This window comes from Melanotaenia boesemani, chromosome 9, assembly GCF_017639745.1.
Source record: "Melanotaenia boesemani isolate fMelBoe1 chromosome 9, fMelBoe1.pri, whole genome shotgun sequence".
NCBI lineage: Eukaryota > Metazoa > Chordata > Actinopteri > Atheriniformes > Melanotaeniidae > Melanotaenia > Melanotaenia boesemani.
The window spans coordinates 7546886-7618261 of NC_055690.1; the positions used below are offsets into that span (position 1 = coordinate 7546886).

The following is a 71376-nucleotide window of genomic DNA, read 5'->3' on the forward strand; positions in this document are numbered from 1 at the left end:
TCTCTCCAAATTCCAACATAAAGTTGTGCATCAGCAGTACCTTCACACATGCAAGGTAGCTGTGCTTTGGACACTCATGCAGCCACATACCATCACAGGCTCTGGCCTTGATGGCTTTTCCCATCTTGAACATGCAAGCAGACATATGTTTCTTTCCCAAAAGCTGAACTGTGGACTTAGATGACTAATGAACACATGTTCACTGTCTTTCTGTCCATTTGAGAATAACTTCACTGAGAACTTGTGGCATTTCTGAGCATATTTATTTCAGACTTCCTCTTTGTGTAATACATTTTCAGGTTGAATTTCTGAATGCAATGGCAGACCATGCTAAGTAAGAACTGTTTTCCAAGCTACTTCTGGAAATGCTGTGCCACCTGAGGGCTTAAAGGACCTGAGAGTAGTGCCCAAAATCTCAGTATGTAAAGGGTGTGTCTGGCACATTTTCTTCATATTTTGCATTAGCAATTTGAAAAAAAAAAGAGAGAGAAGGAGAGATTTGAACTCTATCACTGAAAAATGTTTTTTGTTTGTTTTGTTTTGTTTTTCTTGTTTTGTTTTTTTAGCTTATTGCCAATTCTCTTACTGAGGTTGGCACTAAGTGATGATCTATGCTTGTTTAGGGTGAGACTAAGCCTTTGAAGGATGCTCTTTTTATACCCAATTGTGACACCCTTACCTCTAATCAATTAATCAATTACTCCACTGTTTTTAGAATCCTCCAGAATGGTTTTATCTGCATATCTGAAAACTTTTCCTTTTTCTTGTTTCCTATATAGCAACGTTACTTTTAGTTTGTTGCTGCCATCTAAACTGAAATCAGTTTATATTTAGTGAATAAAATTAAATTTTTTTCAGTGAAGACATTAAACATCCTTTCTTTGAACTAGTTTCTGTTAAATTCAGGGTTTTACTAATGAACACATTTACAACATTTTCAAAAATGTCCCAACTTAACTGGAAATATCACAATACACACTGATAAGCCAGCTGATTTTAGACCATGCTGTCCCAGTTCTCCATCCAATCTGGAAGTCCAAATTCTGAAATTATTCACACATCAAATTATTCATTTGATAGTGCCTTGTAATCCTGCTGTTAGATTAGCTTTGAGTTTTTTCTTTATCTAAACAATTAAATTATTTTATGTATAAAATCCCCATTCTGGGAAAAATATGAACCCTTTTAATACATGGATGGACTGTCTTCCAGCTTTCACAGGACTTTTGAAGCTCATAAAGTATTTAAATTGTGATTCAAAGTGTTTAATTAACATGTAACATGATCAGTTTTCTCCCAGATTCCTGAATTTTTTCTTTCTAAATATGTGACAATGATCCACTAACATGTCCTGGGACATGAAATAAAATAAAATAAAATAAAATAAAATAAAATAAAATAAAATAAAATAAAATAAAATAAAATTTAACTTTTAATCAGAAGTGATACCATAGTGAAGTATAATTCCTCTTGACTTCACCCCGGTAGTGCGGTTGCTAGTCTGTGCGGGTTTCTGGGTGTAGATGCATGCTTGTAAGCTCATACCAATGTTCCTATTCAAAACAACAGGATTAAAGACTAGTGTTTGATTAGATGTTTGTTTGTCTATGTCTCTTTCATTGTAATGAGTGTTGCTGAGGCCTGAGTGTTACTGGTGCATCTGTGTAAATGTGTGCCTATTTGATTGAAATGAATATGGCCGAGGGCATGGCTTTATCCCTTTTAATCAAGGAAGTAGAAGGATGAAATGAAACACTGATAATAGGAATGATGTCAACCCAGTGAAGGATATTAATTGTAATGCTACGATCTCACGTCGTCCTGTGTGTGTTTTTTTTGTGTCTGTTAGATTTGGACATAATTTTGTATTATTTTCTAGTTATTTTAGGACAGAAGCAAGAAATATGTGTGTACAGAAGACACCTGACAATGCTTCAGGAGTTACAAGCTGAATAATTTTCTTACATATATACTGAATTCTCTGCCTAACAATGCCACACAAATGTGCAGATAATCTGGAAGAGTAAATGAAATTTTAGCTCTAACTCATGTGGTTTCTGGACCCCTATTATCTATACTACTGTTTATTCATTTAGCAAATATAAATCACAAGGTTAATTTTATTCCAAATTATTGTATTTTTCAGATATTTTCATTAAAAGGTTTATAACTTGATATGTGATGTGTTGTTTGAAGGAGTTATAAAGTGTTTAAAGTTACACTGTTTTGCTGCCATCTAGTGGTGTGATTGAGACTGGTGCAAGAGAAGCACAATAAAGCATTCCCAGTTTGGAACTTAGTGGAGCTTCTATGAGGAATTTTATACAATTTGCGCTTGCATAAAATTATTGTTTTAGAGCCCTTTAATAATTTTTTTAGACTGAACTATAGATGTAAATTTCTTTTATACATTTCTTTTTCTTTAACAGTGAAAATTACGACTTGACATTAAACCAAATTCATCTCCAAATAACCTAAGTGTGAAAATATGCACATCTAACACAGAGATTGTGTGTAACATCCATTTATTACCACCTTATATGACAAATCTGGAAATTACAAATATTGTTTAATTGAAACATCATTTTCAACATTTCATAAAAGAACAAAAACAGAAAGAAAATCAAATTGAAAAAAGAAAAAAAAACAAACAAAAAACCTAAGTTAAAAGGGAAACATGTTAACCTGAGAAATGGTGCACAGATGATCAACTGGAAAAAAAAGAATATAAGCACAGGAGGGAGGCATACAGAAAAGATTAGTATAATTAATTGTGTCTCGCTGAATTAGGATACATTTTATTTAAATTCACAATTTTGTTTTTCTTTAAAAAACATTTTTTTATACACCTGGAGAGATTTTGGTTTAGAGAACATTACAAACCTCCACAATCCTTTCCTAAAAAAGTTGTTTTTATTTAAAAAGAGCCACAGGTATAAAAAAAAACAAACATCTGACACCATTTTTAGCTCTTAAGCTTTGGCTTTAAAATTATTGGATGAAACCAATTTGAACGTCACAGAAACAGACGAGGTTAAAATGTTCAGTATTAGTAAAGGGGCGTCTACAAGAGGATCACAATTTGGAGCTAGAACAAGTCAGTAGCCTCAGATTTCAGTAGAAGAAAAATATTCCAAATCTGCTTTTTTGTTCTGTGTTTCAATCCGATTCATTCCCCATCTTTGTCATCCACAATTAGTTTGAAAGAAAAAATACAAAACAAAAAAAAACAAAAACAAAAAAAAAAAAAAACCCTTACATAATGAATTACAGCAATATGTTAAGCATAATGTTGATGGACTGTATACAATTTGCTGTGGTGATCAGAGCTAACACTCATGCAGACACATACAGGGAAGGTTTCTGCTTATCTCAGAGCAGAGACTGGCAGAGAACCAGAAGCTGGAGAAGAGGAGCAGACAAGTTCTTCTAGCACCCTGCTGCAGAGACCACAGTCCCCCCAGCAGAAAAATACCTGTCCTGTTCTCCCATTTGTCCCCTCCAAATCTGCATTGTTATAGTCCACGCTTTTTTTCTTCTTATACCCACAAATCATCCACTCCTTCAAGGCTAAAAACAGTGCAAACTAGGATATGTGTGCTTGAGAAGGTCTCATCACCAAAGAGTTGGTACATGCACAAAAAGAGAGTACCCTAGAAGTCTGCTGCCAAAAACACTAAGAAAAACACGACTATACACTTTAATTATAATATAATCAGTTTTCCGCTACACACTACAAACAAGGGAGGGGGGGTAAGGGAGGGGGTTGGTGAGGAGCAGAGGGACGGCTAGATAGATGGTGAAGAAAGGACTGGATGAGGTGAAAAGGAGAAAGAGCAAGAGGAAAGGAGCAAGTTTAAGCACGCTCCCCACGGATACGACGCGCCAGCTGGATGTCTTTGGGCATGATGGTGACACGCTTGGCGTGGATGGCGCACAGGTTGGTGTCCTCAAACAGACCCACCAGGTAGGCCTCGCTAGCCTCCTGCAGAGGGGAACAGAGGTACAGCAATGGGTGCAACAGCACAAAACATAGTCCACCTCTTATTTTCATGTATCAAAGTCATTAGTTTTGACAGATTTATTACAGAATATGATGGAAATACCCCTTACATACAGTTATACATGTTAAAGAATTGTTAACTCAAATCATTAGCACACCTGGTTGCAGTGGTTGATGCTGCATTGACTGCACTGCTACTGAAAGGCAGCATAGAAAAAGAGAGAATTCTCCACTGGAAGGTTTTTTGGACTCAGATGAAGACTGATGGCGAGCAGGTTTTCTCCTAAAATCTGTTTGTGACTTGTTTTAGTTTGTATTTTGAATCTCTTTTGTTGAATGTTTTGTTTTATGAGCCACTGGGATGTCTGTGCTGGGACCCTTGAGAGGGTTAAAGTTTTTGTTTTGAAATTTCAGATTATTTTTTGCTGTACTTTTTAAGTTACAATTCTACATAAATAACTATGTAATGGAGTGAAAAAAAAAACTTTATTAATCCCAGAGGAAAATTACAAAGTAATACTTACATGTAATTGTTAATCTAATTGGTTTTCAAATTCCATCGATAAGGCAAATATTTAGCATTTTTCTTTTATATCTACACAGAAAGGTTTTAAAAAGCATTGATTGCTATTTATTTTCCATGAATACGAGTTATTCTCTTTCACAATCACAATCAATAATATACGAAGGAAAATCTGAAAATGCTGATATCATTTGTACCCACTGGATCTCACAAAATATGACACCTCTCTAATACGGACCTGCAGGGCTCCGATGGCCGCGCTCTGGAAACGCAGATCAGTTTTGAAGTCCTGGGCGATCTCCCTCACCAGGCGCTGGAAGGGCAGCTTGCGGATCAGCAGCTCAGTGGACTTCTGATAACGACGGATCTCACGCAGAGCCACAGTACCAGGCCTGGAGTAAAAGACAGTGTGTGTGTATTTATATATGTGTATATATACACACACAAATATGGTACTTTTCCATCAGCTCTTGAAAAAGTAGTCTTTTCATACTGACATTAGGTAATTAGACACACCATAGCTGGTTTTGTAAAAGTTTTTGATGGATATAAGAATTAATTTGTGCTTTTTACAGCCTAGAAAAACTACATCATTAACTGATGACATTCACAGATAGATTTTGGTGGCTAGGGGTGTCATAATTACTTGAATTCACAATTAAATCACAGAAACACATCATTAAGAGTAAAGCTTTCTTAATATTGTCATTTTACATGACAGGTCATGTAGGAACCATAACAGCAGATCAGTGCAACTTGCGTACAGCAAAGCAAAACAAAGTTATTTGATATATAAAATGGGTCATCCTGCCACAATCTTCTAAATGCAAGCCTTGAAAAATGTTGCAATCTTTATAAATAAAGAGGATGAAGTTCAAATTCAGATTTTTAATATGACAAGAGTAATGTCTTTATTGTTTTTGTGTTAAAGTGGGAAAAAAATAAATAAAAAAAATGCATTAATTTTGTCCAACCTAATTACAACTTAAAGATCAATAAGGAGTGCTCATATGACTTTACACATTTATAGACAGGGGATATTAAATAACACATAATAACTGTGATAACTGTAAAATTGTTATTATTTCTTTGACAATGACTGTACCAAAAAAATTGTAATCTGTTGGCTTCAACAATGAGTGGATATACGAAGAGGGAAAACTCTAATCTGGGAGCTGTTTTGGCCTGTCTCACCTGTAGCGATGGGGCTTTTTGACACCTCCAGTGGAAGGAGCGCTCTTACGAGCAGCTTTTGTGGCCAGCTGCTTACGTGGAGCTTTGCCTCCAGTGGACTTACGGGCAGTCTGCTTGGTACGGGCCATTGTTTCAGATCACCTGACGAAGATGAAGAGAAAAGGCGCAAATGATTTACAGTCTCTGGTTTCGTGTTTATTTAACAGGACATGAATAATACATAAGTTTACCCTCCAGTGATTATGAAATGATGATAATGGAATTCAAATTATCATTAGTCTGCTTTTCCTTTCCCAATGATGCTCCCATTTTATTTAGTGGTACATATTAAACAAATCCCTCCATAAAAACAGTTCCACAAATATCAAAACATTGAAATATTTTTTTAAGTTGAATAAATGCAGTAACACGTTCCAATTACAGATCTATTCCCCAACTCTGATATTAATATTGACATTTGTTTCAAAGTATGTTTGTTTTGTATCATAATCTAACAACCACAATAACACAGTGTAGGGGCGTAACGGTATACCTATCCGTGTGTGTCCTGCCACACTTATTTCGATTTATATAATTTATTTTTAACATTTATGACAAATCCACGAGCTTCATACTTGTACGTTTTGTTTTTTTTTCTTTAATTGAATTAGTTTTAATTTCTTTCCTCTGATAGCGCTACAGCTGACGTGAAACCAGACACTCTAAATAGTGCTTACGCCAGTGCTATGAAACACATTTAAAACTCGTACTGACAACTTTATCTTTCTTAAAGTAAACATTCGGGCATTCCCGTTTACAATCAGCCCGAAAAACATCAAAGACAGATCGTGATACTATTGGCTAGTAGACAAAAACGTATAAAAAATTATAACCTCAGAACCAATCGAGATACTGAGTCTGTAAAGTGGGCGGGCTCTACAGCTGCCTGCCACTGTTGCTAGGCCCGCCCACCCCTCTCTAGTGATGGCGGCGGTTTGATGCGCAAACGGGATATAGACCCAGTGCAGAGGAGCATACGAGTAGCACATAAACAACTTCAATTTCATAAATAACGGCTGTACCAACATATCGGGAAATAATAGAAAAAAACAGAAGACATTTCAAGGTACTCATAGATACATGTAGAAGAGCCAAACAGCCCCCAATGGCTGCGTAGAACCGAGCTGAACCGGCGCATAATTTGAAACTGCATTTTCCCTCATCTGAGCGGCTGACGAGAGGACTGCATTTCACCGCCGCTCTGACAACCGTGTAATTACCCACACGACAAAAACGAAACCCTTTCAGTTAAATATGACAATTAATACATTAAAACTAAACTTTAAAATGTTAAGTTAATTTTCACACATATAACGATTTATTTTACGAGGCCTACCGATTAGGAAAGTGAGTAGAATTCGTCAGCAATGTTTCGCTTGTTTCTATTTTGTTCTTCGTATCCACAATGGGAAGCAGCGTCCAGCGGGAAAATGGCCGCCGCATCAATCATGTGTCCCACAATGCAACGGTGCTCACACATCATTTGGGTGATTGCAGTTTGACACATGCTGGCCAGACTGGGGTCATCGGTTTATTGTGATGTTAATGTATCAGATTATTAAGCGCTTTACATTTTTGACAAAGCAGAATAAATGTAAAGAATTGGGCTACTTTAGAAATAGTTTGTATTTTTTTCCCACAAAGTTTAACATGCACGACTGCAGAAAAGGTGCATTTAAATATTAGCTTTACTTTTGGTAGTTGTTGAAAGATGGAAATGTGTAATAATGCAATTTATTTTAAGACTAAATCAAGAACAAACTGGAATTTCCATTTAGATTTACACATAACAACCGAATATTTCATATTTATGAGCTGAGCTGTTCAAGCAAGACTAGTTTATCTAAAAATGCATCAGTTAACACTTTTTTAATTAAAATCCTTAAGCTTGTGTGCATTTCAACTTTGGTTTTTGTTGTGTTTGCACCTCAGGGCACCCATACGATATCAGTCTCATATCATGCACATGCACACACAAAACCCCCTGAATGGCCCCCCACATCTTGAAGTGATCACTATGTGATTAACCTCCGAGCCCAAATATCAGCAGTGGTCTCATATAGACTTTAACCACAAGAATCAGTTTATTATGTTTAAATGTGAATTCCAGAGTAAAAATATTTTGCTCGTAAAAATGACAGAAAACATAAATCAAAAACACAGTAGAAAAAAATTAGGTTATCATATCAACCTGAGAGAGGAAAAAAAAATTACCTGGACATAATAACATGGTTGAAAATCAAAACATGATCAACACAGGTTTGCTACATATATGCCGCTTGTAGTCTGTCAAACCATGCAGTTGTCATCATAGCACAATGACATTTCCAATTGACAACCAGAATCAAACTTTTGCATTTTGATACACTGAATAGTAACAGTAGAAATACACTATTTTCATGAAAAAAGAACAAAAAAAACTAAATCACTACTTTTTCAAATTTCTATTTAAAAAAAAAAGATCAAAACTCATAATAATTGTGTCCATTCTCAGATGAAAATGTCAACCTTAATGCTAATTCCTTATACCCATTTCAAATCATACTCTTCTTGCCTGCAAAAACACCTTCGAGGTAACAAGGTATTCCTGTGCACTTACTAATAGATATTCATGAGTGTATTCTGATTCAAAGTTTGAAAGTTACATTAAGATACCTCTATGGAATATCAGCTACTTGTAGCACCAAAGAAGACATGATCACACATTTACGGTTATCACAATCATATGATATATATAGAACCTCAAACCAAACTACTAAGTATAGAGGAAGGAGAGAGAGAAACAAGAGGACAGCATTTCATAACCCAAATGAAAAAAAAAAAAACACAAAAAAACATTTTAAGCACGCTCCCCACGGATGCGACGTGCCAGTTGGATGTCTTTGGGCATGATGGTGACACGCTTGGCGTGGATGGCGCACAAGTTGGTGTCCTCAAACAGACCCACCAGGTAGGCCTCGCTGGCCTCCTACAAATGACAGAACAAAAACAAAAAAAAGAAGTATTTGGTGGATTGAATAAACTTGGTATGAGAGGACAATGTGCTCAGAAAAAGTGGCATCCAGTAAACACAGACCTGCAGGGCACCGATGGCCGCACTTTGGAAACGCAGATCGGTCTTGAAGTCCTGGGCGATCTCCCTCACCAGGCGCTGGAAGGGCAGCTTGCGGATCAGCAGCTCAGTGGACTTCTGATAACGACGGATCTCACGCAGAGCCACAGTACCAGGCCTGAAGGTCAGTGCAGAAGAAAAGAAGCAAAAATCCACATGAAAAAATGAGCACAAAGAAGATGCATTACTGTTTCCTCCCTGGATTACAGCAGTTTTACCTCAATGTGCCTCTGAATTGTCTAAGATCCTTAACCACATCCAGATACACAAGGTATTTTAATGTATGATTTTTTTGTAACAATGTCTGTAACAATTAAATGCCTTTATAGACCAGAGGAATTCGTGTTTCTCTGTCAGATGAAAACAAATTAATACATCTGATCAGCTCTTCAGTGAACAAGAGTGGCCTCAGCAGGGTCTAACTAGAACAAATAGGAGAGCTTTGTAAAATCTTACCTGTAGCGATGGGGCTTTTTGACACCTCCAGTAGAAGGAGCACTCTTGCGAGCGGCCTTTGTGGCCAGCTGCTTACGTGGAGCTTTGCCTCCAGTGGACTTACGGGCAGTCTGCTTGGTACGGGCCATTGCTTCAGATCACCTAAAATTAAACAACAAAAAATTAAACTTTGCTTAAGATAAGTTAGTCTCATCTTGAGTGTAATAGTGGTAGAGACCAGAATAAGAATAAACGTATTTCCTATTGTGCTACAAAATTCACATAAGCAATAAAAATTCTGATTTTACTACTGTGTTATTAAACACCAAGACAAAAACAAACAAACAAAAAAAAACAAAAAAACATCAGTATACTTTTTTTTTTAAATACTTAAGATAGCTTATGTAATGGCTATGTAGAAACAGACAGCAAAGTTGACCAATCATAGCAAACCTCTTTATCATGACCACCAACCAAACTCCCTGAACAGTTCAGTGGGGCGGGATGTTTTGAACGTCTCGTCCACTCACAACACGCTATTTGTTTTACAAACCCCGCCCCTTGCGTATTGAACTTGGGTGTGTTCGTTTCTTTTTATTGGGTTCTCTGGTCGAGCACATGTCTTGTATATTTTACACAGAATGAGCTATTTTAGAGTAAAAACAGACGACCCCGCCCACGCTGGTTGCCCGGTGTTCGAAAACGAGCACATTCAAAGATGATGGCTGGCCGCTGGCTTGAAGAATGTAAACGGGAAGGGAAAATCGTTGTAGCAAACGAAGAGGGTGAATGGAAAAACGTCGGAAGAATATGAAAACCGCGGAATAAAAGTGGAATATATTTTTTTAGAACGATACTAGACATGTCAAGGGATCAACTGGTGAACAATATTTTGTCAGATGGCCCCTCACTTTAAGCGCATTTCCGAGTCGAATTCGACAAGATCACAAGTGCACTCGGGTCCCTGACTCCCCGAGCAGGCAGATAAAAGCTCGACAGCTCCGCGTTTTCTTTTTCAACGAAAATAAACGCAAAAATACTTCAGTCCGACACTAAGGTGACTTTAAACGGCAGAGTAGAGTTTTAGACATATAATGATACTTACCTTTGAAAACTTAGTGAAATATTTCGGCTTCAAAATACGAATTTACTCTTCAGTCACTAAAGCGTTGTTCTCGCAATAAAATGAAGGGAGGAAAAAAAAAAGAACATGAACATAGGAAAGCAAGAGGAGACACATTTCCCATGATGCATTTGGTATAAACATATTGCACATATGCTACAACATGATAAAGAACTGCACTGTCATGCTGGTGGACACAGGAGTGCAACAAGTTTTCTTTATCAATCACGATAAAATAAATTTTTGTTAGTTTGGGTAATTTTTTTGAGAATCTTTTTGTTTTTCCAATCTCATTTACTTAGGAAAAAGAGGTATTAGATTATTACATAAAAATTAAAGGATAATAAAACTTAGTATTATCTTAAAAATACATATTTACATTTACAAGGATATTAAAATATTTTTATTACTATTTATATAATAAAAAATTATTTAATCAAATTTTAAAAGACACCCAACTGACTCAAATTTCCGTCCAAATTTGTATGCTGACTGTGCTGTGAATAAAAAACAATTCTCAAATAAAATTAAAATATTTTGTAATACAAAAACAAAAATTACATAATTTTTTTTAAATGTATTTAATTATAATTTACACAACAATCCTGTAGGTGGCGCCACCATAGTCACTCAGACATATTAGGGAAGTAGAAACGTTTTTTTTTTTTTCTTCTTCTTTTACGCCCCACCTTCTTCTTTTATTCCAAAATGGCGGCTGCCAGGAGATTGAAACGCGTGGCGGCCAAACAGCCTGGTTTCTTAACTTTAAACGCTGCTATAGACCCCCCAGACTTGGTCAGCAGCCGGAGAAAACGTATCAACAAAAATAAGAAAAAGAACTGGAACAAGCACAGTGACATAAACGACGTAGAGGACTTTTTAGAGGATATTAGGCATCAGGAGAGGACCACTGGGTGAGTATAAGAAAGGTGGATTGAAAGCTAAGTTTAACGGAAATTGTGAATAAATATTGTCGACTGTTGTTTCTGATATTCTTGTTCGTTTGTGACTGTTTCCCCATAACAGTTGTCACATCCTCTCTGGGATCCTTCATTGTGGATATTCAAACATCTGTTTCTTTGGTCGTTTTTGCGATATATCTGTTGGAAAAATCCCATTTAAAATGACAATTTTTCGTTTATTTAACGATGAAGTCTCGTAAACTAAGAGCACAGTACATTAGTGAGTACAGTCGATGGGTCAACGTTTGTTGACGTTATTCTGTGGGCTCTGCGCATGCTCGTGTTCATTAATTGGCCACTTTGTATAATTCCCGTCTTAGTAGTAGAATAAAATTATCTTTCTAAAGGTCTTTTTAACGTGTCACATCAACATAAACTTGCATGCAATTAACACTTTGGTTACTTTTGTCGCTACTTATTTAACAGCATTGTAGCTGTAATGAAATCATTGTTTTGGAAGTTTATGGAACAAGTTGCCAACCTTGAACATGGATTTATGTGATCTTTATGCATTTCAGGGGTCTACTGTCTGAGAAGCCAGATGACAGTTTGTTTTTTGTGGACATTGGACAGCCAGAGAAAGCTAAACAGAAGGGTAAATGTTTTTTTTTTTTTTTTTTTTCTTCAGAGCTGATATATAGAATTAGACCTGGATAAAATATGTATGGCTGACAATGTTTTTTTTTCTTTTGTTATAAAATCGTCCTTTAAAACGTTTTATTCCCGTAATAAAACTATTAAACTTGTTGGTTGAATCATCTTTTTTCTTTCCTTTTTTTCTGTGAAGCACCAGAACCTGCTGAAGGAAAAAAGAGAAAAGGGAAAGCAACGCGTCCTTTGAGGATAGATCTGATCCTTCAGCATGACTCCCTCGTCCCGCCCCCTAAAGAGTAAGTATTCGTTGAGACACTGTGGCTTTTTCCACATATGATAATAAAGCATCATTTCAAGTGCTGGAGCCTTTTCCAGTAGCTAGGTACTTTTAGATACATCCAGATCGTTACAGCTACATTAAAATTCACTCACTTATCGCGTCTGCAGCAGGTAACGATTTCTACATGAACTCTAAGGTGTTCCACCTCGTGTGCTCCATCACCATCCTGTTCATCTAGTTGACACCTTGTAAATTCAACCATCTTCTGCACACATAAAGCCCAAACTGTCCTTTATACCCAACTCACAGTCAGCCAGAACCACATCACCTCAAAAGCTTCTGCAGAAGTCCACTGTTCTCCGAGATGTGTTGCAGGCTCCTCTTAAATGGCAAATCAGTCCTTAGTTAGGCTTTTATTTATTATGGATTGGTTTGAATTGATTTGTCCTTAAAGTGCCCTGAGATGAGGATGTTGTGAATTTGCGCTATACAAATAAAGCTGAATTGAATTGAATCCCACAGTTCTGTGCGTGGTGACGTCTGGTACAGTTTCTCCATAGCTACAGCGTGTAAGGGTGTCGTTGCATTCTCAAGCAACACTGCTGTCACTCGGCTGGTAGACTTCATGTAAACACACACTGTTGCCATGCCGAGTTTCCTCTGTTTGGTCTGTGGGAATTACCAGAAGGGGAACAGCGATGGCTTAAGAATGTGGGGATTTTTGTTGTTTTGTTTGTATTTTTTGGGCCAAAGTGGCCTGACTGCTCTACTATTACTAAAGACTCAGGTGTGACTGCAGCTGCAACTGTGGAAAATGTTATTGCCATAAGCCTGTTTCCACCAGTGGGTGTGGTTAGGGACACATTGTTTTGCGTTTCCACACGCGAAAACTGGGAAGGGTAATATCCAACCCTTCATTTAAAAAAAAAAAAAAAAATCATCAGTCGTAATTAACGTCCCACTCATATTTATTCATTTCTTTTTAAGTTATAAGAAAAAAGCTAAAATTTTTTAGAGCTGTCACATTATTAAAATTTTTGATCAGATTAATCACAGCTTTTAAAATAATCATGATTAATCACTATGTCGTTTGTTCGTGTTCATGGGGAGACATCATGTGTGTTTACATGTGTGTTCGGACTCGTGTACCTGGTTTTTAACTATTGTTGTCTTAACTGTGTTTGTTGGTGATAGAAATGGTTTTACTGAGCTGGTAGCTGAGATTCTGGACTTTCTGTGGATACCACACATGTTTATAGTTTATAGTATACCCCTTGACTCCTGGTAGCGGAGGGTGCAGGTGAAGCCAATACAGTCAAGCTAAGAATGCAGATTTAGAGAAATTATAGGCCATAAACCTGGATAATGAAGCAGTGAAGGTGCATGGATGGAAGTTATTGTGCATATTGTAAATATTTCTCTCTCCTCACCATCTAGAAGCTGTGAGATTCTAATCCTGCTTTCTGTCTGTTCACCTGATGCTGATATTCATCACATATTGTTCCTTCTGTGTTTAGAAGGAAGCAGCTTCACAGCTTTAAATCCATCCTGCTGACTTTTTACCTTTTAGTTAGTAAATCCAGAACATTTCATCCTTCTTTCTCATAAATATTTGATTTTATAAATTTATATGAAGAAATATTTTAACTGTTGCTGTTTAAAGAGAAAACTGCTGCTAAACCTGTTTATGTGTTTAATGCAGGAGTCTGCAGCCTTTCCAATCCAAAGAGCCATTTTTCCCTCAGCCAGCTAAATAAAACTCCTTTAGAGACGCAAATGTTACGAGACTTTTCAAAAAGATGTCTCCATCCTATCTTATGTCATTAACCATCTATCTTCAGGTCCTTACATAATCAACTAATCATCTGTTTTGCCCCTTCACCAGTGTGCTGGCCTACCAGCAACCAAATGCCAAGAAACTCCGTCGCATCACCCAGAAGGCTGAGCAGCTAGCAGCCAAAGGCGTGGTATCACAGAGGCAGAGACGGCTGCTGAACAGGCGGCCCATCAACAGGACGGTCAAGAAGGCCGAGACGGAGGCCAACAACAACCCAGACAGAGACTATTATGACATATGGGGACAAGAGGGTGAGTAGAGTGAATCTGTTTGTATGTATGTGTCTGCATGTCCATCCAGTGATGATCCCATCCTTGCGCTCCCAGTATTTCCTTCATGGGAATGTGAAGACCACCATGGAGCTCGGGTGCCTGTTGTGTAAACGGTCATCCGGGATCTGAGGATACACTAGTAACTATGTTTATTTATTCTTTAAAGATTTTTTTTAGGTGTAAATTTTAAAACATCAGTTTAAGTAAAAACAGCGTAGGAGAGCAAGAATTTGTCCCAATCCGCAGAAGTGAAGCTGTGAGCCGAAGCAGTCTTTGGACGTCATACTGGATGTTTTAATCAGACTTCTTGTGCTGTCAGAACCCACGACTTCTCTTTAAACCCAGACCACATCCACACAGACAAAACTATTTTGTTTTTTAAACAAAAGGCGAAGCTTTTTTCAGAAAGATGTGCGTCCACACAATTCCAGTAAAAACGCTGTAATTACGCCTGTAAATGGCGCTGCAGCACTGACAGAAATACACCATAAACTGGGAAGAAGACGTGGAGCATGCACAGATGAAAACTATGGGCAATAAAGAGGCAGGAGAAAAGGATGAAGGAGGTCTGCGTCTGTGCTCTCGCACGTCCACGGTTCTGGTTCTGGCACCAGTTCCATTCTTGAGTCTTAGACTCTCGGTACTTTCTGGCAAACTGGGCTTCATTCACACCAGTTTAACCTGGACCAAAGTGGGCAGACTTACGTCTGTGAAAGTAAACATCAGCAGCTTAGAGATTGTTCCTGAAAGTTGATGGTTATCAGGTTGTGTAATTTCCCAAAATAAACAATAGTCTGTCTTCAGATGACTGAGTGAATGCCATAAGATGTTAGGATGCCAACGCGAGCTGACGTAAATCAGAGTGGAGGCGGTGCTTGGTCGGCAACCGTGTCATTAATTCGTAAAAAAATAAGATGTGTCTATAGGCCTGTCACGATAACACATTTTGCTCTGCTATTAATTATCTCAGAAATTATTATTGTTGTTATTAAACGATAACATTGGGCAAAGCGATAATGTCATTTTGAGACAATTTTCAACTACTATAATGACAATGCTATAATAATACAAGGACACCCTTTCAAATATCAATAAACTTTCATTTGTAAAGAGCATTTTACACTGGAACTGGAAGAAATTTTAAATAAAACAAAAACAATAAATATAATGAACTCTTAGTCTCATTAACAATGAATAAAAAACAACCAAAAACAATAAGTATGAAAGATAATAAAGTCTCTGTTCTTAAACAAAACTGCCCTTCAAAAAATTTACTAAAAAAATTTTAAACATGGAGCTCAGACAGGGAAAACTGGTAAAACTGACAGTTAGTACCAAGGGAAAAAAAAAAAAAAAAATAGAAAAAAAATATACTGTGCATCGTTGCTGTTTGTGAAGCTGAAATATCTCCCGTTGTCACTGTGTGTCAGACTGATCTATGAGCAGTGAGTGAACCACGCTGCTGCAACACTGCTGCAACACTGCTGCAACACTGCTGCAACACTGCTGCAACGCTGCGCCTTTTTCACCCAAGGAATGCGACCCACTGGGAATCCTCCCGAACCCCTCGATTAGCCAGCATTGTTCTTGTTGTGTATTCCAGCAGGAGAAATCGGAGGTTTAGCGTGAGAAGCCACTCAAATGCGTGAGTCTCACGGCCAGTGCGTGAAAGTTGGCAGCCCTGTAAAACAAATGCTGCATACCGGCTCACACAGGTTAAGTGGTTCACCACGGTGGCTTTAAACCCCACACTGCAACTGTTACGCTCAGCACTGAAACTTAAGGAGCCGTCCCCACGATGCCGGATTGCAGTAAAACCGCCAAATTATTTTAGCAAACACCCTTTCAACCCCATGAAGCCAAGGATTAGCCTCCATGAAACCGACCATGTCTGAAGCCAGGTACCAAAGTGGATAGGTTAGAGTCAACTTGAGGATATGACATCAATGTAATGAACACACGCCGATACCCAATCCACCCTTCCTCAAGTTTTTTATGCTTTGTAGTCCAGCGTTTTTTGAAGAAGGTAGACTTCTTCATTGTCCAAAGAAATGTTTTTCCTTTGCTTCGCAGTGAATCCTCAGCTATCTTCTCTTCATTGCTTCTGATCTGAACTTCTTGCAACACGCAGTGAGCCTTTATCTGCGCATGCGTTGTTTTGCTCTAGCTTTGGAGTGTTACTCTTTAGCGCCCCCACAGCCTGTAGTATGTACTACAGCGGTGTCGTGGGGATGTTAAAGCCTTTCTCCTGGTTTTTTCCTAGGCTTGCTACTACTCACAGGCTGCGAATTTGTGAAACTTTGTCGGTGAAGGTACCGCTGCCTTTCATGCTGCAACATGCTGCTGTCAAGTATGACACGAAAGAGATCACTCCACAAGAAACGAGAGAATTCATTTAAGATACTCCATAGTGTCATACACAGTCCATGGTTAGAAGAACAGTAGTTTAGGACTGCAGAAACATCCAAACGATAAAGAACTGAAGCAGAGTAAGCTAAACTTGTCCCCGTGTGGTCTCAGTTGACTGTGTTTACTCAAACATGATGCTTTTTGCTCTGTGTAGTCTTCAAACAGAGGAGACACATTTCTGTACAGGTTAGTTTATTGTAGGTAAACTATGAATATGCAACATTTTTCTTAATTTTCTAAGTGAACACATTTTATGTAAATTATCTTGGAGAATAAACTCAAACTGAGATTTTATAACACAAGGCAACTGAGTACCATACCTATTAAAGAGTTTAGATCAGGTTGATAATAATACATTTATTTGAGAGCGGCTTTCTTAACACTCAGTGACACTGTACAAAGATTAAAAAAATACTAAAATGAAACGTCAATAGAAAATAAATAAATCAGTAGACGGAGCAGTATGTGTCAGATGAAATGAGCAGAAATGTGTTTTAAGCAGAAGTTGTCCTTTTATTATTATTCTTTAAGTGTGACTCCAAAACTGACGTATAAACAAAACACTGGATTTATTTTATTTGCTAATGTTGTAAAGGATTGTTACCATTAAAGTATACAGATTTTTTTAAGCCTATTTTTTTATGCAATTTAGTCAACTCATAGCTAACAACTCTGGAAGGCTGCTCTGATTTGATTCTTGTAGTTTATCTAGTTTGGGGGGAAAAGGGGACTTTTGCAGTAGATTGTATATTTTTTAAATTAGTAAGTGTAAAGCTTTTTTTATTTTTTTTAATGCAGTCAAAGACTCATCTGATCCCTGGTATCTTCAACAGACAGGCAAGAAGGTGTTTAAGGTGAGGGTAACCACAATATATATTTAATTAGAGTGATGTAGACATTTGTTTGTGGGTGTTGGAGTTGCACTGATGTGGAATTATTTCATCAGCGTCCAGAGACGATGAAACAGAAGCCGTCAGTGCTCCCAGCTGTGGAGGTGATTGCTCCTGGAGGATCCTACAATCCTGACTTCTTGTCCCACCAGGTAAGACAAACCTCTACGCCTGCAGAGGTGGTTACTGTGGTACCACGTTAAAATGTAAAGACATTGTCATCTTTGTAAATACCAGACTCTTAAGCAGTTGTAATAAAGTTGCTGTTTATGCCACAATGTCTAATAATGAAGCTAATTAAGGGAATGTTATTTCTGTGTGAACCCAGGCATTGCTTCAGGAGGCCCATGAGGTGGAAGTCAAGAGAGAGAAGCAAGAATCCAAAATAGAGAAACAGCTGGCTGTCAACAAAGAAGACACGGCTACAGAGGTGCAGACGACGAACCCAGTCTCGCATCACCTGTTGATTTTTGTCATGTTGTAACTATTATTTATGTGTTGTGTGGTTGAATTTTCAGGAGACAGTCCTCCGTGAGCAGGTAGAAGGCCTGGTAGAAGAAGAGATGGATGAAGAAGAGGAAGCTTCTAACGAGGATGATGACGAAGAGGCTGTGGCAGGCATTGCTGTGGCTGAGAAGAAGACTGAAAAACAGAGAAAAAGAGAAAAGGCAGAAAAGATTAAGGTATTTACATCACTGAAAACTCTCAAATCCCAAATTAATCGAGATCAGTGACTTTTAATCTTCCTGGCCCAAAAAGTTGCTTATTCATATTTTATATCAGGACCACTTTAAGCTTTGATTAATTTCAATTTATTTATTTAAGAACAGGGAACAGGCATAATAATTGGCATTTTCTTGTAAATATGCAAGATTAAAGCCCTTAGCTAACTTTCATCCTTGGTCCCTAGGCAGGCAGATGGACAGTAACATGCAATGACATAATACATGGATGACACATAATAACTAGAGCTGTCAAATTATTAATATTTTTAATCAGATTAATCACACATTAATCTGTTAACCAAGATCTGAGCAACTGTAGCAACCCTAGGTCTCCTGTTTAGCCTGTACAGTGGGCACATGGCACGATGGATGCTGCACTTCATTCACTTCTCTTATCCTGATGACCAGAGTTTTTGTTTTGTTGGTTTAGATTTGGCCTCACTGTTAAATGACTTTTTGAAGGCCCCACACACAGCTTCTTAGTCAAAACACTTTCAGTTTTCTTCACAATGTTTCTTTGGAAATGCTCTGACTTTCACTAATAAACTTGCATGTACATTTTCCTGTTGACTTTCCATCATTGCATTTAACAAAACATTGTAAGAGATCTCTCATCATTATTCAGGATTTTCTCTCAGCCACACTTCATTCTTGAACATGATGGTTCACATCTATCCCTCCACAAATGTGCATTACAATTACCATCTAAAGCACCGCTACCATTTCTCTTCTTTTTAAATCCCATTCCAGGAGCTGCAGCGGCTGGCCAGCAAGCAGCAGACTGTGCAGCAGCAGCAGCTCTTCCAGCTTCGCTCCATAAAAGCCTCCATCAAACAGCAGCAACAGAAGACCGGGGCCAAACAGATGGAACGCAAAGCCAAGCAGGAGGCCCAGAAAGCTCTGCCCAGACGTCTCGGCAAACTCAAGTATGCACTTAACTCTCTTTACACAAGCATGGATACTACTGTGATTTAGATATTAAATTTTGTGTTGTGAAAGTGAGCTAGGATGATATCATCAGGGCTGTTTGACAAAGGCGAAAAAGACATTGTATTACTGCTGCTTACAGGCTAATGAGGTCTCATGACAACAAACAGATTTTGATACAGTATGTTTAACAGTAGAAAAACCATTTAAGTGATGTTTAGAAAGTTTTCTGTTGGTAGGAACCAGCTCGGTAACTGAGCCCAAATGTTTTCAGTGCCCTTTAACTGTGACACCTTAACTGAGTTAAAGGAAAAAGTCTTGATCTTCATTGTAAATGTTTGCTTTTCTTCATTCCAGGTTCCTGGCTCCAGACCTGGAGGTGCAGTTGAGTGATGAGCTGCCTGGATCTCTGCGACAACTCAAGGTACTTGACTTTTGTTCACTTATATTTGTAATTTGTAGTTGCTCATCCACCTGGACCTCTTTCTGTGAGCCCACAATTCTTCTAAACCTGGCACAAAGAGTGAGGAAATTAGTGTTTGGTGGATTATTTCTTTTTTGTAGCAGTGGTTCTTGGCAATAAATCTTTTACTGTTGGGGGCTATTTATTCCCCCTTTATTTCCTGTGTAGATAGCTTCACATTTGTAAGGAAAATGTATTTGTGGGATAAACAGCAGAGGTGAGTAGAGGGTCCAGTCTTCTCAGCCAATACTAAACAGCTTTTTTCTGCTGTTGACTCTTGTTTGGTGTCTGTTAGATTGGATGATTGAAGTCTGAAGAAGCAAGACATATTGGCACTTGAACTATTTATTAACAAGCGAGGGGCTCAGTAGCATGTGGAAGAACCACACACAACCATAACAGCCCGGTACCTCCTCCTCATGTTGGACACCTGCTTGGTCACACTGCTGTGGGACGGCATCCCATTCTTCTACCAGCATTTGTCACAAGTCAGCCAGTGTTGGGCACACTGGGACCAACAGCTGTCAAAGCTGATCCCACAAGCCCTTAATGGTGTTGAGGTCAAGACTGGAGGCAGGTTATTTATCCTCCCCAGTCCCAAATTCTGGAGGTCGTCTCTGATAAACCCCGTCTTTGTGGGGGCGAATGTTGTCATCTTGGAGAATATAGTTTGTTTCTTGTTGTGGCTGTGTATGGTTTATCCACATTCTACTCATGCCCCTGTTTACTAAATTCTTATATTGCCAGTTGTCTTGTTTCTTCAGACTTCAATCATACAATCAAATAAACGACACCAAACAAGAGTTTAGAGCAATAAGTTGTCTGACATTAGCACAGAAGATTTGCTTTTTCTTGGGTGTTACCCACATATTCAACTCTGCTGCTCATCCTACAAATGCATTTTCCTCACAAATGTGACACCATTTAAAGGGGAAGCTTTCATATGGTATAAGATTTTATTGCAAAGAAGCATTGCTGCAACAAGGAAAAAAACACAGCAAACACAAGTTTGTGTCAAGTTTTTAGGAGTTTTGCTTTTTTTAAGTTGGCGTATCATCTTCAGAACAAAGTGTTCTGCTGAAGGTCATGTTTATAAATGAGAATTTTCTCAAATATTTTACATGGAAAAATTAATGGTAAAAAATGTTTTATTCTAAGCTTTATCCTGTACATTGATACAATTATGACCCACTTTCTTTATAGGAATCGTAAGTTTTTTTTGATGATTGTCGGTGGAAAATGTCCAGCTCCATTTTTAATCTAATGCTAAATAGGAATTCGATTTTTTATTTTCATGTGGATTTCTCTCTCTTTTTCTTGTAATGTCATGACTTTGCAGCCAGAGGGCAGCATCCTCAAGGACCGCTTCAAGAGCCTGCAGAAGAGGAACATCATCGAACCCAGAGAGAGAGCCAAGTAAGAGCCTCGACTTCACACTAACAGCCCAGTAACAGTAAGATATAGCTTCATAAGCTGTATGTTTATTAAAATAAATGTTTTCCCCTTGTTCTGTCTTTTAGGTTCAAGAGGAGACTCAAGTTGAAATACGTTGAGAAGAGGGCGTTTAGGGAGATCACATAATTGTAATGAAGTTAAATAAAACGTGGCAAACACCACTGTGTATGAGTGTTGTGTGTTTCCTCTTGAGGTAACCGTTTAGCAGTTTTTATACGACTTCTTTAAGTTAAATTTCTAGTTACTTTTGCACGTGTTATATAACATGAGCCCCAATGAGCATAAGGTTATCAAAGGGTTTTTAGTGTACAGCTGAGCCTGCTGAGGCCAAGTGTCACTGTGCCACTACTCTGCTCATACACGAGTGAAAAGTCACAGCTTAGGTTCATTACAGGGTCAGCAGCCACATTAAGTCCACTGCAGAGTTTGTTTGCTTTAATTCGGCTCTCAGTACATTCATCCATGAAGATTACTGCAGCCTCACAAACATGTAACACATACAGTAAATGCTAAATTTTAAAATAGGTGAAAACTTAAACCTTCAGATGTTAATATTACAGAAAAAGCCATTTCATTGAATATTTAAATCACGAGTGTGGCTTAAACTTGGTTGCTCTAGAAAAAAAAAACAGCAGCTGAGGTCTTCATTTACATTTAGATTTACTCAGTGTATGGCAGCATTAAATAAAGAGGCAACAGAAACTGCAAATATGTGTGAACTTTTTTCTTTTTTAATCTTTTAATTGTTATTTTTTAACCTGAGACAGATGGGCTTGAGGAAGTTGGCTTGTGATAACTGGTCTATCCTGCTGGCTTAAAACCATAATTGCCTTCAGTGTCCTGCTGGTCCCATGGTGCCTGGAGCTGCTCCAAAGCTTCTTATCCTTTAATCAGTATGAAAATATAATCTTTTACCTTCAGGGTCTTTAAACCCTCCCACCTATGTAGCTGTCTAAATGAGCTGATCTCTCACTTATCAGTGTTGACTATGTTCTGGATCCAATCCAGTTATGGTAGCTTAGCAACATTTTTCATCAATTACCTGCTGATAAATAAATCTGCTGACTCAGAGCTTCAGTTTGTCCCCAAGGAGCCCCATCCAGGACTTTTTACTGATTGGATTTACTGTATAATGTATTTAGGCACGTGATGGAGATGATTGCTTACAGTCGTCGGTTAGCAGTGCTTTGAGTCAAGTTTACAAATGTAGAAGCAAAGCTTTGCAGATGGATAATGCGTTCTCCATATGAGCCTATTAGTGGGCGGATTTTCTTTAAGAAGCATCTACACAGATTGAAACAATAAGGCTAATGACAAGGTTAGTTTTCAGACACACAGTCCTAAACCAGGATTACACTTTGTTGTGAGGGTGACATTAATCTCTGCACCTTTTAAGACAATTACCTACAAGTTGTCCCACTACTGAGCTCAAAGGCACAACTATTAGCCTACATAGATGAGGCTATCTGATGTTTTGCAGACAACACTCCCTTATCACAACCCTAATATTATCCTTAAATGAAACCATATCTAACATTGAAAAGTGACCAGATTTCTGAATAAAAAGGGACATTTACAGGTTGGCTTTTGATATTTATTATAATAATCTGGAAGCAATGAAACTGTTCATCATTAAGCTGCAAAACTAATGGATGCTAGGTAATAAATACCATTTATTAATGTTAGTTTTAACTAACTTTAAAGGAACCCAAATCTACAACATACAAGATTATTCCTTATAGCTGGCAGTGTGGTCTACTCAAGCTCCAGACCTCTTGGTCCACTGTTCGGCAGGTTTTGGATGTTTCCCTGCTTCAGCATACCTGACTCAAATTAATGGATCATTGTGCCGAACTTGACAAGCTGTTGGATCCATTTAATTTTAACCAGTTGTGCTGGAGCAGGGAACCATCTAAACCCTGCAAAATAGTGTTCCTTGAAGACAAAAGTTTGAGATCCCTACTTCAGAGTTGTTCAGTAACCATAAACTTCCATTTTTTCTTCCTCACTTTTTTGCTTTAAGCAAATTTTTTGTCAAAACAATTTAGTTGTGTAATACTTGCTAGCCTCCAGCTGAGTTTCACTGTCCAAAATTAACACTAGAGTGTAACCTGGGGCGGCTGTAGGTCAGGAGGCAGAGCAGTCGTCTTCCAAGGCGGTTCGATTCCAGGCATCCACTGATTACATGTCGAAGTGTTCTTGGGCAAGCCCTACGTTGCCTCCCGATGTGCCTACCCCTATTGGGGTGTGAATGTGTGTGTGAATGGATGAATGTGATATGTAGTGTAAAGCGCTTTGAGTGGTCAAACTGACCGGAAAGGTGCTATATAAGTATAAGTCTATATACAATTTAACCTCGATAATTTGAACACTGGTTTATAATTACACAAAATCTATTTAAGCGTTAAGACATATCTAAAAATCACTGTTTTTCACTTTAAGTTATAGCCCCTCCTTCCTGGTTTCTTCTTGTTGGGACTCTCTGTTGCCAGAGAATAAACAGAGACTGTTTCTCCAAGAGTTCACGCTGTATCACAGTGGTTTTATAACCATCCCAACGCAGAAATTTACTGGTTACAAGAGCATAGTCTACACCAGGAGTGTCCAGCTCTAATGGTGTCCTGCAGATTTAGATGTTTCCCTGCTCCAACACACCTGATTAAAATTAAATGGTTCTCTTCAACAGCTTGTTGTCATGTTGACCCATTACTCTGATTCAGGTGTACTCCAGCAGGAAACATCTCAAACCTGCAGGACTTCAGGGCCGACTTTGGACACCCCTATACATATGGTAGACTTCATGTAAACACACACTGTTGCCATGCCGAGTTTCCTCTGTTTGGTCTGTGGGAATTACCAGAAGGGGAACAGCGATGGCTTAAGAATGTGGGGATTTTTGTTGTTTTGTTTGTATTTTTTGGGCCAAAGTGGCCTGACTGCTCTACTATTACTAAAGACTCAGGTGTGACTGCAGCTGCAACTGTGGAAAATGTTATTGCCATAAGCCTGTTTCCACCAGTGGGTGTGGTTAGGGACACATTGTTTTGCGTTTCCACACGCGAAAACTGGGAAGGGTAATATCCAACCCTTCATTTAAAAAAAAAAAAAAAAAATCATCAGTCGTAATTAACGTCCCACTCATATTTATTCATTTCTTTTTAAGTTATAAGAAAAAAGCTAAAATTTTTTAGAGCTGTCACATTATTAAAATTTTTGATCAGATTAATCACAGCTTTTAAAATAATCATGATTAATCACTATGTCGTTTGTTCGTGTTCATGGGGAGACATCATGTGTGTTTACATGTGTGTTCGGACTCGTGTACCTGGTTTTTAACTATTGTTGTCTTAACTGTGTTTGTTGGTGATAGAAATGGTTTTACTGAGCTGGTAGCTGAGATTCTGGACTTTCTGTGGATACCACACATGTTTATAGTTTATAGTATACCCCTTGACTCCTGGTAGCGGAGGGTGCAGGTGAAGCCAATACAGTCAAGCTAAGAATGCAGATTTAGAGAAATTATAGGCCATAAACCTGGATAATGAAGCAGTGAAGGTGCATGGATGGAAGTTATTGTGCATATTGTAAATATTTCTCTCTCCTCACCATCTAGAAGCTGTGAGATTCTAATCCTGCTTTCTGTCTGTTCACCTGATGCTGATATTCATCACATATTGTTCCTTCTGTGTTTAGAAGGAAGCAGCTTCACAGCTTTAAATCCATCCTGCTGACTTTTTACCTTTTAGTTAGTAAATCCAGAACATTTCATCCTTCTTTCTCATAAATATTTGATTTTATAAATTTATATGAAGAAATATTTTAACTGTTGCTGTTTAAAGAGAAAACTGCTGCTAAACCTGTTTATGTGTTTAATGCAGGAGTCTGCAGCCTTTCCAATCCAAAGAGCCATTTTTCCCTCAGCCAGCTAAATAAAACTCCTTTAGAGACGCAAATGTTACGAGACTTTTCAAAAAGATGTCTCCATCCTATCTTATGTCATTAACCATCTATCTTCAGGTCCTTACATAATCAACTAATCATCTGTTTTGCCCCTTCACCAGTGTGCTGGCCTACCAGCAACCAAATGCCAAGAAACTCCGTCGCATCACCCAGAAGGCTGAGCAGCTAGCAGCCAAAGGCGTGGTATCACAGAGGCAGAGACGGCTGCTGAACAGGCGGCCCATCAACAGGACGGTCAAGAAGGCCGAGACGGAGGCCAACAACAACCCAGACAGAGACTATTATGACATATGGGGACAAGAGGGTGAGTAGAGTGAATCTGTTTGTATGTATGTGTCTGCATGTCCATCCAGTGATGATCCCATCCTTGCGCTCCCAGTATTTCCTTCATGGGAATGTGAAGACCACCATGGAGCTCGGGTGCCTGTTGTGTAAACGGTCATCCGGGATCTGAGGATACACTAGTAACTATGTTTATTTATTCTTTAAAGATTTTTTTTAGGTGTAAATTTTAAAACATCAGTTTAAGTAAAAACAGCGTAGGAGAGCAAGAATTTGTCCCAATCCGCAGAAGTGAAGCTGTGAGCCGAAGCAGTCTTTGGACGTCATACTGGATGTTTTAATCAGACTTCTTGTGCTGTCAGAACCCACGACTTCTCTTTAAACCCAGACCACATCCACACAGACAAAACTATTTTGTTTTTTAAACAAAAGGCGAAGCTTTTTTCAGAAAGATGTGCGTCCACACAATTCCAGTAAAAACGCTGTAATTACGCCTGTAAATGGCGCTGCAGCACTGACAGAAATACACCATAAACTGGGAAGAAGACGTGGAGCATGCACAGATGAAAACTATGGGCAATAAAGAGGCAGGAGAAAAGGATGAAGGAGGTCTGCGTCTGTGCTCTCGCACGTCCACGGTTCTGGTTCTGGCACCAGTTCCATTCTTGAGTCTTAGACTCTCGGTACTTTCTGGCAAACTGGGCTTCATTCACACCAGTTTAACCTGGACCAAAGTGGGTAGACTTACGTCTGTGAAAGTAAACATCAGCAGCTTAGAGATTGTTCCTGAAAGTTGATGGTTATCAGGTTGTGTAATTTCCCAAAATAAACAATAGTCTGTCTTCAGATGACTGAGTGAATGCCATAAGATGTTAGGATGCCAACGCGAGCTGACGTAAATCAGAGTGGAGGCGGTGCTTGGTCGGCAACCGTGTCATTAATTCGTAAAAAAATAAGATGTGTCTATAGGCCTGTCACGATAACACATTTTGCTCTGCTATTAATTATCTCAGAAATTATTATTGTTGTTATTAAACGATAACATTGGGCAAAGCGATAATGTCATTTTGAGACAATTTTCAACTACTATAATGACAATGCTATAATAATACAAGGACACCCTTTCAAATATCAATAAACTTTCATTTGTAAAGAGCATTTTACACTGGAACTGGAAGAAATTTTAAATAAAACAAAAACAATAAATATAATGAACTCTTAGTCTCATTAACAATGAATAAAAAACAACCAAAAACAATAAGTATGAAAGATAATAAAGTCTCTGTTCTTAAACAAAACTGCCCTTCAAAAAATTTACTAAAAAAATTTTAAACATGGAGCTCAGACAGGGAAAACTGGTAAAACTGACAGTTAGTACCAAGGGAAAAAAAAAAAAAAAAATAGAAAAAAAATATACTGTGCATCGTTGCTGTTTGTGAAGCTGAAATATCTCCCGTTGTCACTGTGTGTCAGACTGATCTATGAGCAGTGAGTGAACCACGCTGCTGCAACACTGCTGCAACACTGCTGCAACACTGCTGCAACACTGCTGCAACGCTGCGCCTTTTTCACCCAAGGAATGCGACCCACTGGGAATCCTCCCGAACCCCTCGATTAGCCAGCATTGTTCTTGTTGTGTATTCCAGCAGGAGAAATCGGAGGTTTAGCGTGAGAAGCCACTCAAATGCGTGAGTCTCACGGCCAGTGCGTGAAAGTTGGCAGCCCTGTAAAACAAATGCTGCATACCGGCTCACACAGGTTAAGTGGTTCACCACGGTGGCTTTAAACCCCACACTGCAACTGTTACGCTCAGCACTGAAACTTAAGGAGCCGTCCCCACGATGCCGGATTGCAGTAAAACCGCCAAATTATTTTAGCAAACACCCTTTCAACCCCATGAAGCCAAGGATTAGCCTCCATGAAACCGACCATGTCTGAAGCCAGGTACCAAAGTGGATAGGTTAGAGTCAACTTGAGGATATGACATCAATGTAATGAACACACGCCGATACCCAATCCACCCTTCCTCAAGTTTTTTATGCTTTGTAGTCCAGCGTTTTTTGAAGAAGGTAGACTTCTTCATTGTCCAAAGAAATGTTTTTCCTTTGCTTCGCAGTGAATCCTCAGCTATCTTCTCTTCATTGCTTCTGATCTGAACTTCTTGCAACACGCAGTGAGCCTTTATCTGCGCATGCGTTGTTTTGCTCTAGCTTTGGAGTGTTACTCTTTAGCGCCCCCACAGCCTGTAGTATGTACTACAGCGGTGTCGTGGGGATGTTAAAGCCTTTCTCCTGGTTTTTTCCTAGGCTTGCTACTACTCACAGGCTGCGAATTTGTGAAACTTTGTCGGTGAAGGTACCGCTGCCTTTCATGCTGCAACATGCTGCTGTCAAGTATGACACGAAAGAGATCACTCCACAAGAAACGAGAGAATTCATTTAAGATACTCCATAGTGTCATACACAGTCCATGGTTAGAAGAACAGTAGTTTAGGACTGCAGAAACATCCAAACGATAAAGAACTGAAGCAGAGTAAGCTAAACTTGTCCCCGTGTGGTCTCAGTTGACTGTGTTTACTCAAACATGATGCTTTTTGCTCTGTGTAGTCTTCAAACAGAGGAGACACATTTCTGTACAGGTTAGTTTATTGTAGGTAAACTATGAATATGCAACATTTTTCTTAATTTTCTAAGTGAACACATTTTATGTAAATTATCTTGGAGAATAAACTCAAACTGAGATTTTATAACACAAGGCAACTGAGTACCATACCTATTAAAGAGTTTAGATCAGGTTGATAATAATACATTTATTTGAGAGCGGCTTTCTTAACACTCAGTGACACTGTACAAAGATTAAAAAAATACTAAAATGAAACGTCAATAGAAAATAAATAAATCAGTAGACGGAGCAGTATGTGTCAGATGAAATGAGCAGAAATGTGTTTTAAGCAGAAGTTGTCCTTTTATTATTATTCTTTAAGTGTGACTCCAAAACTGACGTATAAACAAAACACTGGATTTATTTTATTTGCTAATGTTGTAAAGGATTGTTACCATTAAAGTATACAGATTTTTTTAAGCCTATTTTTTTATGCAATTTAGTCAACTCATAGCTAACAACTCTGGAAGGCTGCTCTGATTTGATTCTTGTAGTTTATCTAGTTTGGGGGGAAAAGGGGACTTTTGCAGTAGATTGTATATTTTTTAAATTAGTAAGTGTAAAGCTTTTTTTATTTTTTTTAATGCAGTCAAAGACTCATCTGATCCCTGGTATCTTCAACAGACAGGCAAGAAGGTGTTTAAGGTGAGGGTAACCACAATATATATTTAATTAGAGTGATGTAGACATTTGTTTGTGGGTGTTGGAGTTGCACTGATGTGGAATTATTTCATCAGCGTCCAGAGACGATGAAACAGAAGCCGTCAGTGCTCCCAGCTGTGGAGGTGATTGCTCCTGGAGGATCCTACAATCCTGACTTCTTGTCCCACCAGGTAAGACAAACCTCTACGCCTGCAGAGGTGGTTACTGTGGTACCACGTTAAAATGTAAAGACATTGTCATCTTTGTAAATACCAGACTCTTAAGCAGTTGTAATAAAGTTGCTGTTTATGCCACAATGTCTAATAATGAAGCTAATTAAGGGAATGTTATTTCTGTGTGAACCCAGGCATTGCTTCAGGAGGCCCATGAGGTGGAAGTCAAGAGAGAGAAGCAAGAATCCAAAATAGAGAAACAGCTGGCTGTCAACAAAGAAGACACGGCTACAGAGGTGCAGACGACGAACCCAGTCTCGCATCACCTGTTGATTTTTGTCATGTTGTAACTATTATTTATGTGTTGTGTGGTTGAATTTTCAGGAGACAGTCCTCCGTGAGCAGGTAGAAGGCCTGGTAGAAGAAGAGATGGATGAAGAAGAGGAAGCTTCTAACGAGGATGATGACGAAGAGGCTGTGGCAGGCATTGCTGTGGCTGAGAAGAAGACTGAAAAACAGAGAAAAAGAGAAAAGGCAGAAAAGATTAAGGTATTTACATCACTGAAAACTCTCAAATCCCAAATTAATCGAGATCAGTGACTTTTAATCTTCCTGGCCCAAAAAGTTGCTTATTCATATTTTATATCAGGACCACTTTAAGCTTTGATTAATTTCAATTTATTTATTTAAGAACAGGGAACAGGCATAATAATTGGCATTTTCTTGTAAATATGCAAGATTAAAGCCCTTAGCTAACTTTCATCCTTGGTCCCTAGGCAGGCAGATGGACAGTAACATGCAATGACATAATACATGGATGACACATAATAACTAGAGCTGTCAAATTATTAATATTTTTAATCAGATTAATCACACATTAATCTGTTAACCAAGATCTGAGCAACTGTAGCAACCCTAGGTCTCCTGTTTAGCCTGTACAGTGGGCACATGGCACGATGGATGCTGCACTTCATTCACTTCTCTTATCCTGATGACCAGAGTTTTTGTTTTGTTGGTTTAGATTTGGCCTCACTGTTAAATGACTTTTTGAAGGCCCCACACACAGCTTCTTAGTCAAAACACTTTCAGTTTTCTTCACAATGTTTCTTTGGAAATGCTCTGACTTTCACTAATAAACTTGCATGTACATTTTCCTGTTGACTTTCCATCATTGCATTTAACAAAACATTGTAAGAGATCTCTCATCATTATTCAGGATTTTCTCTCAGCCACACTTCATTCTTGAACATGATGGTTCACATCTATCCCTCCACAAATGTGCATTACAATTACCATCTAAAGCACCGCTACCATTTCTCTTCTTTTTAAATCCCATTCCAGGAGCTGCAGCGGCTGGCCAGCAAGCAGCAGACTGTGCAGCAGCAGCAGCTCTTCCAGCTTCGCTCCATAAAAGCCTCCATCAAACAGCAGCAACAGAAGACCGGGGCCAAACAGATGGAACGCAAAGCCAAGCAGGAGGCCCAGAAAGCTCTGCCCAGACGTCTCGGCAAACTCAAGTATGCACTTAACTCTCTTTACACAAGCATGGATACTACTGTGATTTAGATATTAAATTTTGTGTTGTGAAAGTGAGCTAGGATGATATCATCAGGGCTGTTTGACAAAGGCGAAAAAGACATTGTATTACTGCTGCTTACAGGCTAATGAGGTCTCATGACAACAAACAGATTTTGATACAGTATGTTTAACAGTAGAAAAACCATTTAAGTGATGTTTAGAAAGTTTTCTGTTGGTAGGAACCAGCTCGGTAACTGAGCCCAAATGTTTTCAGTGCCCTTTAACTGTGACACCTTAACTGAGTTAAAGGAAAAAGTCTTGATCTTCATTGTAAATGTTTGCTTTTCTTCATTCCAGGTTCCTGGCTCCAGACCTGGAGGTGCAGTTGAGTGATGAGCTGCCTGGATCTCTGCGACAACTCAAGGTACTTGACTTTTGTTCACTTATATTTGTAATTTGTAGTTGCTCATCCACCTGGACCTCTTTCTGTGAGCCCACAATTCTTCTAAACCTGGCACAAAGAGTGAGGAAATTAGTGTTTGGTGGATTATTTCTTTTTTGTAGCAGTGGTTCTTGGCAATAAATCTTTTACTGTTGGGGGCTATTTATTCCCCCTTTATTTCCTGTGTAGATAGCTTCACATTTGTAAGGAAAATGTATTTGTGGGATAAACAGCAGAGGTGAGTAGAGGGTCCAGTCTTCTCAGCCAATACTAAACAGCTTTTTTCTGCTGTTGACTCTTGTTTGGTGTCTGTTAGATTGGATGATTGAAGTCTGAAGAAGCAAGACATATTGGCACTTGAACTATTTATTAACAAGCGAGGGGCTCAGTAGCATGTGGAAGAACCACACACAACCATAACAGCCCGGTACCTCCTCCTCATGTTGGACACCTGCTTGGTCACACTGCTGTGGGACGGCATCCCATTCTTCTACCAGCATTTGTCACAAGTCAGCCAGTGTTGGGCACACTGGGACCAACAGCTGTCAAAGCTGATCCCACAAGCCCTTAATGGTGTTGAGGTCAAGACTGGAGGCAGGTTATTTATCCTCCCCAGTCCCAAATTCTGGAGGTCGTCTCTGATAAACCCCGTCTTTGTGGGGGCGAATGTTGTCATCTTGGAGAATATAGTTTGTTTCTTGTTGTGGCTGTGTATGGTTTATCCACATTCTACTCATGCCCCTGTTTACTAAATTCTTATATTGCCAGTTGTCTTGTTTCTTCAGACTTCAATCATACAATCAAATAAACGACACCAAACAAGAGTTTAGAGCAATAAGTTGTCTGACATTAGCACAGAAGATTTGCTTTTTCTTGGGTGTTACCCACATATTCAACTCTGCTGCTCATCCTACAAATGCATTTTCCTCACAAATGTGACACCATTTAAAGGGGAAGCTTTCATATGGTATAAGATTTTATTGCAAAGAAGCATTGCTGCAACAAGGAAAAAAACACAGCAAACACAAGTTTGTGTCAAGTTTTTAGGAGTTTTGCTTTTTTTAAGTTGGCGTATCATCTTCAGAACAAAGTGTTCTGCTGAAGGTCATGTTTATAAATGAGAATTTTCTCAAATATTTTACATGGAAAAATTAATGGTAAAAAATGTTTTATTCTAAGCTTTATCCTGTACATTGATACAATTATGACCCACTTTCTTTATAGGAATCGTAAGTTTTTTTTGATGATTGTCGGTGGAAAATGTCCAGCTCCATTTTTAATCTAATGCTAAATAGGAATTCGATTTTTTATTTTCATGTGGATTTCTCTCTCTTTTTCTTGTAATGTCATGACTTTGCAGCCAGAGGGCAGCATCCTCAAGGACCGCTTCAAGAGCCTGCAGAAGAGGAACATCATCGAACCCAGAGAGAGAGCCAAGTAAGAGCCTCGACTTCACACTAACAGCCCAGTAACAGTAAGATATAGCTTCATAAGCTGTATGTTTATTAAAATAAATGTTTTCCCCTTGTTCTGTCTTTTAGGTTCAAGAGGAGACTCAAGTTGAAATACGTTGAGAAGAGGGCGTTTAGGGAGATCACATAATTGTAATGAAGTTAAATAAAACGTGGCAAACACCACTGTGTATGAGTGTTGTGTGTTTCCTCTTGAGGTAACCGTTTAGCAGTTTTTATACGACTTCTTTAAGTTAAATTTCTAGTTACTTTTGCACGTGTTATATAACATGAGCCCCAATGAGCATAAGGTTATCAAAGGGTTTTTAGTGTACAGCTGAGCCTGCTGAGGCCAAGTGTCACTGTGCCACTACTCTGCTCATACACGAGTGAAAAGTCACAGCTTAGGTTCATTACAGGGTCAGCAGCCACATTAAGTCCACTGCAGAGTTTGTTTGCTTTAATTCGGCTCTCAGTACATTCATCCATGAAGATTACTGCAGCCTCACAAACATGTAACACATACAGTAAATGCTAAATTTTAAAATAGGTGAAAACTTAAACCTTCAGATGTTAATATTACAGAAAAAGCCATTTCATTGAATATTTAAATCACGAGTGTGGCTTAAACTTGGTTGCTCTAGAAAAAAAAAACAGCAGCTGAGGTCTTCATTTACATTTAGATTTACTCAGTGTATGGCAGCATTAAATAAAGAGGCAACAGAAACTGCAAATATGTGTGAACTTTTTTCTTTTTTAATCTTTTAATTGTTATTTTTTAACCTGAGACAGATGGGCTTGAGGAAGTTGGCTTGTGATAACTGGTCTATCCTGCTGGCTTAAAACCATAATTGCCTTCAGTGTCCTGCTGGTCCCATGGTGCCTGGAGCTGCTCCAAAGCTTCTTATCCTTTAATCAGTATGAAAATATAATCTTTTACCTTCAGGGTCTTTAAACCCTCCCACCTATGTAGCTGTCTAAATGAGCTGATCTCTCACTTATCAGTGTTGACTATGTTCTGGATCCAATCCAGTTATGGTAGCTTAGCAACATTTTTCATCAATTACCTGCTGATAAATAAATCTGCTGACTCAGAGCTTCAGTTTGTCCCCAAGGAGCCCCATCCAGGACTTTTTACTGATTGGATTTACTGTATAATGTATTTAGGCACGTGATGGAGATGATTGCTTACAGTCGTCGGTTAGCAGTGCTTTGAGTCAAGTTTACAAATGTAGAAGCAAAGCTTTGCAGATGGATAATGCGTTCTCCATATGAGCCTATTAGTGGGCGGATTTTCTTTAAGAAGCATCTACACAGATTGAAACAATAAGGCTAATGACAAGGTTAGTTTTCAGACACACAGTCCTAAACCAGGATTACACTTTGTTGTGAGGGTGACATTAATCTCTGCACCTTTTAAGACAATTACCTACAAGTTGTCCCACTACTGAGCTCAAAGGCACAACTATTAGCCTACATAGATGAGGCTATCTGATGTTTTGCAGACAACACTCCCTTATCACAACCCTAATATTATCCTTAAATGAAACCATATCTAACATTGAAAAGTGACCAGATTTCTGAATAAAAAGGGACATTTACAGGTTGGCTTTTGATATTTATTATAATAATCTGGAAGCAATGAAACTGTTCATCATTAAGCTGCAAAACTAATGGATGCTAGGTAATAAATACCATTTATTAATGTTAGTTTTAACTAACTTTAAAGGAACCCAAATCTACAACATACAAGATTATTCCTTATAGCTGGCAGTGTGGTCTACTCAAGCTCCAGACCTCTTGGTCCACTGTTCGGCAGGTTTTGGATGTTTCCCTGCTTCAGCATACCTGACTCAAATTAATGGATCATTGTGCCGAACTTGACAAGCTGTTGGATCCATTTAATTTTAACCAGTTGTGCTGGAGCAGGGAACCATCTAAACCCTGCAAAATAGTGTTCCTTGAAGACAAAAGTTTGAGATCCCTACTTCAGAGTTGTTCAGTAACCATAAACTTCCATTTTTTCTTCCTCACTTTTTTGCTTTAAGCAAATTTTTTGTCAAAACAATTTAGTTGTGTAATACTTGCTAGCCTCCAGCTGAGTTTCACTGTCCAAAATTAACACTAGAGTGTAACCTGGGGCGGCTGTAGGTCAGGAGGCAGAGCAGTCGTCTTCCAAGGCGGTTCGATTCCAGGCATCCACTGATTACATGTCGAAGTGTTCTTGGGCAAGCCCTACGTTGCCTCCCGATGTGCCTACCCCTATTGGGGTGTGAATGTGTGTGTGAATGGATGAATGTGATATGTAGTGTAAAGCGCTTTGAGTGGTCAAACTGACCGGAAAGGTGCTATATAAGTATAAGTCTATATACAATTTAACCTCGATAATTTGAACACTGGTTTATAATTACACAAAATCTATTTAAGCGTTAAGACATATCTAAAAATCACTGTTTTTCACTTTAAGTTATAGCCCCTCCTTCCTGGTTTCTTCTTGTTGGGACTCTCTGTTGCCAGAGAATAAACAGAGACTGTTTCTCCAAGAGTTCACGCTGTATCACAGTGGTTTTATAACCATCCCAACGCAGAAATTTACTGGTTACAAGAGCATAGTCTACACCAGGAGTGTCCAGCTCTAATGGTGTCCTGCAGATTTAGATGTTTCCCTGCTCCAACACACCTGATTAAAATTAAATGGTTCTCTTCAACAGCTTGTTGTCATGTTGACCCATTACTCTGATTCAGGTGTACTCCAGCAGGAAACATCTCAAACCTGCAGGACTTCAGGGCCGACTTTGGACACCCCTATACAGAAGTGATAAACGTAGCTAATCAGTTTCTCATTATCTGTGTCTCTTGGTTACCTTGTGTTGTTAAAATTGATTAAATTTGACGAACAAGGAAAGAGATGGAGAGAGACCTTGCCAGGTGAAGTGCTCTACATTGCCAAGGAAGAAAATAAACCTTAGAGATCCGTATGCTGGACTGGATTACTGACCCTGATGCACCACTTCCAGTCACTTCCCCTCACTTTATAGACTACAAACGTTTGATATTAGTTACACTGCAGTGTTGCACTGAGCTCTGCACTGATGATCTGTGGCAGAATTCAATTCAGTTTTTAACCAATTATTTAACTTGTTTTAACATTTAAAAATCATTAAGTGTTATTTTATTGATTAATAGATTGCGGGTTTTATCAGTTAGTATGCTTAAAAAAATCCTAGCTGTCATTAGTTGTGTAGTTTAAGGCATTAGTTGTGTCAGCTTCATGTTTGACAACTATATCCATCTTCCGTGCAGCCTGTGGTTGAGAGGTCATTGTTATAGCAAACAACTGGCCCAAGACTAAATAAATAGATTTACAGAATAGAGATAAAAACATTAATAGAGCACAAACTGAACTCAAACAATAAATTCAATTAATAGTGACTCTTTAAAAATATAAGGCAGTTTTTTTTTTATAAAACTGTGCACACTAGTTTCTTTGAATTAATTCATCTTCATTGTGTGGTAACCCACTTTATCCTCTGAACCACTGTGAACAATAACACAACATCGTGGTGGTGTTCTTAACAGATATGTCACTTCCTCTGCAGCCTGCAAACAGTATCACGCTGTGAACTGAGCTTATCTGGACACACCCTGACTTTACTGTGGCTGCAATACCTCGAGGCACAGATAATATCCACAATGCATGTTTGACTTGTTTATATTCATACTGAAAGGCTAGCAGCTATAATAGAACAGAATAGAACTTTATTTTCATTGCAACTAGTGCAACGAAATTGCAAATAATAAGAAATATTATGGGTCTATAGTGATCCTATTTAAAAAATAAAGCCCTCAAAGTGTTTGTGAGTTTTGTTTTAAGGGTGTCCAGATATACTTATTTGAACCTGATGGCCTAGAGGAAGAGTCCGGGGATTAGTGGTGTCAAATGGATTTAGCCTCTGCATCATCAATAAAGTGTTTTAAAAAAATATTGAAAATATTCCAGTCATGGCTAAAGTGGTGCAACCAATAACAGTAAAGTATCATATTTTACAGAGCTTACTTTCACCTTACAAAGACGGCATGTCAGAGAAATATCTCTCCTCTTAGTTTCCTCTTTTGCTTAGTGACAGAGACAGATTGCAGCCAAGTTGTTTGGGTTTTCCTCCCCCTCTCTCTCCCCCCTGATTTTGCCTTCCGCTCCTCACGTGTGAGACACGGTGCTGCCAGATTGTCTTGGCATGGGGTAGGACGGATTACGTGTGTGTGCAGTCACTCATTACAGAATAGATTACTACTCCTCTGGTCTGAGGAGCTGGTGAGTGACGGAGGAAGCCACTAAGACATTTAGGTATGCTCCATACAGATGTCACCTAATAAATATGGATGTGATATTCTAAGCTTGTTTTCTGCAAAATCACATGCTTTTGCTTAGATATCCTCTGTTTTCCTTCCTTTTTTCCCTCCTCACCTGCAGGTACTGTAACTGGGCACACGCAGATGCACGCGAACACAATGAGCTTTGTGTTACAGGGTAATTGAGGTCGTAAACATCCCTTAATTGTCCAACTTAAGGTAATATTTACATATGCAAACATAGTAAAACAACCAGTCAGTGATTAAAATTTCACCGGAGAAGTAAATGCCATCACGTTCAGTAGCAAACATGTTAGAGAAAAACTCATTATTATTACCAGTAATAATTCACCTACGTGTAAAGTCCTTGGGTTTTCATATTGTTTAAATGAAATTGAATTCAACTGGAAGGATTTAAGGGAAAAATGATTTATTATGTTTCGGTCTGCGGGGTGAGTCTAAATCTATTCCTCTGTGTTCTTTGTTTCGGTCATGGATTGTCTCAATCTGCTAAATGCTCTGTTTTCACTGCAGTGTGCCATGTGCTGGTAGACGTATTATATAGTCTGAAAACAGCTATAGACTTTGAGAAGCTGTGAGGAGCTGCCCCGTTGGTGGCAGTGGTTGACTTACACTACCAGTCAGAAGTTTGGACACACTTTCCCATTAAATCTGATGGGTAAGTGTGTCCAAACTTTTGACTGTTAGTGTATAATAGGATATATGAAAGTAAAACACATTACATTAGACAGTACATTAGGATTTACCATTATAAGTAGGATTCTAGCTTGTTTTGCCAGCCCAATTAGATAAGATAATCATTATTATCCACCCATACAGCGAAAAAATAGGAAAACTTTGCATTATGTGTAATAATCATTCTCCAAATGAAGGTTTACATTAAAACAATGGACAAAATCTGACTGCAACGTTAAAACCAAGATATTTAAATAATAATTTTGCTATGAGTCGTCTATAATTTGCCAGTATTTATATTGTAAACTCCACAAAAGGTCTAAATTTCCCATAAGGAGATTGCATCGAGCTCTCAGCTGCAGTTATGACCCCTTGTCTTGATATATTATTGATCAAACAATTAGTGGAGTTGGTCATGCACGATCGTCTTGCATTGTCAGTGAGTGTGTGTGAATGATTGACCAATACGAAGCATCCTCTTGCTCTAAATTTTAATGCCTGTCACTAATTCTGTTTGCACACACAGAGATTGCATCACGTTCTGGCTCTTCAGTTCGGTATCCTTGCATACCCTCGGCATCGCAGTGCCTCTTGCATCTCTATCTGAATGAGAGAGTGTGTGTAAGCAGCAAAGATCACCCTTGCAGTTACAGAAGGCTTCAGGTATGCACACAAGATGACAGAAACGCACACAGAGGAGAAAACCTGTGTGTGATAGAAGAGTGGAAAGTGTTTTGTTTTGTTTCTTTTTTTTAGCGTAAGAGATATAAGAGATGAAGAGGATAGGGGAGAGGAGGAGGAGGAGGAGGGGGATAAACATGGTGATGGAGAGTGAGTGAGAGGAGCGAGAGGGGGGGAGGAGCAGAGAGATGATTCCTCTCTAATCCTCTCGACACACGCTCGGTCTGGCTGCCTACTGGCTCAGAGAGGAAGAGGGAGACGGAGGCAGGTGAAGGCAAACAGAAATCAAGAGGGGAAGGGGGGAAAAAGCAAGATGAAGGGGAGAGAAGAAAGGAGAGCTGCCTTTTGTAAAGCAAACTGAGAGAAACACAGAGACCGAAGCGGTGAGAGCTGGAGAAACCTACAAGTCTCACAGCGAATGGAGGGAGACGGAGGAGGAGGAGTATGATGCTTCGGTCCTGCTCTGCCTGAACCAAATCAGAAGTGAAAGAAGGAGCAACAGGAAGGAACAGAAGAAATCCTTAAAAAATAGCCGTGAGAAGCCATAAAAAGAGAGAGAGAGAAAGAGAGAGACAGAGAGAAGGAAGAAATTAAGATAATGGAGAAGAGCTCGAGCAGAGACACTGATCGCTGGTTACTCCAGCTCACATGAGTGTATGGACCCGAGCCCAGCCACAGTTACTACAAGATGCTGTCAAAAAAAGAAGTGTGAAGCGGCGGCGTGTTAGCGTGCAGGTGATGGATGTCTGTTTGCACAAACTGCAGCTGCTCCTTGAAACTCAGCAGAAGTAGACAAGAGCTTGTGTGTCTGTTCGATCAGGTGTATGTAAGAACATATGACAGAACAGCTGCTTAGGGTTTAAACGTGGGTCAGGAGCAGCCAGAGGAGCGAAACGAGGTGGAAAGTGGCAAAACACGCTCACATGAGGAAGCGCATGGACAGAGAAGAACACAGATACTAAAGACTGTGTGCAGCTCATGTAGTCCAGAGATCACTCTGAGCTTCTTCAGGGTTCCTTACACTGAGATAGCCACCTGAAGCCACTCTCTACCTCATCTCAACACAACAAGTGGATTTGAAGACTCAGAGTACAGGACTCTTACAGCAGTTCTGGTTCTCCTCCTGACTGTGAAGCCCACTGTGGGGGCAGTCCTGATTTTCTGTACCCAGTGGATGCCTCTTAGCTCCAACCATGGGAGAATGGACCATCTTAGAGCGCCTCCTGGAGGCTGCCGTGCAGCAGCACTCTACTATGATAGGAAGGTGAGTTTGGAGTGTGATTGTGATGGTCAGAACCATGTTTTCATTTGTCTTTACCAATGTCTATTCCTGCTACATATCTGTCTATGCAGTATTTAAAAGTGTCACATGCATGCAGAACATGAATCCCTTTCTGCTGCCACTCAGTGATTCCTTGTCCTGAGTGGCCAACTGTAGACTGAGGGGGGCTTTAGCTTCCTTAATCCCTCTGAATGACATGATGGGAGGGTTATGCAGCCGTGAGGGACAGCATTAGTCCGCACAGAGGCTTTGAATGTCAGGGGATCCAGAGCAGTGTGAAGACATCTCCCCTGAGATGTCCCCTATGGCAACATTCACAGCTTTCGAAAGCCTCCCATTGCTGATGGTTTTGTTCTTCCTCTTTCTTCCTCATGCTTTTACACCAAGGTGTTTTTAATAAGCCACCATGTTAAATGTGCCTCATTTTAGAGGCTACCACAATATCCATCCATTCCTCCCATTTTTACTCATGAAATAAAATTAAAATAAAAAGACCCAGTTTATGGTCACAGCAGTTATTATCTTTGTATTCTCCAACATACAAGTTTGTATAACTCATTCTTGTTAGCTGCGGGATTCCCAGTTATCCATATGCCTTAGAGACACATCAAGTCTGTGAATACTGTAACCCCCTACCCTAACCCAGAATTTTACAACTTAATATTTTACAACTAAATACTTATCTTTGGACAGGGTAATTTTATGATTATGCTTTGTGGAAATACATATTTTTTGACAGTAGACATGCTTTCTGTTCAGTTGAGTTGTGATTTTGAGCTTCTGAGAGCAGTCTGTCAGCTACTTACAGCTGTTTCCTTTAGTGTTGTTATAAATGATCGGTCAGCATTTGTTTCCACTCATTCATGACACACTGGAAGTGTACTGTTGCTCATCAACCTGGCTAGTCATACTTGGCTGCAGGGTTTCAGCCAGAGCGAGAAAGAGAAGAGACGGAACAAGACAGTTGCCAAGGACAAAATTATCAAAGGGGGATGATATCCTCGGACACAGTTGAGGAAGAGTGAGGCGTAAATTGAGGAAAGTTTAGTTGAAAAGTAAGGAAGAGACAAGCGGAAAAAAAGGATGGAAGTCAGACATGTTGAAAGTATAAAGCTGATGACAGAAAATGAGTAAAAATGTCTGAGTAAAGGTGAAGGCAGCAAGGAGAGGTTTTTCACAGACAAGTTAAAAGATGCATGCATCAGTCGGCAGGGCGTTGGTAGAAAGCAAAGACTTCTGTCTCGTCACAGGCTGGTGCTGCTTGTCATTAACTAGGCACAATCATTTTGTACAGATTGTGTCATACATAAGGTTTCAGTGTGTATGTGATCAAAATAGCTGACCAGCACAGACTTTCCAGCAGGTCTGTATGATTTCACTCAGCAGAATGATGTTGTAACATACAGCAAACCAGTGAAATACAATAAGTTCAAACCTTGTGTTCAGCAGTATCCTATAAAAGATCTTTTTGCTAAAGGACTGATGAGGCTATGGTGTAAAAATATTACCCAAACAGAAAGTTTATCTGATCCTGAGTCATGACCTGGCCAACATGTGAGCATTTAAGTATGTTGCCATTAAAGCCATTATAGCACATACTGCTTTTTTCTGTGTTCTTGGACTGAGTAAAAACAAGAAAAGGGAATTTTAGCGATTGATCTGACCCTCATAAGTGAGTTTATGTCCATGTGACACACAATGAAACAATAAAACCAGATTTTTTACCATTTAAATATTGGTGTAAAAATAGTCCTTTTACATGTAGTCCATGCTATACTTTTTGTCTGTCTGATCACTAATGGTTCAGAAAATAAATCATCAGTAAAGTGAAAAATGAACCCAAAAAAAGATTTTTGCTCCCACTAAAATTCATTTTCACATTTTAATTTTAACAACGTTTGACAGGATCACTGTAAAATCTTAGCAGACATTCTTGCTCTGCAGAGGATAGCTCCTGCTGACTTTGTTAATTTAAGTGCCACCCTGAGCTTAAAATGTGTGGTTTTGAACTGAATATGTCAAGAAACTTTGGATGGATTGCTGCTAAAGTTACAAATGGACATACACATTTTCCAAGAAATGGACTGTAATAAACATTGACAGGTCCTTAGCCTTCCATCTAATTGATCCAAAGCTTTATGTTGGCACATGAATGACCCTCCAGTCTCAGCACCATCACTGTGTTGATGTGGCGGATTGATTGACTGTTGACTCAACCACATAATATACGTAATTAAAGGTTCTGCTTTCCTTGTGTGAGTCTCACTAACCTTATAAAACTTATATTTTTCTGGCTTCCATTGCAAAGAACCAGTCAACCATTTGTTTTAAGCTTCAGTTTTGAGTAACAATCTGGTCATTTCCGCAGTAACGCACCTTCTCTGCATCTGGCTTTTCTACAGCCCTAAACCTTCTAATCTGGGCCATCCCTGCTGACATGAATTTTCATAAATGCACACTAATACTCCCTCAGTCCTGAAACCCATTGGTCCCGCTGCTGCTGCTTTTATGCGTCTCATTGGTTGACGAAGGTGCCGTCTTGTGTTAGGAGGCCCGGACAGGTTGCTGTCCCTGAGGCGATGCCAGTGTTTGCTCTCATGAGCCCACCACAGCAACAGCCTGCATGTCTGAGTCATTTGTCATACATGAGTCACAAGCAAATTAGGGGGAATGTAACACTCGTTTGTGTAAGATTACAGAGGGCTCTAGAGATTCCCTTCTTCGGTCAGAGTTTCTCTGTGTGTGTGCATGTGCAGACACACTCAGACTCTGTACAAAACGTGAGCTCTGGTGTACTTTGTGGGCATATCACATGCACATGGATAGATGGCAGTCCTGTCTGCCTCCGTGTGAGTGTGTGTGTTTGTGTATTAACCTGCCAGCAGTGATATATTCTTGCTATTATAAGCAGTGGGCAAGCTGATGGACTGTCTGATGTGCTGTGGCCCTGCTGAACCCACTGGTACACGCAGCCTGTGAGGAAAAACTATGATGAAGAACTCTCCACCTAACTACTATCAACACATCAGTCATGCTACATCTGCGGGCTCACTCCCACAGTGCACATCCTCATTTTCAAGCTGCTATTGGTCAGATTGGGGCTGCTAGAAATGCAAATCTATCATCCTACTCCCTCATATTGATCTCCAATAATGGAGTAGAAAGTGGAGCGTGATAGAAGACAGGCACTTAATGAAACAGTCTTTACACCTGACTGTTTTCAATACAAATGGACTCATAGGCCGTAGTGACTTAAATGTTAAGCGAGTGATTAAAGCTGTAAGTACCTCATTGACTTTTCCCTGCAAGTTAAAAAAACCTTGATGGTTTTAACAGCTCAAATATTTATTCTCACAATAGCTTTCTAAGAGTAAAGGCCTGTGGTTAAATGCTCTGAGCACAATTAGATAAATGTTTTAAACAGTCTTACAATTAATGTCACTACTTAGTAAAGTCTGTCTTTAACTGGATCATTATAAGTCCCCACAAGACAGCTTTTCTAACAAAATACTTGATGATAGTCCTCACATTTCAGTCCTTTTGTAAATAAGCAAAGCTAAACTTGCCTCCAAAGCTGAACAGAAATGTCACGTGTACTTTGTTTCTGGCTTCTTGTTTTTTATTAATCATCATCTTGTGAGAAAGCCATTACCACAAGGTTTTCAGTCTTTTGTAACACTGCTTATTTTTGACAGATTATTTTGTTCCCTTTATGGCAATAGAACAGACATGAATAGCTAATTTAGTTCAGAATATTAAAGCTACAAATGCATCATCTGTGCAAGTCGTCTCAGAGCATGATGTGAATACAGGAACATATAATCCCTGAGTACTTTGTCTAAAAACAGAATTACATGGGTTGAAAAGTTTTCTGTCAGACACTGTTTTTCTGCTTTTTGAAGACTTGGAGCATTTATTGCATCACATTTGCAAAAATGTCTGATACAAGCCTGTCCAATGGCTCTGTCACTTGGGGGTTTTGGATGGTGTTACATGATCTGACAAGCATTGTGTTTGATGCGTATTGAAGCCTCAAAAGAGCTCAGAGGCGCCTTATGTGCATTTAAAATAGTCATTGCAGCCTTAGCTCATTTGGTGCAGTTAATACAATGCCTAAAATAGAACAAATATGCACTATTTTTTGCACAGCAGGATGCATACACCAAGCCAAAGCCAGTATTTAACAGTAAGAGGTGTTTACATGCAGCTCACAGGTTACAGCTCTGTTGTCAAATGACCTTTAAAATCCCCATGGAGCACTCACAATTCCTCATGGATATGATGGCTGATGTTGTTTGTGTAGACTTTAGGTTTATTTGGCAACTTAGCAAATGTTTTCCACATTGCAGAAGAGAAGAAAGAGGCTGTCATGTTGCCTTGCTTGCGGCAGATTCTCCAGAGAGATTGTTATAAAGACACTCTTACCACCCCAAGCGAGACCTCCAAGATCTGTTCACTCCATCTCTCCTCATCTCTGCTCACACACTTCCTCCATCCATATGTAATGACCCTTGAGACGCTGCCAGCTGTAAAGTCGGTGCCCTCACAGTGCTGCCATAAGAAGGCAGTTATTAAGATGACCTCACATGTTCCATTGGGAGATTATGAATCACCGATGAGAGGTATTAGCACATCCTTACGCCTCTATCTCGGACTCGAAAACTAATATAAGGCACCCACCTGCTGATAAAACTTGAATTATGTACCACATTACAATATATTTGTAATATCAAAGATAAATGTATTATTTAAGATGTCAGTAAAAGTCAGTATTCATAGTGGGGTTGATCCACTAAAGCTGTGATAGAAGAGATACAATGATCCAGGAAATGAGCCCTGGGAGCAGGAAAGAGCTGCTGTGTAGCCTTTCATGACTGGAGTATTACAGCAAGGCTCCACAGGGACTGCTGGAGAAGAAAAGTTGTAGCTGGGAGAGAAAAAGAAAGCAAATGCACATAATTATGCAGCTGCATCATTTAATTTTTCTGTGAACTCCTCATATGTACTTCCTTTCCATCCTTCCTGTGTATCTCAGCTGCTTATTTGCCCTCTCTCCATCCTCAAACTTTACATATGCTGTGGTCAGATTATTTGCATGCTGATGGATTAAAGCTATGTAAGTGTGGGTGTTTGTTCGATGTTACATTAGTAAATAAACTATCATCCTTAGCTGTACACTTTTGCCAAATCTTGCAGCAATTTTTGCATCTATCAAAATACAAATTTAGGGAATAACTTTATGGTTGGAAAAACTGAACTGAGGATGCAGGAGAGCATGGGAGGTGAATGGGTAAAGAAAGTGAGATTAAAGCAGGCAAAGGGGTCATAGTTCAGGCAGGTTTTACCTTACATGCCCTTGGGGAGAAGCTGTATCTGTAGCAGGGTGACTCAGCAAGGCTTATTGGTTTAGTGTTAGCACCTCGCTGCAGGACAGAGCAGGTCAGTGTTAGAATGATACTGGGAGGTGAGGTTAGCCGGAACATTACTGCATACACAAACACAGGAGAGCATCCCTGCACACAAAAAGCCACAAAAGACACTCATCTATAAAGTCAGCTTCATTTATAAAGTATCATTTCTTTTTATAGCAGTTACACATTAAGTGAGATACTCAAGAGTAGTTCCTGTAAAAGGAAAAGAAAATGGTTGAAATAACTGGGAGGCTTCAATTTTACATTAATGTTACTGGAAGGGCTCATTAGTTTATAGCTTTTTTAGACTGCTATAGTTTCCAGCCTTCCAGGCAGCCATTACTTTCATTTCACTTGAGAACTGCAAAGTGAGAATCATCTTGCAAAAAGCGATCTCTTGCTCGCGATGATGAATCCATCAGAGCGATCAGATGCTAGTTGTTCTACTTGCCATTAAATGCAGCACAGAGCAGATTTTGGTTTGTAGAATCAGCCTTTCAGTCAGATTTTACATCAGTCTGTGTGAGTGAGAATTACCTGCTAGGCTGCAACGCATTTAGTCACAAAATCAATAATCAAAAACAGAAAAGAGTCTATTATTGATTTTCATTACCACACATGTACTGAAATTTTTTTTATCTCACATTTTACCTCTGTCCCTGTTGGTTTTTCATACTTAGTGGGATGAGCTACATGCAAAGTGTGTCACTTTCTTTTATCATGATATTGAATTATTAAAAAGGCCGGATGGTGAGCTTTTCCTATTGTTATATTCTGGTTTTGGGTGTTAAATCTGCCCTAAAACACATCTAAATTCATGGTTGTTATTTTGATCAGCCCTTGACTATCATAATTTTCTCCCATGAAATAACATATAATATAGCCAGGATTAATCTGAGGTAACAGAACATGAATATGTAATAAAGGTGGGGTACATGTAAACAATGTGGCGTCCACATGCTTTTATCTTAGACCTTCTGAGTTTTTGAATACACTCTTTACAACTTTTCACTCTTTTAACACATTATTCTGTTGCATATTTAAAATTAGATGATAAAAATCTGCATTTTCTTATCAACATTAACATGCAAAAACATAAAATGAAATTTTTTTAGTTTCTAATTTTAGCATTTTTAAGAAGTTTCTTTGGAAACCATGATATCTTCAAGTCTGCAAGAGATTTTTAGCTCTGGATTTGGTCCACCACCCCTTTTTATTAGCAAAAAACAAACAAACAAAAAAAAAAAACAGAATAACACATCCATCCATTTCTCTAGGGTTACAGGGGAGCTAGAGCCTATTTTAGAGCATATTAAGGAGAATTTAGAAACACTAAATTGACCTAAAGAGCATGTGGTGGTACCCAGAGAGGACCCGATGCATGTGGAGAACATACAAACTCCACACAGAAAAGCCCGAACTGAGGTTCTAACCAGGATCTTGCACAAATCATTGAAGATTTAATCAATTTGGATAGGAAGGCATCTTTACAGATATGTCAAGGTCATTCAGGGACAGAAACCTGTTCTGAACCCCCTCCAGTATTCCATCCATCCATCCATCCATTTTCTTCCGCTTATCCGGAGTCGGGTTGCGGGGGCAGCTGCCTAAGCAGGGAAACCCAGACTTCCCTCTCCCCGGCCACATTCACCAGCTCATCCGAAGGGGTCCCGAGGCATTCCCAGGCCAGCCGAGAGATGTAGTCTGTCCAGCGTGTCCTGGGTCTGCCCCGGGGCCTCCTTCCGGTGGGACGTGCCCGGAACACCTCACCAGGGAGGCGTCCAGGAGGCATCCTAACCAGATGCCCGAGCCACCTCATCTGGCTCCTCTCGATGTGGAGGAGAAGCGGCTCTACTCTGAGCCCCTCCCGGATCACCGAGCTTCTCACCCTATCTCTAAGGGAGAGCCCGGCCACCCTGCGGAGGAAACTCATTTCGGCCGCTTGTATTCGAGATCTCGTTCTTTCGGTCATTACCCACAGCTCATGACCATAGGTGAGGGTAGGAACGTAGATCGACCGGTAAATCGAGAGCTTTGCCTTTTGGCTCAGCTCTCTCTTCACCACGACAGACCGATGCAGAGCCCACATCACTGCGGACGCTGCACCAATCCGCCTGTCGATCTCCCGCTCCATCCTTCCCTCAGTCGTGAACAAGACCCCGAGATATGTAAACTCCTCCACTTGGGGCAGGACCCCATCGCAGACCCGGAGAGAGCACTACACCCTTTTCCGGCTGAGGACCATGGTCTCGGATTTGGAGGTGCTGATTCTCATCCCAGTCGCTTCACACTCGGCTGCGAATCGCTCCAGTGAGAGCTGAAGATCACTTCCCGATGAAGCCAACAGAACCACGTCATCCGCAAAGAGCAGAGACCCAATCCTGAGACCACCGAACCGGATCCCCTCCACACCTCAGCTGCGCCTAGAAATTCTGTCCATAAAAGTTATGAACAGAATCGTGACAGAGGACAGCCTTAGTGGAGTCCAACCCGCACTGGAAACGATTCTGATTTACTGCCGACAATGCGGACCAAGCTCTGACACCGGTCGTACAGGGACCGGACAGCTCTTACAAGCGAGTCCGGCACTCCATACTCCCGGAGTACCCCCCACAGGAGTCCCCGGGGAACACGGTCAAATGCCTTCTCCAAATCCACAAAACCAGTATTGTTTTGCAATATTATTGTTTCCCTAAGAAGGATTAATAAAGTATTTTTTCATCATTTAATTTCACCCATACCATGATGCTGCCACCACCATGCTTCAATTTAGGATTGATATCAGCCTGATGATGAGCTGCTTCCACTGGTTGCAAAATGTTCTAAAATTTTTAATACTTGGCTTATCAAAAAATCTGACTCTGTTTCATCATCCTTTGAATGTAGTTTGTTTTATCTTTAAAATATTGCAACATTAGTTAACATAAGATCAAAGATTCTCAGAGATGAATTATCTTTAAGAGTATAAATGCACACAATGCTGACAAAATACAGCAAAGCTTTGGTTTAATGATAAAGAAACAGAACTGACTTTGTTTACAATGCAATGCAAGAGAAAGAAATAAACCAAGTTTCAAAGAAATATTAGGTAAAAAAATAGCCATCTTTGATCTTTATTTGGCACAAAGCAAAGCTGCAGCTTTTGAAGTTTTCTCAGTTGGGTCTATTTGTGTGCGCTTGTGGCTGCAAGCTTTATTTAGAGAATCTGCTTTTATCACACATGACTTACAGCATATCTGTGCAGGCATCATAAATACGGCCCTCTTTGTTTTGTTTGACTGCTCATCATGTTGGTCTGCTGGTGTTTCGGAAAAAAACACTTCTCGACACAACACCATGTTTCCCTTTTTGTTTTTAATTATCTTGCATTCACCTCCCCTCATCTTTCTCTTTGAAGATAAAAAGGATTCTCCTCTGTCACTGATTTATTCTCCATTCCCCCACCAACCCCAACTCCCATCTCTCCATCTTAACAACTAACTGAGGTTTCTAATGAACATGGTGAGAGTGTAAGAGTCACTTAGTCTCATTGGAGGCAGTATCAGCTCCTGCAGTGTGACTGACTCAACATGAATAAGAAATGGAGAGTGCACACCAGGACCTCACTACCTCCACCAACTCTGAATTACCGTACAGAGCCATCTGATTCACTGCCTTCTCTCACACGAGTGTGCTCTTATGACCAGATGGCCATCCAAATATACAAACATGTGCGTAAGCGAACTTGCAGCATAGTTACTATATTTATACACATCTCAGGGGCAGGACCATACACATAGACGTGCTTTCTCACAGACACACATGCATGCGTGTATGTTGCCAAAACTGTCACAATGGCCATGTTTTCAGCATATCATATGAGCAAACAGAAAAGAGTGTGACGATGCATTCACACCTCTTCAGACACACTGCACACACTTGATTCCTTTTGCAGATTCTTCAATTAAGCAGGGAAGCCAAGCTGCAGGAAGAGCACTTAACTCTCGGCAATATGCTGCATTCACACCACTATCGCAGCCAATTATAACAACAAGGGACTTGGTAGACAGCACTGTGGTGTGAAAAGGATAAATTTAGATTTGACAACCTGTAAAAAGACAGATATACCGGCTGCTCTAGAAAGCTATATCTCCCAGTAGGCATCTATGTGTCATTTTTAAGAATGTGAGGGTTCATTCACTTTATATTAGATAGCAGAGTTGGCAGAGGTAGAATTTCTTACAAAACCACTTATGACTCACATACTGACAGTAAATACTGTACGATACTATGAGTCTGGAAGTCAAGTGTTACCAACTGTCTGAAGTCTGTTAATCTGATCCATTGAAGCTAGCATGTGATAGAAAGTGAAAGACAGATGGCTCATCCAATCACCTGCCAAGTATTTTTTTTAAGCGTCTGCCCTTTCCAAAATTGTTACCACCAAAGACTCCCCAGATGGTTCCGTGTAACAAGGCATCTGGCTTGTCAGGTTAATGTTTGGGCTGCCTAAAACATTAACTAAGATAGGTTGCCACACACAGCATCAGAACATCCACTGAATAGATGTTAAAGAGCTTTCTGTCACATTGCATGATTTTCCCTCAGCAGATGCAGATGTCTCATGGAACTGCAGATGTTCTGTTTTGTGAACTTTTTGAGGAATTTTCCAATTTGACTCTGGAGTTAAAAGTTTAAGTTGAAGATGTAGTTTTAGTTTTGGTCAAATTCAGATTTAATTTACAGTGGGTGAGAAACACCTGGTTTGAACATTTCTAGGGGAGCTACAGTAATAATTCCCAACCACTACATTGAAAATGGATAAAAGAATATTTTCTGTTGACTGAATGTTTTGGGATGTTCCCTGCATGGCATGTGTGCCATGGAGGCTCCCTGCATGTGCCAGAGCAGCTGATTGGGTTTGGAGCTTGGCACGGGAAAGCTGGGATGGGTGGGGGAGTTGGCATGGATGTGACAGCCCAAGCTTGGGATTGTCCAAAACCCACTGATTTAATCCGGATTACAGCCATGATTTCTCTCTTTTCCCTCTAGCTTTCTTTCTTTCTTTATTTCCCTCCATTGACCCCCACCCTTCTTGCTCCCCATCCCTCTCTTCCTCCTTCCCTGCCCACACATTCACTCGCTTTCCTTCTCTTGCTGCTCTTTCTCCTGCTCGTGCCCAACCTCTCCATCAATCAGATCATAAAATACACCCCAAAAGCTAATGCTTCTACAGACTGGTCTGTTGCAATCTCCTGTGTTACTTTTTTTTTTTATTATTATCATCTTTTAAATTTTTTTCTACTTATTCATGCCAAATGATCTCTCCAGATAATTTTAGAAAGTCTGTCTGTAATGCCATGGTTTCTTTCTTAACTCCTACTTGAATACTTAATATGTTGCCAAGGTAACTGCCATCATAGTTATCGTCATGGAGATCCTAGAGCACAGTGCACTTATGGCCTGGCAGGCAAATGCACCACACTGAATTTGTTCCTCATAGTGGTCAAACATACCGTGTTCAAAGCAGGTGAACTATGGTTCAGAGTATGGTTCATATACTTTTATTGGTGAAAGAAGTATTCACATCCTTTATTTGGGAAACCCCCATTTAGTTAAAAAATCTATTTGATCCTTAAGCCTTAGTTTTTCTTTTCCTGTAAGGGATTATCTCCCCTCCAAGGAGTCACAACAAAATAATATTACTGGAGAACACAACATTAAGTCTGTGTGAAAAAGGTTTTAGATTTTATATCTCAAGGTTGCTATTGGCAAATCAACCAATCTTCACTGTTATATGTATGTAAAATGCTTCCTCCTGGTATCATTGGATTTATTGCATTTTGCATGTATTGCTCCATATCCAGCCAACCAAAAGAGGGACAAAGAACATGATGTCAGTGAACTGAAGCAAACTTTAAGAGTCTGATTAAAGCCAGCAAACTGAGGAACAAAGAGTTCCTGAATTCTCAATGTTAAACATACTTTCAGTAATTTGACAGATAGAATTTTATATTAATCTGAAAAGATGTGTGCAGTCTATGACACGATTGGTTTTGTGACATCCTACAACAAATGTAGGAATGTGTTTGGACAAAGTGGTGGTGTCCTTGTTGTGTGTGAGAAGTAATCCAGGCACACACCAATATAGTATTTAAAGCATAATATTTAAGACCTGCGTATATGTGTGTGAGTGTGTGTTGGAGGTGGGTGGCTATGCAAAAATAAAGGACTGTCAGCAGGAGAGAGTGCAGCCACCCTCACTCCTTCTGTCACTGACCTGAACCAAGGAAACACCCCTTCTGGGTGTATGTGTTGAGTGTCTGAATGTGTGACTGAGGTTCAGAGTGAGGTAGAAGTCAGTTTGATGCCAGATGACCTGCCAAACTACATGCTATTGATAAACCTTTGCAGGACTGCAGAGACCAGGGGAGGGAGAGAGAGAGAGAGAGAGAGAGAGAGAGAGAGAGAAAGAGAGAGAGAGAGAATGATAAGTGTCAGCCCATTTTAATCTGATGGGATTAGATATGTCAGTGTTGTTGGTTGCATTGATTTGGGTTACAGCTGGCACCCTTAATACACATATGAGAGATGAAAAGTCCAGACACTGTTAGATAAAAACAGATACAAAGAGACAAGAAGAAAGAAGAGTTAAGATTTTTTTTTTCCAAAATCACTGCTGCTAACAGTAAGAAAAAACCCAGCTGATCTTCTGTTGCTACTCACCACTAAATCTTTGTTTCTTCAAAACAACACATCTTCAAACCTAAACAAAGCAACATTTTCCTTTTACTTGAAGCACCGTCGTGTAAAAGCACTGAAGTGTCTCCATGTGCATACATTGCATTTTTAAAAGGTGCTTCTTCCTTCATTCTAAAATGCAGCAAACATCCCAGTTTTACAGAAAACGTCTATCCACAGACATGATTTTTGCTGTTCTTTTGTACTACACATTAAAAATAACTACACAGAATAACAGAAAATCATTTTTTTATGAATTAATCATGCATTTACTGGTGTTTTACATAAAGAGAGAAAAGCAAACTTCAATTGCAGCTGTGAAGGGGAAGCGCCATGACTGAGCTCCACCCTGACAGCTAGAGCTTTCAAGCAACTTCACTTTGAGAGTTATTTTTTATTTTGTTTTAGCTGTTTCATTGCTGTCTCACACATTAGAAGCTTCTTTATTATCAGGTTTAATCTTTTTTAAAACATTTTTTTTTTTTTTTGTGACAGCTTTACTTGTGAAAACTGCCAGATGAAAACATCACACACTATCCACCTGCATGGGGTGTAAATTAAAAACAGTGTAGAGACAAGCAGCAGCAGGGCTGTGATGGAACAGGTAGTGACACACAGCAAAGGTGAGGATCTAAAAAGGATTAGCAGGCTAGTGATAACATGGAGCTTGTTTACGTCAGAACCCCGAGCAGAATGACTCTCAAGACTGCAGAGACGACGCTCACAGCTGCCTTTTTAAATTATTGTCACTGACGATTTCACAAATGAACACATTTTATACTGAATAAAATCATACAGCAAAATGTCTTCTGTTTGACATTATAGGAAAAAAAAATCATCTGTCTTTGAGTTGCTTTTGAGCAACTGTATAGCCAGAACATTTTTTATTTATAAAATAAAAGCGCTTTATGTCACAGATTTTTGAGTGACTTTTTAAACTCCAGCACATCATCATTTGGTTTGAACTCGTTAAGTTTTGTAAAATAAACTAGCATGAAGCTGTTTGAGGCACCTCTGCCACGCTCTAACTGCTGCGACAAATCTGCTCCCCCTCTCAGCACAAACGTGCCACTCTTCAGTTGACTTACTGTAGCTCTAGTCGGCACACTTCTCCCTCCTTTTCTTCGTTTTCTGCCCCTCGCCTGTTGCCGTGGTAACTAGCAGAGGGAAGTTAAGTGAAGGGGGAATGAAGGGAAGGGGGAGTGGGGGGCTTAGCTGCTCTTCTTCCACTCAGTCCTTCATTCTCTCTCTTTAATTTTAATCTCCACTGCACCACCTTTCACCCTTTAACCTTATTGATCCTGTGAGTCATTTATTTCTTGCCCCTTTGATTCCCCTTCCCTGTTATCCTTTCTTTATTTTTAGCTCATCCTGGTTTAATTTTTTCTCTCATTTTCTTTGTCTAATAATCATGAATTTAGTATGTTTCTGCTATCTTTCTCTATGTCTCTTGCAACACTCTTTACTTTAGCAGATAGTTAAAAGAGCATTGCAGCCCAAAACCTGTTTACCTTTTACATATGCTTTGCCTCATTAAACCATAAAAGTCAGCTCCAGCTCTATGTACTAAGCAACACTTAACTCCCACCCCACCTCAGCTTCTGCTTTTATTCAGCTCTTTCGTACTAATTGCCATGTAAACAGCATCCAAGGTTTTATTATGAAAGACTAATGTAAGACACAAGGCGAGGATTTCAACATCAATGCTGCTCTGTGTATTGCGTTTAAAGAGACTTTGGGAGCTGAATGATGCAAACTGTTTATCTGGTCTTTTTAGGCATTGTGTAGACATATGTGTGCATGCACATGGAAGAGCAGATGGAACTGGATCTTTCCTGAAGCTGTGGTTATTCTTTCACATTACTATACATGTATAATTCCTCACAGTTACCTGCACACCCATTAATAGAGCGTTAAATGTGGCAGTGAAAGACCTGCACTTTCACACAATAAGGAACATAACTGAAATGCAGAAGAAGAGTTGTTTTGTAGTTGTCATTTTTTTGCATGATTTCAATGCCTGCGTGATTACAGGGACAACAAATTAGTCAAATGCAACGACAAACAGAGTCTGCTGAGAACAGAAGATGTAAGGGTGTTGAAACATATGACAGACTCTTGCTTTTCTTATAAAAAAATCATAGTCTCATCACCTTTTTTTACTAATTAAATTAATGATAACACAAATGTAGTGTAACTGTTTCTGCACAATTTGATGAATCTGCAAAACATCCTCAAGAGGATTCGCAGACAATCACATGGATTAGATGGTGTTTTCTTTTGTAGCCTTAGAAAACACTGGAAAAAAGCTTTTCATAGAAAACCGCAGCCACAATATGAGGATTATTCCTGCCATGGAGTTAGAAGAGGAGGTGGGGAGTGGATCACTTAGTGTGAGAGGAAAGGTCGAGGCAAATGGAAAAAAAAAGTGAGCGAGAGAGAGAGAGAGAAAGAAAGGAAAGAAAAAACAGGTGGGGGTTGCATGGTGTGGTATGATAATCTACAGCTATTCGATGGCATTAACCAAAAAAAAAAAAAAAAAAAAAAAAAAAAGCAAGAATCCTCCCTTGGCCCAGCCACAGATTACTGAACTGGGTTTGCGTGTGGAAGCTATTATATAATTCATTCTCGATGATGAGATTTTCATCCAATGCTAGTTTTCCTTACTAACTCTCTCAATCTCTTGCACTCTGTTCCATCACTGACAGGTTTCTCATTTAAATTAAGAACAAGATGTCTGAGCCACACTGCGGGATTTTTGGTGACTTTGTAATCTGTTTATCCCTATCTGGAGCTCACTCATCTTTACAGCAATTTGATGATTTCTCTTAGCATTCGGTTAGTTGCTGTCATGATGGTGCTTTGTTGCATGGATATGAGTGTGAAATGTATGCATGTGAGGGGCTGTGCAGCAGCATGCGTGTGTTTCTTTGCACGTGCGCATAGTTTTGCAATTTACTCTCACTCTGGTATTGCGAATTCTATGCTCACTAAGCTCCTTAATGGAGTCACAACAAGGGCAAAAGCATTTTCATTTTTTTTATTATATTTAGCATTTATTCTTTTCTCCCTCCCCCCCTCTGTTCGCACAACCCTCCCAAATCTGGTTGGGCAGACTGGCAATGACAAGTTTTTTTTTTCTCTAAAATTTTTCATTTTGGAAGCCACCACTGGTGATCTGCTGTTTTGATGAGGGTTACATGTGAACCGCACACCGTTGTACTCTGGAAAGGATTAACTCTGCCCTTCGGCTCCACATCTGTGCCGCACAAGTCTGGCAAAGCCACCGTGCGATTGGTAGATTACCCTTCACACAGCCAAATGCCATCTAATGATTATCTGGCAGTGTCTCAGGTGCAGTAGAGGAGGACTCCCCCCTCTATCCATTGTCGAGTCCCAGCAGCATCTGCATAAACAGACTAAAAAACACCAAACTGTTAACCTTTAAATTAACCCCTAATCTTAGAAGTTTACATGTCTTTAGCAGACAGACTAGCAACCAAGGTCCAGGGTTATCTAGAATTTAATAAAACATGTGAAGAAAATGAAAACAAAAATGGCTTTGGTTTGAACAAGATAAAACAGGCATAGAAAATGAATGAATGAGTGGATGTTGTGTGTAATAAACAAGATTTACAGCAACAAATCACTATGGTTTTATGGTTATTTCTGGAGGGAACAAAAAGATTGCATGATGATGTCATACCAGATTTTCTGCAAATATCTGATGGTGTGTTTCTTGTGAAAGTTGCATAAATTTAGAGTAAGTGATTTCTAGCGTGTCAGGTCCTCACCAAATAAAATGTTAATTACTTGATGCTGAAGGTTAGCACATGTGCAGTCATGTCAGACCTTTTCAACTAGATTATCAACATGACTTTTGCTTGAAACTTTTTCTGTAATTTCTCCCAACATGTGAAACTGGTGTGGTCAAAAACTATAAATACATGGAGTGGCCATAAAACTTTTTATGCCTTAATCTACTAGTTAGTATACAGACAGAATCCATAAATCTACAAGAAATATAATGAAGTCAGATCTGTATGGGCTGTTATAATGCTGTGATGTCAGTTCGTCAAATTGTTATGTCAGAAAATATCATAAATATGAATATGGTGATAAGTAATAAAGAATCTTGGGCAGAGCTCAGTCCAAACTTGTATCTGTGAAAGTGAGCTGCATAGTGATGATCAGTCATTGGATTAACAGTAATGGTGAGTCTCTCTGCATTCTGCAGCCTTACTCCTGACTTAGTTATTTTGTGACACAGCCAGCATGCTCATACAACTGCAAAAAGCCTGCAATCTAAAGTGCTTGCTCGGTCTAAGATCTGAAAAATGAATGAGCGATGAATAAAGTAGGAAAAGAACAAAGAGAGAGATGTCTGCGGGAAAGGGAACAGCAGAAGTGGAAGAAGATAAAACTGCAGTCCATCTACAGCATGTGTCTAACATCATGGAAGCACACAGGCAAAGTGCGCAAATATGCCAAGTCAGCACATGTAAGCATATGCTTGGATAGACACATTAAAATGCACATAGGCAAAACCGAACTGAATCATTTTATCTACTATAATTTTTTTTGTCTCAGCACTCCCCACACAGAAATAGCACCTAGCAGCACCTAATCCAAACACAAGACTCACCTCAGTCTTACCTGTTGCTATGGGACTTCAGGCAGAATCTGTATGGTTTATAACAAATACAACAAATGCTAAGTTAGGCTTTGCTTGCATGTAGTTTATTCTAGGAATAATTTAATGAAGCTTCAACTAAATGAGCCTAAAAGGTGGTTGCCATGTCAACTGAATTTAATGAAGCAGAAAGTGCTAAAATTAAACACAGATGTCATCGTCTCTTTTAAATTGTAAGCATCCTCACAAAACACTTTCTTAGATGAATAACAGGCAACAGGCTGAGAGTTACGAGGAGTGCTCCAGCACTAATAACTGTTCTTCTTCTGGAGTGTTTACTTTTGCTGATAAATGAGATTTGGAGCACTCCTCTTCTCTGCTTCTTATCAGCTGAAACAGGGACTTTGCAGTGACACAATGTCCCTCACCCTAATTGGTTTTTCCCTCTTCTGTTGGCCTGTGACTTTACCCTGCACCTTCTTCTGATAAGCGTTCAAAGCTTATCCTTAAGATCCCTGCTTATATGCTGTGTTATTCTTTCAACCTTGATTTGAACTTTTTAAATCTCAGCTCTCTCAGACTCTTTTTTTTTTCCTGATAATTATTATTTTTTCAAGTAAAGTTTAGAAGGAAGCTCCGTTAATTATTTTTGCTGTACTTTAGTCCTCCTTAGAGTAAATTACCATACAGCCATTGTAGTCTTGTCTTTGTCAAAGGAAGTAAAAATTTGCTAAATGCTCCCATGCCAGAAACATAGTCATATCAAATCTGTTCTAATGTCACTGTATTATATCATCAGACCTGCCGATTGTGGGACTTTCAGATTGGGAATGAAGTGCCTTTAAAAAGCTAGCTAACAATTTAAGATTTAATGCTAGTAAACAATAAGTTTACTAGCATTAAAACTTAAATTATTGGATATGAAATTAACTTAACTTGAAAACAGTTATATACTGTATATATTTAGATTGGTTGCTTGAAAACAATTGGTGTACTAGCATTAAATGTTTGCTTGTTAGCTTGCTAACTGAGATTTAACTTGAAAACAGTTAGCAAGTAGCTACCTTGAATTAGTGTAGGATTTAAGCTTGTTTACTTGCTAGTTGAGAATTAACTTAAAAAAATAGTTAGCCCTGAGCTAGTTCGAAAACAGTTAGTTTATCTGATTAGTTAAATGTCAGCTTGTCAGCTTTAGAATAATTAAAAAAAAAATCAATCAATTGATGTGTTTGGACTTTCATTTTTGATTCCAACTTATGTTTAGCAATGTACTCAAAGTGAAAGTTAACAGAACTCATTAGCCTGATAAAAACCAATAACTTTAGCATTTTGCCCTTAGGATGATTAAGATGGCTTGCTACCAAACAAATGTTTGAGCTGAAATGTGCTAATTTTAGCTAATTGACTTACAATAGAATATACTGATTTGTACTAATTTGTGTGAAAGTGCACATGAAACCAGACTGGATGTTGGTGATGTACCTGTTTTTCAGTAGCTTATTTAATAATTTATTTATTCTCTACCTTGTACGACATGTTCCCTAACTGACAAAGAAAGCATTTACAACACCTGTAACTGTTTGATCTAAAAATAATGTTGATGATTTATCTTGCATTTGGGGTCAGAACATAGTGACTGAGAGGAGCTGATTCTTCTCATATGCAGCACATCTGTGGAACCCTGTCATTATTTTTCTATCACAGTTAATCACTGTTTTACTCTGGTTGTGTTAACCTCCTCTGTCTATCTGTTTCTCCTTTAGGATCTTGCTGACAGTAGTGGTCATCTTCCGCATCCTGATTGTGGCCATTGTTGGAGAGACAGTGTATGAAGATGAACAGACGATGTTCATATGCAACACTCTGCAGCCAGGCTGCAACCAGGCCTGCTACGACAAAGCCTTTCCGATTTCCCATATCCGCTACTGGGTTTTCCAGATTATACTGGTATGCACGCCTAGCCTCTGCTTTATCACCTACTCTGTCCACCAATCAGCTAAGCAGAGAGACAGGCGCTACTCTTTTCTCTATCCAATAATGGAGAAGGATTATGGTGGAAGGGATGGAACGCGAAAGCTCCGCAACATAAATGGAATTTTAGTTCAACATGGTGGTGATGGTGGAGGAGGGAAGGAAGAACCAGACTGCTTGGAAGTGAAGGAGATCCCAAACGCCCCAAGAGGCCTCACCCATGGAAAGAGCTCCAAAGTGCGAAGGCAAGAAGGGATCTCACGCTTTTACATCATTCAGGTGGTGTTCCGCAATGCACTTGAGATCGGCTTTTTGGCAGGCCAGTACTTCCTTTACGGCTTCAGTGTGCCTGGGATTTTTGAGTGCGACCGCTATCCATGTCTCAAAGAAGTGGAGTGTTATGTGTCTCGGCCAACAGAAAAAACGGTTTTCCTGGTGTTCATGTTTGCGGTGAGTGGCATCTGTGTGGTGCTCAATCTGGCTGAGCTCAACCACCTTGGCTGGCGTAAGATCAAGGCAGCCATCAGGGGCGTTCAGGCTCGCAGGAAGTCAATCTGCGAGATCAGGAAGAAGGACATGGCTCATCTGTCGCAGCCGCCCAACCTGGGACGCACTCAGTCCAGCGAATCAGCCTATGTTTGACTAGGATGATGAAGAGAGAAACTAAAGGAAGAGTGGGATGAATGTGAAAGAGAGAGAGTGAATTAATTAAGATTTTAATTTTGTATCGCATGAAGGTCAGAAAAAAACAACCTTCCTTCTGTGATGATGGAAAGAAATAGAATGTGAAAAATCTAAAACTCAAGCCCTGCTGCTTAGAGAATCAAGAGAGGGACGAAGAAGATGACAAACCTTGTACCAGGACAAAAAAAGTTTTGTTCTGTGAAAAGAACATAATTAACAGTGATCTCATGGGGAGAAATTCCTGCCATTTTATACTTTTTTGTCTTTTGTAACTAATTACCTTCTCTGCCCCATGTAATGGGAAGAATCTTATCCTCACGGGGCTGGAGAGGGAAGGACTATGTAATAGAGCAAGAGAGAAGAGAATGTAAGGGAAGCTGCTTTGTGTTCTCTGGGGATATTGGAAGATGACTTTGGTGTTTGATGCAATCCATTGGTGCTTTTCATCTGGACTATATCAGCTTCAGAGAAAAAAAGGGGGGACAGGATAGGGGATGGGACAGGGAGGATGAGCAGCAACATCATTAAAAAAGCAACGGAAAGAACTGTCAGAGCAGTGCCAGACTCGAGGATGAAGGCATGTTTGGGAGCCAAGGAAGAAAAAGAGGGAGACATATAGCTCTGGGAAAGCATATGAAACAAGGGGCTAAGAGAAGAGAGGAAATGTTTTATCTTTCCTAGCTCTCCACACCGGAGCTTTTGAGGTAAACTGAAGCTAAAGAGAGAAAGAGCTGCCTCTGAACATTGTGTTTCACTTCTGTTGGAACATCGACACAAGCCAAACCAAGAGAAACAGACTGATGATGTTATTCTTTGTCTCTTGGCAAAAGATGATTTCAACACAAACACAGAGTCACTACCATAAACACTTTTCCCCTTCCTTCTTCTCTATCTCCCTCTCTCAGCTCCACAGTTGGCAGCTGCATAGACGGGAGGCAGGGGGCCTCGAATGACAGTAATGACCCCTGCTGCTCTCCTGCAGGGTAAACTTTGGAGAGGTCTTGGTGAACAAATGGACAGACGGCTTGTTAGCGTCAGTCTCTCCAAAAGCACAAACCAAGCTTCTCTCCTTCAAACTTATTTGGTGTTCTTAGAGACAAAGAAGAGACAGAACGAGAGGTGCACTGGAAAATAAGAACTTGTATGAGAGGAAGAGCACATCACTTTACTATAACTTTAAACAAATTTTATAAAATGCATCACTATGTTTTTTTTTTTTTTTTTTTGAGAAAGCGATGGTGCCATCCTTGAGATATTTAATTATTGTTAAACAGTAAAATTGAATATATATGGTAATATTATTTATCCATTTAGAAAATATCAAATCAGATTTATTTATCTTAGGGGGGGTGGGATGGTCGGTAAATCATGTTGCTGTTTTTTTTTTTTTTCTTCAAATGTATAAAATATCTGTCTTTCTTTGATTTTTGTTTATTGTAAAACATTTCTCACTAATCTAACTGACTAATGACATGTATGGGGTGGGAAGGGACAGGTTTGTGAGCTTTGTTATAAAATGCTTTGAGGATGTGCAGCTGTTTTTTTTTTTTTTTTTTTAATTGCAAGAATTTGAAGTGAAATTAATTAAATGCATTTAAAATGCATGGCATTGCAGCTGTTAAGCAACATCAGTGTTGTATGTGTTTGCTATTCTAAGCCTTGGTGTTCATCAAAATCAGCTGCACACCTTCAGGCACTTAAGGCTTGTGAGCCATTCGATAAAGGCATGTTTACACGACGCAATGTTTTTTGAATGATCAAGCTGTGTAACTGATGAGTAGTTACTATAGGGACCGTTGTGTTTTTGAATCTCACTGGCTTTCAATATGACTTTCTTTCCTGACTGGATTTCAGTATGCATGCATTGCAAGAGAAAAGCAAGAGAATGACATGAAAGAAACAGAGAAAAGACAACAGAGTGGTGCACCTTGATTAAGAAGAGTCGAAGAGTGGCAGACTGTAGGAACTCGTGTTGGGATAAAGGCTGTGTTTCCGGACATGCACAGATATGCACTAATTCATAATTTAAAATGTGGACCTCACACATTGTAAGGCTAAGAAACCAGATATATTGACAGCTTGGTAGACTACTTGTGGTAAACTTTAAAACTCATTTAGATCTCCAAAAAATTTATTTCCTGGGTCCTGGCAGGGGATGAGGCTCAGGTGAGTGAGATATGCAAACACAAGCATAGCACAAGCTTTAGATGCTTTAGATGCTTCAGATGCATTAGATGCTTGGTCAAGAGACGTTGGTCTCTCATTTTAACAAAGTAGGTACATTTTCTGTTACATTATTCAACATGCAATGTAGTAATCTAGATCTGCATATTGCAGGGTGAAGACATTTAATAACAAATTCCACAACAGGAGACAATACAGCTGCAAGGACAGTGGATTTTAACTGTTACAACAGCTAATACAGTTAGAGAAATTGCCCAACTTTATGTCTTCAATCACTCACACTCTTAAAATGTCTTTGATTCTTACCGGTGCTTATTTCCACATTTAGTCTCCTCTGAGGATGTTTATAGGACTGAGTGGAACGGCTACAGTCTACATGCAATAGGAAGGATAGCATCATTGACAAGGCATGCCAGAATGCCTAATAATAGAGGTCGGCCTAACCATTACTTACTCTGCTTCTAGTGAAAGCTTAAAATGGTGACCTTGAGCTTAAAAGCCAAGCCAATGTCCTGGCCTCTATGCAGCTCGTGCTGCAGCGATGCACTGTAGTATAGTGCCTAACTAATCTCCACAGAGTACAGGTCAGAGTACAAATTTTACTGAATGGCACACATGCACATGCTCAACATGCACTTGGTAAAAAAAAAAATCTGAATGTAGGAGCAGTTTGAGTTCAGTTTGTGCTCTTGGATTCTGTGGTTATGTCTGGTTTCATTCAGGTCAGAAACACAAACACACACAGTGTGAGGACATGGAAGGCCATAAATGTGTCCTGCTTTTCATTGGTTTACAGTTATCCAGGGTTCATTAGTGACTTAAGCCTCCAGTGGGTGATCTGTCTCTTTCACCACTTCCACTATGACAGCATACCCCAGTTCTTCCAACAGTCCACTACTCTTCATAGTCTGTTTTTTTGTTGTCAATGTGAAATTAATTATGCAATTTTCTTTTCATTTGCTTATCTTTTTGACTTGTGGGTTCATTTTGTTGTCTGTTGCTCTTTTTGTGCAGTGACATATAAAAAAAAGACAGATTTTTTAATGTAAAGGAACAACATTTTTTAAATGTGTAAAATCAAGGGTAGAGTGTTGAAATATAAAACTAGAAGAAAATTATATTATATTTCCTCCCTTGCCAAAGTGATATGCAAAATTTAATTGATTTCCAGAGTTTTTTTTTAACTGCATGTGTAATAGCTATGATAAGCATGTTTCTATGTTTTCTTCAATGGAACCTTTAAAGAAAGTCTTTTATAGTCCAAAATATGGAGTAAAGCTATTAGGTCTTGATGCCAAGTGTGTATATTAATCACCCAGTTTTTCAGACTGTACAGAGCCAGGCAGACAATACAAACTCAGTGATGTTAAATCTATGTATTTTATCTGTTTCAAATCCCAAAGACTTTGATAACCAACAGTTAATCTTCTACTTCAAGAAATTTGCACACAAAAATCCAAATTTAATTTAAGTAGAAGGAGATGTTTTGGTTGTGTAAGCCAGTCATCCAAAAGATCTATTGTAAAACACAGGGTACACAGGAATAAAAGCATCCAGGTAAAAAGACTGGCAATGTTAAGATGTCAGACACCAAAACATTCCAGGGTTTAGCCTCTAGCTCAATGTGTATTTTAAACTACAATTTACAATGTTTTAGTGTGATATGATTAGATCCTCAGTGAAGCACCCTTAGGACAGGTTATTGGAGTACAGTACGCAGGCAGTAGACTCAGGAAAGACTACAATGCTGAACTGTTACACCATTTTTTACATGTAAAAATGCTACTTCTTCTTTAAATGCATTTATAGAAATAGTACTTTCCATTTAACATCAAACCTTGTACTGTTACATTCACCCAAGAAAACTGTCCTCAAGCTCGTTGGTGCTATTGAGTTTGGACTCTTTACTAAAAGCATTCATTCTTAAACATTCCCTTCGGTCCAGCGAACTACTGCCCACACACCACAGGTCATGTAGCAATGTAAGTCTGCTTAAAGAAAAAAAATCAATCTTTTACTCTTGACTGTTACGAACCAGTGGGTATGGCTGTGATAGCCTAAAGCAGGTAATGTAATTTTCGTCAAACTTTCTACTGCAGAACTGTAGCAAACAAATTGATTCCTCAGGAATGCAGCAAGATGAGCTGCTCCATTCAGCACAGAGCTTACTACTACGATACTCTTTAATCTTCAGTCAGTAGGACCCTAGATTAAGTTAGTAATCACATTATGTAGCCAACTCTATAAGGGCTAGTCAGCGGCCCATGAGCAGGTTTATAAAAATGCCCATCTTACAGGTTAAAGGGCTTTAGTCATTGCAAAGTGAAAGCCATAGTTTAAAATAAAACTTAGACTTGACTCAGCACAATAAGTGCTAATGGGCCAAGATGTGTAGACAGATACAGTAGGCAGTGAAATTGTCTTTGCATTTAAATTGAAAATTAAACATCTGTTGAAATATTTTTTTCTTTTTACAGTGTTTAAATCAAAGAAATGTAACTTACAAAGCTCCTTTATCCAAATGTTCAGCTTTATTTTTCACTTTATTGTTAAATAATATGCTCCCTCCTCCCCACTCCAGCCCTGTCTTATAACACTGGTCCTGGGCTAAAACCACAATCCAGATTTCTGCAAAGTCTGTGTGTTTTAGACTGTTGATTCATTGAGTTTTTTGGTGGACAAAAGAGTAAATAATGGACATAGTTCAGACCCAGTCTTTTCTTTTTCACTCTTTGTCCAAGATCAGCACCTAATAGACTTGAAGCAGATCACCTTTGTACCATGGCATGACTCTGTAAACTGTTGGAGAAGCCTGATGCTGCAGTCACAGGGATAAAACATGAATGGTGACGTGTCGGGGGAGTGGGGGAGCAATGTAAAGTCTGGCCAATATTTGGCACCTTAGTGATAAATACTTAAGAGATCTTAAAGAGAAAATAGATTTTACCCCTAGAAACTTATCATTCACATAGCTTCTACATTTATCTGTGACATCTGTACGGATGTAAAAACGTGGACCGAAAACATGAACAATGGACTGCACACACAAAATATGTTCACACTTGGAGACCTTCATCAGAAAATCTGTTTGTAAATGCAGATTAGACGATGTACGTAACGAACCTTTGTTGAAGGTTCACTGTATATTTCTGACTGGTGTACTGTATGTAAAGACTGAATAAAACCTTGAATGTTACATCAAGCCTGAACTGGCCTTGTGCCTGCTGATTTGTGACCTATAAGCGAGTGTGTTCATGTATTTATGTGTTTGGATTTTGTTGTGCTCTTACACACAATGGGATGATTGTACTTTTGTGTGTATGTAGAAAACGTGAGTGGGGGTTTATGTGGCCATGTGGGAATGCTGAGATTTACAAAATATGAAAAAAAAAATATGTGGTGTGAAGGAAGTTGAACATAGGTGGCATCAAGTTAAATTGATACAGCGCTATAAATAGCAGATACAAAACATGTCTTGCAGAGCAGCACAGCTGGTTGACATAATGACATTTCTGAACCCAATAGGTGACTAAAGCATTTCAGAGCTATTAAATCCCTCATGTGACTGATGAGAGGAAATGAACCATATGCATGTGTGTACTGTTACGTTTTTTCATAACCTACTATGTGACTGCACAATTAAAGCACATGCAGCAATGTGTACATTCACATGATGGGGTGTTTGCAGGTATGTGCCATATTTCTAAACCTGTGTGAGTGTGTGTCCAACCTCCATCCTCTCTCCTCAGAGAGGTCACATGGTGGCTGCGCTCGACTGGGATTGAAGCCTTGTTACCACGGCGATAAGCCAGCCGGTAATATCTCTAAGCACAGCCAGGATTAATCTGTCGACAGATGGCTAGCTGCTCGGCGTCACTTCCTGAAACACACACACATCCACAAGACTCATGTTCTCTATCATTATCCTCATGGCTATTTTCACCTTATCCCTTCACATCACCTTCACTGCACCACACCACACACACATCATCACCAAAACCAAGATCGAGCAATGCCTGCAACAACTAGGGCTTGTAATCATCGCATTGTCTTCATCACTGTGACTCCTCATCCTCATCAACTATAGATGCTGTTCTGCTACTGCTACTATCATCTGAAAGACTGTAGACATTATCTGCATGCATCCCACTGGGATCAATACACCAGGCAGAGATTAAATCACTCCCCATTCATCACCGCAGCATCATGATAACAGAGGCAGGACATTCATTCATGGTTCAGGGGTCTGCACCATGTCCACACAAAGAGGTCTTGATTTACTCTCTTGAGAACTTCCAGAGATAAAGATGATTTAACTACAAACTGTGGTCAGATCTGAGATTTGTAGAGGTTTTCTCACCATTGCTCAACAGACACTTTGACCTTATAGGTGTCTGGAAAGAGCGAGCAAGTTTATTTGCTTCGTCTTCATCTGCTACTTCGCCCACAATAAAATTTGAACACATTCAATGAAAATGCAAATATTGATTATTTAAACAATTTTTTTGTCTCTCTGTCTCTCTGAATTATAAAAAAAAAATATATTGAAAATTTATATTTATTTAGGATTGAAATTACCTTAATCACCCCAGGTATTAAGTAGGTTGGATTCAAAATAGATGAGAGGGAATATGGAAGTACAGAGGCAGTATGTGCTCCAGATCTCTCTCCATCAGTCTATTTAGTTGATAAACAAAAGGGGGCAGGAGCAATTTGCCAGCAGGCATTGTGTGAGAGCTGAAGTACACTTTGGACAGGTTACCAGAGCTGACACACTTAGATGAGCAACCATGAACCTTACCAGTTTGTCTTTGGAAGAACCCAGAATTGAAAACCTGCAAAATCATTACACAATTTCCCACAGAGACCATCTCTTTTTTTGTGAAGTTTACCATGTAATTAGGATTTAAAAGACTTCATCAGGGTGGTGTATTTGTCAGAGAGATTTCAGGTTATTTCTACCAACTATGAGAGCCTTCCCTTCACATCAGAGCAAATAATAGTACCACAGGAATCTGGTTGGACTAATTGGTTTTATTCTGCAACACTAAACTTTCATAAAGTTTCAGCGTTATGCAGATGACACTCAGCTATGAAATAAATCGTATCTTAAAATAAATAAATAAATAAATAAAAAAACATGTGGATGATTTGTGACTTTCACTTTCTAATTCCCATCAAGACTGAAGTTACTGTTTTAAGGCCTTAAACACCAAAACAGACTATCTAACAAAACAAGTCTGGATGGGATTTCCTTGACCTCCTGTGCTTATGTGAGTAACCTTGGAGAGATTATTGACCAGAATCAATCATTACTCACAAATACAACAAGTTTCTTATACAACCCTTTTACCTCAGCATTATATGTCCAAACAGGGAGCATCCTGTCTAAGAGTGGTGCAGATAAACATGCACACACTATTGTTCCTTCTAAATTAGACTATTGTACTTAAGGACATTGGAAGTTCCCTGTGAAATCCAGAATAGACATTAAAATCCTTCTTACAAACAAAGCTCTTAATGACCAAGCTCTATTGTCTCTGAAAGACCTCTGAGGGCTATATTATCCCAACAGAGCACTTCACTCTTAGAGAGCAAGCTTACTTCATAGTGTTTATAAAAGAAGAATGGAAGGTAGAGCCTTTAGCTGCAGGCTCCTCTTCTGCACTCAAAAAAGTGAACTAGGGCATCTGTTCAGTGTGTAAGAAATTACTATATTTGCTGGACATGATTTAAATGGGTTTGCAATTCTAATTGACAAGACATAATTTCAACCAATATTGGTGGAGCAAGATCCATTGATTCTACCCAAACAACTTTAAAACTTGTTGGATCAATTTGTCAACGAGTCACACGTGACTCAAACACATGACTCGTTAAATGCGCATGCTCCAGTGAGAGGTCAGTAACGCACCTGGTGGCCGATTGTGGTTGACTGTTGAGAATCCTCTTCCATCTACGCTAAATATGGTAAGAAATGTTTGTTATATGAGCATATGTCTGTTAAATGTTGATTATAACTTTTAATATTTGGGCGGGCATCAGCAAATTTTCTTAATTAATAGGATAATTGCAATAGGATAGCGAGGAGTATAACTGTGGTGTGTTTGCTAGCACATTTCATCTTCTTTAATCAGTCCATCCAGGATTTCGTAATGTCAGGTAAGCGCAATCCTGCAACTTTGTGTAAACACCGCAAGGTTGGCGCAACTTTGGCCAGTTACCACCATAGATAACTACAACAAAACCTAGATGTCTCATCCGCGATGTTTGCCAATGGAGCCGAACGTCTGCGCTGGCGGCCATCTTGCCACAGTGAGCTCACTCACTCAAACATTGTTTTAATGGTGTACAACCATTAACTTGCTCAATTTTATAGTGATTTTTCAAAAGTTTTGGTTCATTATAAATGCCAGAGATGCAGCAATGATAATGCAGATCCCAGAGCAGAGCTTTAACCATGGACTTTGATATGATAATAAACAGATGGGCAGTGAATATACACACACACAAGGTATGTTAAATCAATATTTTGGCTACTAAAACTCAGCGTACAGAATGACACAATTTATATATATATATATATATATATATATACTGTAAAAAAGAAAAAGTTGAGAAAACGTAAAATATCAAGGCAACATGATGAATGACATTTTTGACTTTTGCCTACTGTTGTTGACTTAACTAAGATTTACAAGTTCTAACAAGAGTTCTGCCAACTTAGATGTTCTTGTTCACCTAATTAGGATAACCCTGGAAGGCTAACAAAGAAATTCTGGTTTCAATGCCGTGTATTTCTGCCTTCACCAAACACAGGTATTCTTGTTGAATAATCATACAATTCTTAATCCAGGGAGTTAAAAATGCACCTATATAAATAAAGGAAAATGTATGTTGTAATTATATTTGAAAAATGCTCAATAAATAGATATAGAATAAAACAAAGAACAACTGAATGTTATCAAATATAATCAAATATTGCCTAGTGAGACTCATGTTCACACTGTAAAAAGTGACTTGCAGTAGTTTAAACTATTGCTCTGCTTGTTGTGCATGGTTAATCCTTTGGGCTGCCAGAGTTTGGTGAAATATTGCAGATTTGCACAATTCATAATAAAGTACATTTTGTAGTCCAAAAGATGTCATCCAGGTATAGAGAACATTTCAGAGCTTACAAGCTGGCCCATTCACATGTAAAAGAGCTTGTCCTTTTTGAGCATGGGGAGTTGCTAGATGAGTACCCACTGGCAGCATATTTGGTTGGAGGTCTTCGTCTAGTCACACTAAAGAGATACATTCACTTGCAGAAAAATCAAAATTCAACTCCAGTATTTAAGCTGTTTTTGACTGAAGTTGATTATTACTTTAAGTCTCTAAAACTGAAAAAGTTGTGATTGGTCAAACAAAATATTGATTTTAATGTATATTAAACGGGTAACTCCAGAGCTTAGTGTACACTCAGGAAGGACCCGAGAGTTGTGCACAGACCCAGGCCACTTTGCTTCCACATTACTGATGATGTGGGCTGCATCACATCCTCAATATTTTCTGACTTTGCGTACAAATGGGTGTATTTCAACATTAAAAATATTGATTTAAAAACACAATACAATTTTAATAGCTCAATGGTGGCGTATAATAACAGTTTAATAGAATAATAACATCTTTCAAATTATTTTGTTTTAACTTATGGTGAACTTCTAACGTTACTGAAGTTTGATTCAGGACAAAAACATAAAAAATGTGGTACGAAATCTCAGATAAGCATGTTTTCATCTGGGGTTAGCAGGTCAAACTAGCTTTGATGCTGCCTAGCGACAGAGAGGGGGCGTGTGGTTCCCCCTGTTTTAATCTTTTAGTAAGATCTTACTAACAACAGCATCCAGATTTATTACAAATCATCACATCCTTAACACAAGAACACGTGGAACGATTTAACAAGTTACTGTCACTACCGTAAGTAAGTAATTTGAGAAACTCTGACCCATCAAGAAAGAAAAATGTGTGGTGATAGCCTCAACGCTTCTCGTCTACACAACCTAAAAAGATCCCAAGAGCTGCCACCGTTAGTAACCAACGGACAGGGGCATCGAACCAAAATCTGGGACACAATGGTCACAGGATGCCACCACCTGAATTCAACCAGCATTTCCATGACCTACAATCTCAGGTCACTAATCTGAAGAATAAGCTCAAGCAGAAAAATAAATTAATCAGATTGGAGAAGAAAAAAAGGGTTGATGCGGAAGGCAAGTGTAGCAACCAACGGAATCTGATCGCCATACTGAGAAAAAATTTGAGAGGTCTAGTAATTAACAACAAGCATTTTGAAGAGAAACTAAAACTGGAGAAAGAGATGATGGAGGTATTGCTCTCCAAAGCTGATCCAGACCTGAGGCAGATGGTGGAATTTCACAGAAATTCACTATCTAATTTGCAAATATCTCAGAGCAACTGTGAGTCTCAGGACCAAGAGAGTGCCACAGACACGTTTTCTGATGAAGATCTTATGATGTTGGCAAATCTCAAGATTACTGACGATATTCCTGAGGTCTCTGATCCCGAGAATCAGAGACCTCAGTTCCCCAAAGAAACGTGGTGTCAAAAGAAGGAGCGTTTGAATAAAAAGAAGAAGTGCATCAAACAAATGTGGATTAAGAAAGACGAGAGACGACGTCTTTTTGGAGACACTTCACAAAGTCTCTGGCACCAGAACATCTATGCTCACATTCGAGGAAAAACGGTCAAAAATGCAGAGAAGCCCCTTCAGGAGATGCCACCTTTACCTACACAGATATGTCCTCAGGAACACTGGTCCAGACAGCAGGTACCTCCCCAAAACATGCATAATTTCAGCACACCAGAGCCAGCACAGGTCCAGAGACCAGAGCCAACCAGACCGTCTCAAAACATGAATCCTTTTGGCAATCTGGTACCAAGACAGGTCCAGAGACCAGAGCCAACCACAACCAGACCTGTTCAAACCACAGATTCCTACCGCATGCCGGAGGCCACACAGAACGGCCAAAGTATAATACTGAAGGTGAAAAGAAGACAAAACCTCTAATTTATCATCTGTTCTGGGAAACTGTACTTAATTCCGTACTACAAAGCAAATGTAGCTTGGAAGTACAAAAAACAAAAGAAAACATATTTATTTAGTTTAGATTAGATAAAACTTGTTGAGCCCTTTGGGCAGGTTCCGTCATGGAAATCAAAAGTTTACAGCAGCAGTTCAGCACCATGAATACAGAATAAAGCAAACAAAATAAAAGCAAAAGTTCCAAATGCAACAAAAGTTTTACAACGAAAGTGTTGCACTTTCATAGCCAAGAAAGATTTTTGTACTGGTTGATGCTAAGGGACTTGGCCGAGTTTTCTCCCATTTAAAACCCAACAACCAGCCTTTTAGATCCCATTCCCACACCACTTTTAAAACCATTTTATGGTTTCTTTGAGCTGTTAAAGATTGTAAATTACTCTCCAAAAATTTTTTCCCATCCTGCTTCAAAACAGCAGCCAGATGAAGGCAACTCCTAAAGAAGAGTAATTTGGCAAGCAAATTTCAGAGATTTATTCTTTTTATTAAATAATTAAGAGAATCTTTGAGTTGGAACTCTCAATATGTAACCACAGTCTCTGACACCAATCATTCATATGCTGCATCTTAGCACTAAGTTAATATTTGGGAAGTCCAGGCCACCCTGTTCGGGAAGGAGGCGTAGTGCACCAGTTTCAGACATGGTCTCTCATCTGTCTATATAAATAAAGAAAATCATCCATTCAATTTATTGATTACCTTACTAGGAAAAGGCAGAATGTTCATTTTCATCCAAGGGCATTCCAACTATAAAAATCCAATCTAATATCAAACACCATTTTCAGGAATAAGAGTGTCCACATGTGCACTTGGCACCAGGACAAAGACCTGTAGGCCGCAGTTCAATGATCGACTTTGTAGTTGTTGCAGACTTGCAGTTGCATTTCTTTTAAATAAATGATTAACCAAATAAATAAATAAAAATCAGTAATGGCCAATTTTAACTATTACTAAGGTTGCAAAATAAAAAAGTGTTTAGGTCAGGTTGTCCAATGTAAGACCTCTGTTGCTGATTTTTTGTCTAATTGATCATTGCAGGGCTTCAATCAGAAAGCACGTGAACCATCAGTGAAGTTTACTGTTGTAAATTACATACAGTGTCCTAAAGGAATATTTCATCAGTGCTGCTAGAACACTTAGTCATATACCATACAGAGGTTAACTGAAAGTAATGCGAAATTAAGTCACACAAACTCAGTTAGCTAAAGGATGCTAAATCTTGATCATGCTAATGGGCTGAAATGGGCATTTTAAAGAGTGCAAACATACACAGGAGACAACACTAGCAT

The 71376-nt window shown here is 39.2% G+C and overlaps 5 protein-coding genes across 6 annotated transcripts; 3 read left to right on the top strand and 2 right to left on the bottom strand.

Annotated features, from left to right (window-relative positions):
* Window positions 1–2508: 2508 nt before the first annotated feature.
* Window positions 2509–10497, bottom strand: LOC121646216 (histone H3.3A). 2 transcript variants are annotated; one of them, XM_041995113.1, is made up of 4 exons: window positions 10412–10497; window positions 5721–5861; window positions 4765–4918; window positions 2509–3985 (listed from the first exon to the last, which is right to left on the bottom strand). In XM_041995113.1, exons 2-4 carry the CDS (start codon window positions 5846–5848, stop codon window positions 3857–3859), a joined length of 411 nt encoding a protein of 136 aa, XP_041851047.1. In that variant the 5' UTR covers window positions 5849–5861; window positions 10412–10497; the 3' UTR covers window positions 2509–3856. The 2 variants fall into 2 exon arrangements, with proteins under 2 accessions (XP_041851047.1, XP_041851048.1); XM_041995114.1 differs by lacking the exon at window positions 10412–10497 and adding an exon at window positions 7096–7210.
* Window positions 7820–10546, bottom strand: LOC121646215 (histone H3.3A). The gene is made up of 4 exons (XM_041995112.1): window positions 10412–10546; window positions 9328–9468; window positions 8836–8989; window positions 7820–8727 (listed from the first exon to the last, which is right to left on the bottom strand). Exons 2-4 carry the CDS (start codon window positions 9453–9455, stop codon window positions 8599–8601), a joined length of 411 nt encoding a protein of 136 aa, XP_041851046.1. The 5' UTR covers window positions 9456–9468; window positions 10412–10546; the 3' UTR covers window positions 7820–8598.
* A 515-nt stretch (window positions 10547–11061) lies between these two features.
* LOC121646214 (ribosome biogenesis protein NOP53-like) lies at window positions 11062–21404 on the top strand. Its single transcript, XM_041995111.1, has 12 exons — window positions 11062–11343; window positions 11910–11986; window positions 12179–12281; window positions 14151–14353; window positions 17582–17637; window positions 17730–17825; window positions 18002–18103; window positions 18192–18356; window positions 19149–19324; window positions 19683–19749; window positions 21128–21204; window positions 21309–21404. Exons 1-12 carry the CDS (start codon window positions 11138–11140, stop codon window positions 21367–21369), a joined length of 1389 nt encoding a protein of 462 aa, XP_041851045.1. The 5' UTR covers window positions 11062–11137; the 3' UTR covers window positions 21370–21404.
* Window positions 21405–25272: 3868 nt separating this feature from the next.
* LOC121646096 (ribosome biogenesis protein NOP53-like) lies at window positions 25273–32558 on the top strand (the record flags this gene model as incomplete). The annotated part of the gene is made up of 9 exons (XM_041994973.1): window positions 25273–25507; window positions 28736–28791; window positions 28884–28979; window positions 29156–29257; window positions 29346–29510; window positions 30303–30478; window positions 30837–30903; window positions 32282–32358; window positions 32463–32558. Coding segments are annotated over 9 exons (1035 nt in total), but the record flags the coding sequence as incomplete, so codon positions are not given.
* A 5779-nt stretch (window positions 32559–38337) lies between these two features.
* LOC121645442 (gap junction delta-2 protein) lies at window positions 38338–60123 on the top strand. Its single transcript, XM_041993898.1, has 2 exons — window positions 38338–39363; window positions 57909–60123. The coding sequence occupies exons 1-2, from the start codon at window positions 39293–39295 to the stop codon at window positions 58756–58758; spliced, it is 921 nt and encodes a 306-aa protein (XP_041849832.1). The 5' UTR covers window positions 38338–39292; the 3' UTR covers window positions 58759–60123.
* Window positions 60124–71376: the final 11253 nt, after the last annotated feature.

Coding starts and splice junctions, on each gene's coding strand:
- LOC121645442 (XM_041993898.1), top strand. CDS start 39,293: ATGGGAGAATGGACCATCTTAGAGCGCCTCCTGGAGGCTGCCGTGCAG. Junction 39,364..57,908: donor CACTCTACTATGATAGGAAG/GTGAGTTTGGAG, acceptor TTTCTCCTTTAG/GATCTTGCTGACAGTAGTGG.
- LOC121646216 (XM_041995113.1), bottom strand. CDS start 5,848: ATGGCCCGTACCAAGCAGACTGCCCGTAAGTCCACTGGAGGCAAAGCT. Junction 4,919..5,720: donor AAAAAGCCCCATCGCTACAG/GTGAGACAGGCC, acceptor CTTTTACTCCAG/GCCTGGTACTGTGGCTCTGC. Junction 3,986..4,764: donor CGGCCATCGGAGCCCTGCAG/GTCCGTATTAGA, acceptor TCCCCTCTGCAG/GAGGCTAGCGAGGCCTACCT.
- LOC121646214 (XM_041995111.1), top strand. CDS start 11,138: ATGGCGGCTGCCAGGAGATTGAAACGCGTGGCGGCCAAACAGCCTGGT. Junction 18,104..18,191: donor AAGAAGACACGGCTACAGAG/GTGCAGACGACG, acceptor TTGAATTTTCAG/GAGACAGTCCTCCGTGAGCA. Junction 19,325..19,682: donor AGACGTCTCGGCAAACTCAA/GTATGCACTTAA, acceptor TCTTCATTCCAG/GTTCCTGGCTCCAGACCTGG.
- LOC121646215 (XM_041995112.1), bottom strand. CDS start 9,455: ATGGCCCGTACCAAGCAGACTGCCCGTAAGTCCACTGGAGGCAAAGCT. Junction 8,990..9,327: donor AAAAAGCCCCATCGCTACAG/GTAAGATTTTAC, acceptor ACTGACCTTCAG/GCCTGGTACTGTGGCTCTGC. Junction 8,728..8,835: donor CGGCCATCGGTGCCCTGCAG/GTCTGTGTTTAC, acceptor TGTCATTTGTAG/GAGGCCAGCGAGGCCTACCT.